At 46.0% G+C, this 71,424-nt stretch overlaps 2 protein-coding genes and 1 long non-coding RNA gene across 3 annotated transcripts; all 3 read right to left on the bottom strand.

Annotated features, from left to right (window-relative positions):
• Positions 1–3,057: 3,057 nt before the first annotated feature.
• Positions 3,058–4,283, bottom strand: LOC142698160 (uncharacterized). Its single transcript, XR_012865711.1, has 3 exons — positions 3,908–4,283; positions 3,620–3,825; positions 3,058–3,133 (listed from the first exon to the last, which is right to left on the bottom strand). It is a non-coding gene; the product is annotated as an uncharacterized LOC142698160 (long non-coding RNA).
• A 43,504-nt stretch (positions 4,284–47,787) lies between these two features.
• Positions 47,788–49,627, bottom strand: LOC142698155 (protein kinase C delta type-like). The gene is made up of 2 exons (XM_075847819.1): positions 49,574–49,627; positions 47,788–49,406 (listed from the first exon to the last, which is right to left on the bottom strand). Exons 1-2 carry the CDS (start codon positions 49,618–49,620, stop codon positions 48,848–48,850), a joined length of 606 nt encoding a protein of 201 aa, XP_075703934.1. The 5' UTR covers positions 49,621–49,627; the 3' UTR covers positions 47,788–48,847.
• A 176-nt stretch (positions 49,628–49,803) lies between these two features.
• LOC142698159 (protein kinase C-like 1) lies at positions 49,804–51,736 on the bottom strand. The gene is made up of 2 exons (XM_075847822.1): positions 51,270–51,736; positions 49,804–50,103 (listed from the first exon to the last, which is right to left on the bottom strand). Exons 1-2 carry the CDS (start codon positions 51,516–51,518, stop codon positions 49,804–49,806), a joined length of 549 nt encoding a protein of 182 aa, XP_075703937.1. The 5' UTR covers positions 51,519–51,736.
• Positions 51,737–71,424: the final 19,688 nt, after the last annotated feature.

Here is a 71,424-nt window from a genome sequence, read left to right on the forward strand (position 1 = left end):
GAAGGGCGGGACCGCTCAATAAATGTTCCTGGATGCCCCCCTGATCTTTCCACCAGCAGTAAGATCGTGTGGGAGATAATGCAGCCTCTGCTTCACCAGGGGTACCACCTGTACTGTGATCATTTTTATTCCAGTGTGCCCGTTTAGGCATTTGCATGCTGCAAGGACTGGGGCATGTGGTACCATGCGCAAAAACAGAATTGGTTTTCCACAGCAATTAGTGGGGAAGCGCATGGTAAAGGGGGTCTCCTGTGCTTATGCATCTGAAGAATTGCTGGCGGTCAATTTCAGGGATCGCAAAGATGTGTATGTGCTAAGCACGATTCATACCGCAGGAACAGTGGCAGTGAGGGAAAGAGGGGCAACATCGGACAAGCACAAACCAGTGATCGGGTCCGAATATAACAAGTACATGGGGGGGTGGATTTAAGCGACCAGGTTTTACAGCCCTATTTAGTAAAACGCCAAACTAAAACCTGGTACAAAAAAGTGGCCATTTATCTGTTACAGGTGGCAAATCCACAACTCATTTGTGCTCTACAAAAAAAACAGAGGCAGAGACACATACCTGGATTTCCAGGAGAAAATTATTGAGGGCCTCATTTTTGATGTTCAGGACACCCGAGAATGCCCCCAGTCTGAGGATGTCACGCGACTGACTGAAAGACACTTCATCAGTCGGATTCCCCCAACACCAACCAGAAGCAACCCCCAGAAAAAGTGCCGCGTCTGCAGAAAAGACCGGCACCGCAAAGATTCCCGATATTTCTGTCCCTCATGTCCCTTACAACCAGGCCTGGGCATTGAGCCATGTTTTAAAAAATACCACACTGTTCTGCATTATTAGATTTTAGTTAATTCGTTGAAAATATATTTGCCCTACATTACGTTTTTATTTTTCCCCTGATTTTACTCCAAGGGTGGGGGAGGGAATGGGTGGGGGGTGGATGTCATGTTTGCATGTTCTCTATAGTTCATCTGCTGGAGAGCTCCATTTGCATAAACCTGCAATTTCTTATTTTAGAAAACCCAAAAAAATAAATTCCCATTCTACCCCTAGATGAATATTTTGGGATTTCGGCTTCAAGAGCAGATATTTTGGACGTGTTATAGAAACTCTGTTGAGTTTTGTAAAACCAGCTTTGAAAAAAAGTGATTTGTGAAATAATCTTCTTCTATCGTCCGCCCTCCTACTTCTCTATGTGATAATAAGACACACATATTTGGTATCCCCATGCACAGGAGAAGTGGCAGAAAGTGAAAGGAGATTATTTTTGTCCGTGGTCTATGCCGTGTGTGAAAAATGCTGGTATAAACTGACGTATTTGCTAAAAAATTGCTAATTTTATTTTGATCCATCTTATTCAAGAAACTTTCAGAAGAAAACTGGACAGTCTAAAAATATGATAAACCCCTTGAAGGAAACCTTGTGGGGTCTACTTGTGTGAATGAAGTCATTTATGGGGTGATTCTAATGTTTCAGCAGCATTAGGCCCCCCAGAAAACAGTATGCGGCTATAAAGTCAAGTGCAGAATTCCTGGACCAAAAAGCCTCCTTTTATGCCAAGCCCTGGCACATGCCCGCACAGTGAATAAGGCACACATATTTGGTATCCCCATGCACAGGAGAAGTGGCAGAATGTGAAAGGAGATTAATTTTGTCTGTGGTTCATTTTGTGTGGGAAAAAGCTATCATAAACTGACGCAATTGCTAAATTCTTGCATTTTTTTCCAATTTTGCCCACTTTAGAGAAAGAAATAAAAATGATATATACTGACAAATGCCACTAAAACAAAGCCCTATCTGTCCTTTAAGAAGAGTGTAAAATTCAACGATGAACTTTATTCACCTGCAGAGTTATAGTCATCTAAAGAAGCGCTCTGGTCATTTAGCTGTAAAACAGCCTAGTCCTTAACCGGTTAAAGGTCTGTGTCCATACATACTGACAGTTTCCAATCATCGCTGACGAAATGCCTTCGTCCGGGGGTGGCGTCTCTCCAGTGGGACCCTCCATTTACATGCACAGCATCCAATCAGGCATGATAGGGGCGTTACTCATCCAGGCAATGTGTTAGCTCGTACTGGCGTCATGCGCCAGGTCTAAAGATGGCCGACGGCACACTCCTGGCCACGCGTCATCCAGGCGGGCGGGGGATCGACGACGGCTGACGTCGCGAAGCCCCGCCCACTGGGATATAGACGCACGAGCAACGAGATAGCCCAGTCACTCCCCCTGGCGTAAGCGCACAGCTGTACATGCCTGGATATATAGGTGGGTATGGATACAGATTAGCCTGACTGGACGATGTCGCAACAAAAGACATAGTATTGATTTATACATTGGATGAAGTACCAAACTGACAGTATGGCGATGGCGTTATGAACTATAATTCTATCATCGATCATGGTTATATGTCAAGCACATCATTGAGAAATAAATGCATAAAAATAAATAGATTAAAAATATATTTATATTATGTATGATGGTGATATGAAATAAAGTGACCCGAAATTGGTAAAACATTATATGTTGTATGTTTTTATGTGTGATAAAAAAGTGAGTAGAACCTATGTATAAAATTGGTTATGTGAATTCATATAGTATAAGTGTACACAAAACTATGTATATACAAAAAAATATAACTATATATCATGAAAAATAAAAAATCTATATATATTAAGTGACATGTATAGATATGCATATTTAGACATATAAATAAATATGCAAGTGCAAAAACGAATAAAAATATAAATAGAAGAGAAATGACATTAGTGAAGAAAAAAGTATACGTACATGGTACAGAAAGATATTCCAAACATGACTGTGTGTGTGAATAAAAGGTGAAAAGCGTGTAACCAATGTGGAAACAAAGAATAATAGAAATATATACAACAGATGCATAAAATATACGCATGTATAAGCTATATATAATAAAAATGCTCATAAAATACATTTAGTGCATTTAATCAAATAAATGTATATTTCTATGCAATCATATAACCAAAATGGATCAATATGCATATTATTGTTATATGAGTCATTATTCGCTATATTAGCCACATGTCTTCATAGAAATATTCGTACTTCCGAGGTCACCCAATAAAGTAGCGACACAACTATCTGTAGAGAAACTGAAAAATGGAGGGCAAATTAATAACAATACAAATTAAAATAAAATATATACAACGTACATTTATGTTATAAAGAGTGACCCACTGGAGGTCAATGGTCAGAGAAATGGAGCAAAATTCACATTTTCATTTAGTCCAAGTGGACGCAGAGTCCCCAGAGTCCAGATCCACTTTGATTCACACTGAGCCAGTTTTTTTTTATATATCGCCTTTACGAATATTTGGTTCGATGCAATCAATGCCCCTAACTTTCAATTTCGTCGGGTCACATGCATGGTGTGTCTTAAAGTGTGTCTACAGCTTTTAAAGTTTCTAATGTTTCAATGGCCCCCGCTCCCATGATGTCTCTTACATGTTCTCTAACCCGGATCTTAAATTCTCTGGATGTGAGACCAATATATATTTTGGGGTATGGGCATGTAGCATAGTAAACTACTGCTTTTGTTGAACACGAAATTGAATGCGTAATGGTAAAGGTTTTCTTACCTGCTGAATAAGAAAAAGAGGTCGCCCTCTCAATGTTGGGGCACGCAACACAACTTCCACATGCTCTACAGCCCCATTTTGGGTACCAAATGGGAACTTCAAGTCATTACGTTGATAGTAGCTCTTGACAAGATAGTCTTTGAGGTTTTGTGATCGTCTCGCAGAGATACTTGGGTACTTGGTGATATCTTTTTCTATTGTGGGGTCTGTGAGTAAAATGGGCCAAAATTGTTTAATTATTCCCTTCATTTGAAACCAGCGTGATTGGTAGTTTGTTGTAAATCTTACCTGTACTTCAGACTGGCTTTTCGGTTTAGGGAATAAAAGATTCTCTCTCGGAGTACTTTTGGCACGATAGTACGCTTTTTTGATCGATCTTTTGCTATATCCGCGGGCCAGAAAACGATTAGTGAGGTCATAGGCTTGTTTTTCAAAGACCTCTATAGAGAAACAAATCCTTCTGATCCTGAAGAATTGGCCTGTTGGTACTGCCCATATAGTCTGTTTGGGGTGAGAAGAAGAAGCATGAAGAAAAGAGTTTACCGCAGTGGTTTTACGGAATACATCAGTTTGGAGGAAACCATTAGAGTCCCGTAATAGTTTAATGTCCAAAAATTCTGCTTGATGTTTATTAGAATGATAGGTTAACTTGATATTGAAGTCATTTTTGTTCAAGTCATGTATAAAAGTGGCAAGTGATGCCGGCGTATCTTTCCAGATGAGCAGGATGTCATCAATGTATCGGGACAAAAAAATATGACCTGGTCCATTGAGACACCCTGCCCACCCTGGAAAAGATCCCTCTCCCACAGCCCGAGGAACAAATTGGCATATGAGGGTGCACAGGCCGCCCCCATTGCCGTTCCCTGGAGCTGTAGGTAGAAAGACCAGTTAAAAATGAAAAAGTTGTGAATAAGGGCGAATTCAAGTAAGGTAAGTATAAACTTAGAGAAATTAGTTTCCATGTTTCCTGTGTTGAGAAAGAATTCAGCTGCTTTGAGTCCGTCAGCATGACGTATACTGGTGTATAGCGACTCAACGTCGCAAGTGACTGACAACATATCATCCTCTATATTGATTCCGTCAACCCTTTGCAGAAGATCTGCTGTGTCTCGTACGTATGATGGTAAGCACTCGACAAATCCCTTTAAATTATAGTCAATAAAGTTACAGTTTTTTTCTGTCATATTACCCCTACCTGATATGATGGGCCTTCCTGGAGGAATCTTAGAGTCTTTATGGACTTTAGGTAGTAAGTAGAGGGTTTGGATTGTCGGTTCAACTGGTGTAAGTGCTTTGTAAAGCTCCTTTGTGATGGTGTTGTCAAATAGGGCTTTATTCAATATTTTTAGAGTAAATACAGATAGACCTACAAAATTATTATAATCCCCAGACCTCCCTAAACAAAAACAGACCCCTAAATAATTACAGACCCCAGATCAGACCCCTAAAGAAATGCAGACCCCAGACCAGACCCCTAAATAAATACAGACCCCAGACCAGACCGCTAAATAAATGCAGACCCCAGACCAGACCCCTAAATAAATGCAGACCCCAGACCAGACCCCTAAATAAATACAGACCAAAGACTAGACCCCTAAATGAATACAGACCCCAGACCAGACCCCTAAATAAATACAGACCCCAGACTACACCCCTATATAAATACTGACCCAAGAATATGCCCCTAAATCAATGCAGACCGCAGAACAGACCCCTAAACAAATACAGACCCCAGACTGGACCCCTAAATAAATGCAGACCCCTGACTAGACCTCTAAATAAATGCAGACCCCAGACTAGACCCCTAAATAAATACAGACCCCAGACCAGACTCCTAAATAAATACAGACCCCAGACTAGACCCCTAAATAAATGCAGACCCCAGACTAGACACCTAAATCAATGGAGACCCCAGACCAGACACCTAAATCAATGTAGACCACAGACCAGACCACTAAATAATTACAGACCCCAGACCATATCCCTAAATGAATTCAGACTACAGACCTAACCCCTAAATAAATACAGACCCCAGACTAGACCTCTAAATAAATGCAGACCCCTAAATAAATACAGACCCCAGACCCCTAACAAAATACAGACCCCAGACCAGACCCCTAAATAAATACAGACCCCAGACTAGACCCCTTAATAAATACAGACCCCTAAATATAAACCCAGATTCTATATTTGTTTGGAGTCTTACTGGTGTTTCCGTTTATAATGTGGGGGTACATGTAAGCGGGGCGGAGTATATAAGGGGCATAGTCAGGGGGTATAATAATGGGGTAAAAAAAATAATAAATAATCCATAGATGTGTGTTACGCTGTGACACAATCCTTTCTGCACAGGCCGGTGTCGCACTGATATATGGCGTCCTTCCTTATCCCCCGTTTGGTCCACACTCCGCACCTTTGCAGTTTGGGGAGTTTTGCTGTGAAGTGTTGTCCTGGTATAATACGGGCACCGTCGCTTCCAGCGGATATGTTTGGGCCCTCCCCTTCCTGGTTCCCTAATTTTAGAACCTTAATAATTCGCCACTTGAAACAGAAGAAATGTTCCCCTCGGGCACAACTGCATATTTTTTTATTTCCTGGCTTATTGGAGTCATAACTAATTTTATTTTTCATAGACGTAGTGGTATGAGGGCTGGTTTGTTGCGGGACGAGCTGTAGCGATTATTGGTACCATTTTGGGGTACATGCGACTTTTTGATCACCTTTTATCCTATTTTTTGGGAGGCCAGGTAAACAAAAAAACGCAATTCTGGCACAGATTTTTTAGTTTTTTTCATACAGTGTTCACCACGCGTTATAAACTACATGTTACCTTTATTCTGCGGGTCAGTACGATTCCGGCAATACCTAATTTATAGAACTTTTTTATGTTTTACAACTTTTTGCACAATAAAATTACTTTTGTAAAAAGAATGTATTTTTTCTGTCGCCAAGTTGTGAGAACCATAACGTTTTAATATTTTTGTCGCCGGAGCTGTACGAGGGCTTGTTTTTTGCGGGACGAGCTATAGTTTTTATAGGTACCATTTTTGGATACGGGCGACTTTTTGATCACTTTTTTATTCCAATATTTGTAGGGCAAAGTGACCAAAAAACAGAAACTCTGGTATAGTTTTTTACGGGTTTTTTTTTACGCTGTTCACCGCGTGCAATAAATAATATAATATTTTGATACCTCAGGTCGTTAGGGTCGCGGCGATGCCAAATACGTATGGTTTATTATTTTTTTTCAATAATAAAGGACTTGATAAGAGAAAAAGGGCAATTGTGTTTTATTTTATTACTTGAAACTTTTATTGTTTTCAAACTTTTATTTTTTTCACTTTCTTTTACACTTTTTCATACTTTCTTTTACACTTTTTTTCAAGTCTCACTAGGGGACTTGAAGTTCCAACTGTCTGATGTTTTTTTTCTAATACATTGAACTACCTACGTAGTGCAATGTATTAGATCTGTCAGTTATTCACTGACAGCAAGCCAATTAGGCTTCCCCTTCTGGCGGGGCCTAATCGGCTTCCGTAATGGCAGAGCAGGAGGCCACTGTGTCTCCTGTTGCCATAGCAGCAGTCGCCAGTCCTGATTGCCTGTCAGAGCTGGTGATCTGCTAGTAACCACTACGATGCAGCAATCGCTTTCGATTGCTGCATCGAAGGGGTTAATGGCAGGGATCGGAGCTAGCTCCGGTTCCTGCCATTACAGGTGGATGTCCGCTGTAACATACAGCTGACTTCCACCACTGATGACGACGGATCAGCTCCTGAGCCGGCGCCATCTTGCCGGTGGCTACGGAAGCCAATCAGGCTCCGACGCCGGGCGGATCTTGACCGGCTTCCGTGCTAGGCAGACCGGAAGGCCAGTATTAGGCCTCCGGATGCCATTGCAGCCACCGGAACCCCGGCAATTTCATTGCTGGGGTTCCGATGAGCTGCAAACACCTTAAGTGCAGCACTCGCGTTTGAGCGCTGCACTTAAGGGGTTAATGGCGGGGATCAAAGCTAATTTCAGTCCCCGCCATTACAGCCGGATGTCAGCTGTAAGATACAGCTGAGATCCGGTGATGATGGCACAGACTCAGATTCAGAGACGGTGCCAAACATTTGGCGTATGGATACGGCAATTTGCGGGAAGTCATAGCTTTCCATGGCGTACCCATACGGCAAATGTCGGGAAGGGGTTAATGTAAGGATGTGTACACTTAATTGTGCAGCAACGCTTGTTGTCTCCATTCTATGTCAGTGTGGGAAGTAGATGTCCGGCCTTATGATTTTGTGATATGTGATAGACCCAGAATCCCAATCACCAAACCAAAGAATGCAAAATAAAGACACAAAACATTATAATTGGGTGTTAAATGATCAAAACTTTTATTATATTATATGACCAAACCCAAAATGGCAAACCTCCGACTCACGAAGAGTCACCCTCCAGCACGCAGGAAAGGAAAAACCCCCTGTGGGGGAAACCTCTAGGGAAACCATGGCTGGAGGATTGCCCTTCCTCTGGGCTTAGAAGGTGCCAAAATATCATTTGTAGCAGAATTTGTACGTTTTCTCAGATTTTCAAGGAAAGACAATACAATGAACGAACGACATAAAACACATAAATCGGCTGATCTGGTTGGCTAGGCGGATGTCTCTCTACCTGGGCACTCATTAAAATAAATGGGCGATCCACGGATGAGACGGGTCCTCCAGATGCCTCCTTGTAGCACCTGTCTCTGCTCTGGCTAATAGAGGGGGATCTCCTGCTGGAATCCCCCCTCTATTACAGACAACCCGTATGAAGAGGATGGCATCACTGTGATGAAGAAGTGGTCTGGGGTGAAGGGTTTCCCTGCTAGAACCTCCAAATTACATCAGGTCGGTATTGGTGGGGAAGTCAAGCTCAAGGTCCTCAGTCCCATCCAATATGGCGCTGAATGTGGCAGTAAAACCTTCTAATATGGAATCTTCTTTATGTCATAAACATTTGTATTTATGACATCAGCACCTTCATCATCATTACTACAGGAATTTATTACCACTGCACAACTCATACATTGTGACGTCACCCACAGTGGTCTGAAGTGTTAACCCTTTAATGACTGGCAGTGTACTTACCACAGAGGCCATAAAGCTGAATAGAACATATCAGCGGCCATAAAGGAAAAGGGATAATGCAGGGAGCATCTCCGCACAAGAACTATCCATGACAAAGGGTTGTCCAGGATAAGATAACTTGTCTGCTTTCTCCAAAAACCAGCACCACACCTGTCCATAGGTTGTGTGTGGTACTACAGCTCATTACCATTCACTTCAATGGAGCAAACCTGCAATACCAGATACAACCTGTGGATAGGTGTGGTGCTGTTTTTGGAAGAAAGCAGACATATTTTTCTAATCGTGCACAGCTCCTGTTAGAAATAGTTCAAAAAAAGTGGGGGGAGAAGGAGAAGAAGGGGAGAGGGAAAGAAGAAATTAAAAAAAGGGAAAAAGGGGAACTCTGAGGTAAAAGAAATCAAACTAGACTGAAAGGAGTCTGCTGGAGGTGCCAGATGGAAAGACAGATTCTGCCATGGGGACCAGATTAGTTGAAATGTATCTTGAAGGGGGGCTTCAGAGAGTGGGTTTTAACCCCTTCCCGCCCTATGAAGTGCTGTTGCATTAAAAAACTATGCAGTTCATCTTCGAATGCAGCGTCACAAAAACAAATTATTTTGTAAAAAATAAAACTATATAAATTTGGTATCGCCATAATCGTAGCGACCCGCAGAATCAAGTTATCATGCAATTCATGCCGCCCGATGAACACTGTAAAATCAAAACAGAAATGGCGGAATTACAGGTTTTTTTTCAATTCACCCCACAAAATGTAGGTTTTTAAAAAAAAAAAATTAATACATTATATGGTACATTAGTCCGCAGGGTAAATTCCACATAAACAGCGCCATTCATCGGTTAACTGTTTAAATGATACCAGTTCAAGTGACCTTTATCGAGAAACACCATAAGAAATGTTTTCACAATTAACCTTCTAATTGGGCCTAGCATGTGTGGTACTGTCTGCTAAGCCGTTGTATCTAAGCATATTATATGTGATACTGTCTGCTGAGCCGCTGTCTCCTATCAAGTAGCAGAGCTATCAGGTGTCATAGTGTAATGAAACGGGGTAGGGAGACAGACAGGTGAGCCCTAATCTACCCGAAACTCAGTCCCTGCCTACTTGCACGGCCCGTCCTAAGTGACGGCGTACAACTGGGCGATGGTCGATACGCTCAATAAGTGCAAGACAGACAACACAAGACAAGGGCACACAGAAGATAAAGGGGGAGGTAGGGGCAGTTGCCCACGGCAACACCGTGCGCAACAGGCAGTGGTGAACGAGCCGAGACAAACCAGGAGAGTACGAAGTAGCAAATCAGAGCAGGAGAATAGTCAGTCAAGCCAGGGTCAATAAGTAACAGCGGTCAATAAGGTAAGTAGCAAGAATCGCAGAGCCAGGAAACCAGACAATCACAGGCAAGGAACATGCTGCAAGTGAGGGTAAAAATAGACCAAGGGCAGGAGCTAGAACCGTCAGGCCAGGCTTTGATAGGTTCTCCCTCTCCTCAGCCTGCCAGCCTGAGTGGTAACAGATCGCGTCACTCGAGCAGACCTTGGAGCTGATGAAGGCTGATTAACCCCGGGCGTCGACACAGAACCTGTGTCTGGCAAACCCTTTACAGTACCCCCCTTTTTATGAGGGGCCACTGGACCCTTCCTAGGTGGGCCTGGCTTGTTGGGGAACCGAAATTGGAACTTGCTGAGCAATATACCGGCGTGAACATCCCGGGCGGGTACCCAAGTCCTCTCCTCAGCCCCGTATCCTCTCCAATGGACCAGGTACTGGAGGGAGCCTTGGACCATCCTGCTGTCCACAATCTTGGCTACCTCGAATTCTACCCCATCCGGAGTGAGAACAGGAACCGGAGGTTTCCTCGATGTAGCCAAGGACGGGGAGCAGCTTTTCAAGAGGGAGGCAAGGAAAACGTTGTGTATCTGAAAAGACGGGGGTAACTCCAGCCGGAAGGTGACAGGGTTGAGGACCTCAATAATTTTGTATGGCCCTATATACCAGGGAGCAAACTTCTTGGACGGAACTTTAAGGCGCAAATTTTTAGAAGACAGCCACACCAGATCCCCGACCACAAGCAGAGGGTTAGATGAACGTCTTTTATCTGCCTGAGTCTTTTTGATGATCTGGGACGCCTCAAGGTTCTTCTGAACCTAGGCCCAGACTGTGCACAGTTCCCGATGAACGACATCTACCTCGGTATTGTTGGAACCACCAGGTGAAACGGAGGAGAACCGTGGATTAAGCCCAAAATTACAGAAGAAGGGGGAAACCCCCGACGAGCTACTGACCCGGTTATTAAGGGAAAATTCGGCGAGGGGAATGAAGGAGACCCAATAATCTTGAAAGTTTGAGATAAAACAACTTTAGTATAGTTCCACAGACTGATTAGTCCTCTCAGTTTGGCCATTAGTTTCAGGATGGAAGGCCGAGGAAAAGGACAGATCAATCTCCAGCTTCTTACAGAAAGCTCTCCAAAACAATGAAACAAATTGTACCCCTCTGTCAGAAACAATATTGACCGGAACCCCATGACGCAGGATGTGTTTGACAAACAAGGTAGCTAACGTCTTGGCATTGGGTAGTTTCTTGAGGGGTGCAAAGTGGCACATCTTACTGAAGCGGTCTCCTACAACCCACACCACCGACGTGCCTTGGGACGGAGGCAGATCGGTGATAAAATCCATGGAGATATGGGTCCAAGTCTCTGGGGAATGGGCAAAGAACTTAGTAAACCCGCAGGTCGGGACCTGGGAGTCTTGGACCTAGTACAAATTTCACAAGCGGCGACGTAGGCCTTAACGTCTTTAAGCAACCCAGGCCACCAATAGGTTCTAGAAATGAGGTGCTTGGTACCCAGGATGCCTGGATGGCCAGATAGTGCGGAGTCGTGGTTCTCCCTGAGCAACCTTAGCCGGAATTGCAGGGGAACAAATAGCTTGTTCTCAGGAAGGTTCTCGGGAGCAGAAGCTTGATCAGCCGCAATTTCGGAGACTAAGTCTGAATCCACAGAGGATATGATTATACCTGGGGGCAAAATACAAGCGGAATCCTCCTCAAGAGAGGGGCTGGCCATGAAACTACGCGACAGAGCATCAGCTTTAACATTTTTTGTCTAACTCCAAGGACTTCCCAGCTACAGCGAACAGGCCTTGACCCCCTCAAGCCTGAGAGTCCCGCCACAACAAAATAGCCCTCCCAATGCCATCCTGCAAGCCCAAGCACCACAAATCCATTCCCACATCCATTCCCACATCATTCAGGTGAACACCATCTGCACTCCAATACGCTCCAACTCCAGCTTCCAAGTCCCAGTGCCGAACACATATGCCGCCATTCCGCGCAACAAATGCAGACACCGCCCTGTTAACTTTTATCCAGGCTTTGTTGATCCGCTCCACCGACCGTGCCAAACGCCAGGATTTTCTAGGCACAATATCCGACCACACCGTCATCAAGTTCGGGTACAACGACCACAGATGCAACAGATCGTGTTTTATGTCCCGAACCAACTCACGGAACGGGCGGGCCCCAAGATCGTTGCGCACAAGAAATCATCTAAATAATGAATGATCGAATCCACCCCCGCCACAGATTTGACCACCCATTCCAAAAATGAGCTAAACACCTCAAAGTACGCACAAGAAATGGAACAACCCAAGGGGAGACACTGATCCACATAAAAACCGCCCCCCCCCAAAAAACACCCCAGTAAACGCTGACTATCCGCATGCACCGGCAACAGCCGAAAAGCCGCCTCGACATCCGTCTTGAACATTAACGCCCCCTACCATGGAAACGCACCCACTGCACCGCCGCGTCGAATGACGTATACACGACCGAGCAAAGATCCCGATCTATCCCGTCATTAACCGACAAGCCCTTAGGATAAGACAAATAGTGAATCAAACGGTATTTGTTCGCCTCCTTCTTCGGGACAACCCCCAGCGGGGAGACGACCAAACCCGGGATGGGGAGAGAACTCAAGGGCCCCGCCATGCGCCCCAAATCCACCTCTTTTGCCAATTTCTCCCTAACCACGTCAGGATGCTGGTAAGCTGACTTCAGATTTTTTATGGAAAAGGGGACCCTGTGAGGAGGGGAGGGGATACAAAAACCCACATTAAAACCATCAAACCACAACTGCGCACTGGCCCTGTCCGGATAACTATTTAGAAACCTGACTATCCTTTCCAGCTTCACTGGCGTTACCCCCATGACTGGCGTTAAAACCCCCACCCCCACCTCATTTTCCCTTGTGCAAGCATTTGGATGCCCCGTGGGACGCCCCATTGCATTGAGCACAAAGGTGCTTGAACTTGCAACCTGCACCGAATTTACACTGCCCCTCATTGTATTGCCAGCACAGCTCGAGCTTTGCGTTGCCCCCTGAGCTGGATTGACCAGATTGGCCTGCTGCCCCCCCCCCCCGCTCCCGGGAAAGGATTGGCCCGTAACCAGAGGGCAATATCCTCGTGGTCCCACCTAATATTGGGCCGAACCGCCTTCCGTTGTCTAAACTGCTTGTCATAACGTAGCCAAGCTACCCCCCCATATACCCTATGTGCTTCCCCGATGGCATCCATATAGCAAAACAGGGGGGAGCAATATTCCGGAGCCTTTTCACCAATAACACTAGCCAAAATGGCGAACTCTTGCAACCAGTTAACAAATGTCTTAGGGATAAGGAGGTAACAACGCTTTTCCTCCTCCTCCTTCTTACTCTCATCTCGCTTCCCCTTCTCCAGATTAAATTTTTCCAGGGGCAACAATGAAAAAATTTCCACGTACTCGTCCTTCCAAATTTTTTCCCAAACTTCCTGCTTCAAGTGTGCCCCCAAAGGTCCTTCAAAACACACATAAACCTCCACCCTGGCTTTATCGTCCAACCGAACACCATCAACCGCCGCCGCCGAGTCGGTCTGAACAGACACCGCCACCGATTCCGTATTTGCTCCTACACTCGCAGCGACCGCCGCCGGGGCATTAAACCCTACCCTACCAGCCCCCACCCATGCCGCCACAGGAGACCGCGAAGGGGGCTCGGTGACCCCCGTCCCGTCGAGCCGGCCTAACAATTCCTTGACGCAACCAACCAACTCTCGCAGACTTTCCCCCCCACCCCCAACATTCCCAAACCCAGACCCCACATCACATAACCGCTCCTCAACCGCGGAACCCTCCCCCGAAACAGGAGACATAAGTATAGCAGGAAAAGGTAAAGATGGTGAAAACGACTCACCGAGCTGCACAGGTGCTGTGGACCCATCAGCTGGACCGTCCTGTCCACGAAGCTCCCCATCCTCAAGGTCTTCGGCAGATCTGGTCCCAGTTCCATGGCAGAACGCACAGGCGTGCTCAACGGCCGGAACCGAGGTGGGTGAGGGGCGGGCTCCCAAGCTCTCTCTCTGGTAGTCGACCGACACCAGAGGGCCGGCAGCTCGCTGCCCGGAAGTCACCCTCGAAACAGACGACTTAGGCCTGCGGCCCAATGCAGGTCCCTTGCTTCCACCGGATCGCCGTGGGGCTCCACACCCAGCCGGCACATCACCAGGGGCAGCCGTCCGAACCATGGAACCCGGCGTAGAACTGGCGAGTGGAGGGGTGATCGGAAGTAGAGGCTGCACCCACCCCACTTCCGCTGGACTCCACTGCGAAGTGGGATTCCTTCCGACCCTGGCACCGGCTGCAGTATCTGTGCTGCCAGACGCCCCAGCCGGAGGTTCCCTCACAGGGCTCCCTCTGTGGCGCCGAGTTCGACAAGCCACATCGAGGCTCAGCCTTTCTGGAGGACGCGAGCGCCGGACCCGGCGCGAGGGAGAGACAGCCGAAGGTACCGGAGCGTTGGCCACCGCTGCAGCTTGTTCCTCCAACCAGGCGGGGCCGAATGCAGCAGCCGCCGCCCGCATCTGCTCAATGAAGTGCTGCGCTGACATGAGGTAAGGTGGCCGCCGGATGGGAGATGCGTGGATGGATGTCTTACTCCGTGCGCTGCTCCCGACCAAAAGACCGGGAAGTCAGCGCACTTCCGGCTAACCCTCACCGGATCCCCTCCCTCTCCTAGACCATCCCCCTCCACTAACTCTCCCCTTTGGCTGTGACACGATCCTCCCTCCTATCCCCGTCATGTCTGGCCTACCCTCCATTGTGGCAGAGACCGTCCGGCCTGTGCTTTCTATGGTTTTGTGCTTGGGATTTTGGGTCTATCACATATCACAAAATCATAAGGCCGGACATCTACTTCCCACACTGACATAGAATGGAGACAACAAGCGTTGCTGCACACATCGATTACATTAAGATATTGTATTACGGTCTGTAGCCTTTGGGGGAATATATTAACCTTTCTACAACAGTTTACTAGCGTAGAAAATCCACAAAATGCGCAAATGTCAAAATTTTTGGGGGCAACAAATGGGCAGGGCTTAGCAGAAATGGCCAACAATTTTACTATAATTTACGCCAGTAACTGATGTAAATTATAGCAGAAATCTATATGTATAGTGCGGCCCAGATTTATCTCTGGGGGGCGTAACAAGGCAAAGGTCCGTGCCAGACCCATACCTCCCCACCAATCAGACTGTATGCCCCCCCAATCAGACAATAAAATACATTTTAAAAATGTACTTACCTCACCACTCCGTTTCTCCCTCCCGGATTCCCTCAGACTCTTACAGCAGGCCGCAGCATGTAGAAAGTACTGATGACAGGCCGCGTTGCAGCTAAAAGATGCGACACATTTATTAAGAGTAGTTCGCCTGTTAATAAATGTGTTGCATCTTACTCCAGCAAACTGTTTAATAGGACTGGTGTATGAAACGCCAGTATTAAAGGGAATGTGTCGCTAGAATTGTTTTTAGGGGACTGAGTGGCACTGAGTGGCGGGTAGATTAGGGCTCACCTGTCTGTCTCCCTACCCCGTCATTACATAATCACAGGCCCATATACCTTTTCTAAACTGGTCCCTGACACAACTATGGACCCTCTTGAGACCCTGGCTCAGCAAATGCAGGGCCTCTCCCTACAGGTCCAAGCCCTGGCTCAGAGGGGCAACCAGCGTGATGCTACCCTGGTAGTGCCCTACCTCACTTTTTTCTCCTTTCGGGAGAGTTGTAGGCTCTATTTCCGTCTAAGGCCCCACTCCTCAGGTTCTGAGAGCCAGCAAGTGGGTATAATTATGTCCCGGCTCCAGGACGGGCCCCAAGAATGGGCCTTCTCCTTGGCTCCTGACGCCCCTGAACTTTCCTCTGTTGATCTTTTTTTTTCTGCTCTCGGGCTCATCTATGACGAGACTGACAAGACTGCTTTTGCCGAGAGTCAGCTGGTGACCTTACGTCAGGGTAAGACACCCATTGAGGAGTACTGTTCTGACTTTAGAAAGTGGTGTGTAGCTTCTCGGTGGAATGACCCTGCCTTGAGGTGCCAGTTTAGATTGGGTCTGTCGAACGCCCTCAAAGACCTGTTAGTTAGCTATCCCTCTTCTGACTCCCTAGATCAGGTTATGGCTTTAGCGGTATGTCTTGACCGACGTCTCAGGGAACGACGACTTGAACGTTTTTGTGCTTTCTCCTCTGCCTCCCCCATGATGGCTCCCGAGGTTCCGTTGCTTCGTTCTTCCACGGAAAACTCGGATGAACCAATGCAACTCGGGGCCTCCGTGTCTCCCCAACAACGTAGAGAGCTCCGCAGGAAGAATGGTCTCTGCTTCTACTGTAGGGATGACAAGCATCAAGTGAACAACTGTCCTAGGCGTAAGAATAAGCAGCCGGAAGAACTTCCGCGCCTAAGTGACCATCGGGGAGGTCACTTGGGCGCACAGGTATTTCCCGTAAATATGAAACCTTAAAAGATCTTGCTTCCCTTTCAGGTCTCTTTTGAGGGTAGGTCTGCTACCGGCAGTGCCATCGTGGATTTAGCGTCTTCTGATATTATGTCTGTGGAATTTGCTATGTTTCTAGCTATGCCATTGATTGATTTGCCTAAACCTGTCCCGGTAGTGGGTATCGACTCCACTATAACCAGCCCGATACAACACAGCAGCAGCAGCCATGCATTACAAGGGTGGGAAGGTCCACTGTTTTTGGCCCTTCCCAGCCTCATAATACCAGCCTACGGCCGCCCCAGTACCCGACCATCACAACAGATGGTCGGGTACTGGATTGTACCAAGCTCTTCCCGGCACCCCTGTAATAACGGGTGTTTTTACGGTCGTGTGCATGAGGCCCCGTAATGACGGGTGGCTACATGTGTGCACCCGTCATTACGGCAGCGTTGCTAGGCGACGTCAGTAAATAGTCACTCTTCAGGGTGCTGAAAGAGTTAACTGATCGGCAGTAACTGTTTCAGCACCCTGGACAGTGACTACCGATCACAGTACCTGTTCATACTTACCGGGAACTCCCTGCTTCCTCCAGTCCGGTCTCCTGGCCGTTGCCTTGGTGACGCGTCCCTCTCGACATCCGGCCCGACATTCCTTGATGACGATGCAGCCCATGTGAGCGCTGCAGCCAATCACAGGCTGCAGAGGCCTCTGCAGCCAATCACAGGCTGAAGAGGCCTCTGCAGCCAATCATAGGCTGCCGCGTCAGAAAAGAAGGTCGGACTGGAGGAAGAAGAGGGACTCGTCACCAAGACAACGACCGGGTACGTATGAAATGCTTTTTATTTTATTTTTAATCAGCAGCCTCTTTTCTCTATCAGTGATTGATAGAGATAAGTGGCTGCCGATTTGTATAATATTTTTGACCGGGTTCGGTCAAAACGCATTCGCTGCGAACCGAACTTTTCCGGAAGTTCGGACCGAAACCGAGTTCGGTTGTCCCGGTTCGCTCATCTCTACAAATTTATATAGTTTTATTTTTTACAAAATAATTTGTTTTTGTGACGCTGCATTCGAAGATGAACTGCATAGTTTTTCAATGCAACAGCACTTCATAGGGCGGGAAGGGGTTAAAACCCACTCTCTGAAGCCCCCCTTCAAGATACATTTCAACTAATCTGGTCCCCATGGCAGAAATCTGTCTTTCCATCTGGCACCTCCGGCAGACTCCTTTCAGTCTAGTTTGGTTTCTTTTACCTCAGAGTTCCTCTTTTTCCCTTTTTTTAATTTCTTCTTTCCCTCTCCCCTTCTTCTCCTTCTCCCCCCACTTTTTTTGAACTATTTCTAACAGGAGCTGTGCAGGATTAGAAAAATATGTCTGCTTTCTTCCAAATACAGCACCACACCTATCCACAGGTTGTATCTGGTATTGCAGGTTAGCTCCATTGAAGTGAATGGTAATGAGCTGTAGTACCACACACAACCTATGGACAGGTGTGGTGCTGGTTTTTGGAGAAAGCAGACAAGTTCTCTCATCCTGGACAACCCTTTGTCATGGATAGTTCTTGTGCGGAGATGCTCCCTGCATTATCCCTTTTCCTTTATGGCCGCTGATATGTTCTATTCAGCTTTATGGCCTCTGTGGTAAGTACACTGCCAGTCAGTAAAGGGTTAACACTTCAGACCACTGTGGGTGACGTCACAATGTATGAGTTGTGCAGTGGTAATAAACTCCTGTAGTAATGATGATGAAGGTGCTGATGTCATAAATACAAATGTTTATGACATAAAGAAGATTCCATATTAGAAGGTTTTACTGCCACATTCAGCGCCATATTGGATGGGACTGAGGACCTTGAGCTTGACTTCCCCACCAATACCGACCTGATGTAATTTGGAGGTTCTAGCAGGGAAACCCTTCACCCCAGACCACTTCTTCATCACAGTGATGCCATCCTCTTCATACGGGTTGTCTGTAATAGAGGGGGGTTTCCAGCAGGAGATCCCCCTCTATTAGCCGGAGCGGAGACAGGTGCTACAAGGAGGCATCTGGAGGACCCGTCTCATCCGTGGATCGCCCATTCATTTTAATGGGTGCCCAGGTAGAGAGACATCCGCCTAGCCAACCAGATCAGCCGATTTATGTGTTTTATGTCGTTCGTTCATTGTATTGTCTTTCCTTGAAAATCTGAGAAAACGTACAAATTCTGTTACAAATGATATTTTGGCGCCTTCTAAGCCCAGAGGAAGGGCAATCCTCCAGCCATGGTTTCCCTAGAGGTTTCCCCCACAGGGGGTTTTTCCTTTCCTGCGTGCTGGAGGGTGACTCTTCGTGAGTCGGAGGTTTGCCATTTTGGGTTTGGTCATATAATATAATAAAAGTTTTGACCATTTAACACCCAATTAGAATGTTTTGTGTCTTTATTTTGCATTCTTTGGTTTGGTGATTGGGATTCTGGGTCTATCACATATCACAAAATCATAAGGCTGGACATCTACTTCCCACACTGACATAGAATGGAGACAACAAGCGTTGCTGCACAATTAAGTGTACACATCCTTACATTAACCCCTTCCCGACATTTGCCGTATGGGTACGCCATGGAAAGCTATGACTTCCCGCAAATTGCCGTATCCAAACGCCAAATGTTTGGCACCGGCTCAAAAGCTGAGTCGGTGCCATCATCGCCGGATCTCAGCTGTATCTTACAGCTGACATCCGGCTGTAATGGCAGGGACTGAAATTAGCTTTGATCCCCGCCAGATCTAATACATTGCACTACGTAGGTAGTGAAATGTATTAGAAAAAAATCATCAGACAGTTGGAACTTCAAGTCCCCTAGTGGAACTTGGAAAAAGTGTAAAAAAAAGTATAAAAAAGGTGTAAAAAAAAAGTAAAAAAAATAACAGTTTGATAACAATAATATTTTCTGCGTCCTATTAATTTCAATTGGAGCTCAGAGGTGGAAACCACTTGTAGAACATCAGCCCCCCACTCACAGTGAAATAACCATCAGTGGTATCCGCCCTGGAAACCACAGGGAATTCCACCTGAAAAACCGCACCAAATTTTAGTGCAGTTTTTCGGGCGGTATATCTCCTGCGGAAAGACCGCAGAAATCATTTTAAAAAAGCTTATACTTACCATAGTCATAGCGACGCGTATTCTGTTCTGAGCGCAGCCTGGCCTCCTGTGATGATGCTGTAGTACATGTGACCGCTGCAGCCTTTGATTGGCTGCAGCAGTCACATGGGATGGTATCATCATCCCCTGAGGCCAGACTGCGCTCAGTACAGAATATGCGTCGCTATGACTATGGCCGGGAGTAAGTATAAGCTTTTGTTTTTTCTCATTATACAATCAGGGCCGGGTCTAGGTTTATGTGAGCTATTTGGTGACACAGACTTAGTAGACCCCTTTGCGGGGGAACTCACGGGGGCAGTAAAATGGTAGAAAATGTCACTTTGTGCCTCCATATAGACGTTAGGACCTACTTATGCCCCCACATAGAAGTTAGGCCCCCAGTTTGTACCCCAAAAAAATTTGTGCCCTCTGTAGATAGTGGTAGTGCCACACAGCCCCCCTCCCTGGTTGTGCCACACAGCCCCCCTCCCTGGTTGTGCCACACAGCCCCCCTCCCTGGTTGTGCCACACAGCCCACCTCCCTGGTTGTGCCACACAGCCCCCTCCCTGGTAGTGCCACACAGCCCCCTCCTCCCTGGTAGTGCCACACAGCCCCCTCCCTGGTAGTGCCACACAGCCCCCCTCCCTGGTTGTGCCACACAACCCCCTCCTCCATGGTAGTGCCACACAACCCCCTCCCTGGTAGTGCCACACAGCGCCCTCCTCCCTGGTAGTGGCACACAACCCCCTCCTCCCTGGTAGTGCCACACAGCCACCCTCCCTGGTGGTACCACACAGCCTCCCGCCCCCCCCCGGTAGGTAGCGATTTTGGTTTCCCTCTAGGAGTGGAATTCCAGCCAGAGTATATGCAGAGCTAAAGAACCCGTTTAGTAACACTGCCTTCTCTTGATCCCCTGTGACCAACTCCCCATTACCACTATTTAGGGGTCCTACATGTTCAGACCTTGGCTTTTTTTCATTTACATACTTGAAGATTTTTTGCAGATTTGATTTACTATCATTGGCCACCTGCCTTTCATTTTGCATTTTTGCTGATTTTATTACCTTTTTACAGATTTTATTAAGCTCTTTATCATTCTAGGCCAAATGGGCAACTATCTTTTAATAGACACTTACCATCTCTCCTTGCTCACTGTTACTGTATAGGGTGTGATTTCTGACCCTGATCTTCCAGGACGACACCATCTCCATTAACCATAACTGGGTGAACGGGTGTAACGTGTCCTTCATGTGGAGCCTCCTGCAGGCCAATCTGAGCGCTGTACAGAGGGAGATCAGTGAGTGGCGGGAGACCATGGACGGCTGGGAGCATCACTGTCAGGTGACATTATTATATATCGTATACATTCTGAGCATGGCCAGTGGGGGCGGGGCCTGTCTCTGGCAGACTAATTGGGGGCGGGGTCTTTTCATTTGATGGAGGACCCAGTTGAGTCGAGGTCTATCCCTGGAGGGCCCAGTGGGGGAGAGACCTGTCCCCGGAGGTCCTAGTGGAGTGTCCCCGGAGGACCTAGCGAAAGACTGCAGCACCGAGCAGGCCGGCCTCCTGGGATTACATCTCATCCCTGGAGACCGCTGTAGCCTGGACTGGCAGAGCGGTGGTCACATGGGATGAAGTGTTCTCCAAGAAGGACGTCGTCATGCAGGCCAGCCTCCTGGGATGACGTTTCATCTATGTGATCGCCGCTACAGCCTGTGATTGGCTGAAGAGGATAATCGCTGGCAGTGGCGGATCCCCAAATGGGCGTTTCAGGCGGTCGGCCGGGGCCCAAGACTTGCAGGGGGCCCATGCACACAAGTGAAACAAAACTCTCCAGGGCTGCTGCTGCCGGCCGCATTCTAGAGATCATCGGTCCCACGTGCTGATGAAGAGGCGGGGGGAATGTGCAGGGGGAGTCAATTGCGGCCAGGGAACAGGGGCACAGCACATCAGCTGTAGAGAGCAGACTGTCAGAGATTGTGATGGGCAGGTGCTGGAGTCTCCCTGACAGTCTGCTCCTCTGTGCTGCTGTACATTGTCCCTCCTGTCTAAACCTCCAGCAGCTGCCTGATAACGGCAAAACTGAAACTAGAGGGTGTAGGACCTGTGGTGACATCACAGTCACATGATTAAGGTCCTGGAGGCTGCCAGAGACAAGCACCGCAGAGGAAGAGACTGTGGTAAGTAAGTGTGTGTGAGTGTGTTAATGTATGTCTATGTAGTGTGTGCTGTGTATATAGTGTCTATAATGTAAGTCTATATAGTGTGTGCTGTGTATATAGTGTCTATAATGTAAGTCTATGTAGTGTGTGCTGTGTATATAGTGTGTGCTGTGTATATAGTGTGTGCTGTGTATATAGTGTCTATAATGTAAGTCTATAGTGTGTGCTGTGTATATAGTGTCTATAATGTAAGTCTATATAGTGTGTGCTGTGTATATAGTGTCTATAATGTAAGTCTATGTAGTGTGTGCTGTGTATATAGTGTGTGCTGTGTATATAGTGTGTGCTGTGTATATAGTGTCTATAATGTAAGTCTATAGTGTGTGCTGTGTATATAGTGTCTATAATGTAAGTCTATATAGTGTGTGCTGTGTATATAGTGTCTATAATGTAAGTCTATGTAGTGTGTGCTGTGTATATAGTGTCTATAATGTAAGTCTATGTAGTGTGTGCTGTGTATATAGTGTGTGCTGTGTATATAGTGTCTATAATGTAAGTCTATATAGTGTGTGCTGTGTATATAGTGTCTATAATGTAAGTCTATATAGTGTGTGCTGTGTATATAGTGTCTATAATGTAAGTCTATGTAGTGTGTGCTGTGTATATAGTGTCTATAATGTAAGTCTATGTAGTGTGTGCTGTGTATATAGTGTCTATAATGTAAGTCTATGTAGTGTGTGCTGTGTATATAGTGTCTATAATGTAAGTCTATATAGTGTGTGCTGTGTATATAGTGTCTATAATGTAAGTCTATGTAGTGTGTGCTGTGTATATAGTGTCTATAATGTAAGTCTATGTAGTGTGTGCTGTGTATATAGTGTCTATAATGTAAGTCTATATAGTGTGTGCTGTGTATATAGTGTCTATAATGTAAGTCTATGTAGTGTGTGCTGTGTATATAGTGTGTGCTGTGTATATAGTGTCTATAATGTAAGTCTATGTAGTGTGTGCTGTGTATATAGTGTCTATAATGTAAGTCTATATAGTGTGTGCTGCGTATATAGTGTGTGCTGTGTATATAGTGTCTATAATGTAAGTCTATGTAGTGTGTGCTGTGTATATAGTGTCTATAATGTAAGTCTATGTAGTGTGTGCTGTGTATATAGTGTCTATAATGTAAGTCTATGTAGTGTGTGCTGGGTATATAGTGTGTGCTGTGTATATAGTGTCTATAATGTAAGTCTATGTAGTGTGTGCTGTGTATATAGTGTCTATAATGTAAGTCTATGTAGTGTGTGCTGTGTATATAGTGTGTGCTGTGTATATAGTGTATATAGTGTGTGCTGTGTATATAGTGTCTATAATGTAAGTCTATGTAGTGTGTGCTGTGTATATAGTGTCTATAATGTAAGTCTATATAGTGTGTGCTGTGTATATCGTGTGTGCTGTGTATATAGTGTCTATAATGTAAGTCTATGTAGTGTGTGCTGTGTATATAGTGTCTATAATGTAAGTATATATAGTGTGTGCTGTGTATATAGTGTCTATAATGTAAGTCTATGTAGTGTGTGCTGTGTATATAGTGTCTATAATGTAAGTCTATGTAGTGTGTGCTGTGTATATAGTGTCTATAATGTAAGTCTATATAGTGTTTGCTGTGTATATAGTGTCTATAATGTAAGTATATATAGTGTGTGCTGTGTATATAGTGTCTATGATGTAAGTCTATGTAGTGTGTGCTGTGTATATAGTGTCTATAATGTAAGTCTATATAGTGTGTGCTGTGTATATAGTGTGTGCTGTGTATATAGTGTCTATAATGTAAGTCTATGTAGTGTGTGCTGTGTATATAGCGTCTATAATGTAAGTCTATGTAGTGTGTCCTGTGTATATAGTGTCTATAATGTAATTCTATATAGTGTGTGCTGTGTATATAGTGTCTATAATGTAAGTCTATGTAGTGTGTGCTGTGTATATAGTGTGTGCTGTGTATATAGTGTCTATAATGTAAGTCTATGTAGTGTGTGCTGTGTATATAGTGTCTATAATGTAAGTCTATATAGTGTGTTCTGTGTATATAGTGTGTGCTGTGTATATAGTGCCTATAATGTAAGTCTATATAGTGTGTGCTGTGTATATAGTGTCTATAATGTAAGTCTATATAGTGTGTGCTGTGTATATAGTGTCTATAATGTAAGTCCATATAGTGTGTGCTGTGTCTATAGTGTCTATAATGTATGTCTATATAGTGTGTGCTGTGTATATAGTATCTATAATGTAAGTCTATATAGTGTGTGCTGTGTATATAGTGTGTGCTGTGTATATAGTGTCTATAATGTAAGTCTATATAGTGTGTGCTGTGTATATAGTGTGTGCTGTGTATATAGTGTCTATATAGTGTGTGCTGTGTATATAGTGTCTATAATGTAAGTCTATGTAGTGTGTGCTGTGTATATAGTGTGTGCTGTGTATATAGTGTCTATAATGTAAGTCTATGTAGTGTGTGCTGTGTATATAGTGTGTGCTGTGTATATAGTGTCTATAATGTAAGTCTATGTAGTGTGTGCTGTGTATATAGTGTCTATAATGTAAGTCTATGTAGTGTGTGCTGTGTATATAGTGTGTGCTGTGTATATAGTGTATATAGTGTGTGCTGTGTATATAGTGTGTGCTGTGTATATAGTGTCTATAATGTAAGTCTATGTAGTGTGTGCTGTGTATATAGTGTCTATAATGTAAGTCTATATAGTGTGTGCTGTGTATATCGTGTGTGCTTTGTATATAGTGTCTATAATGTAAGTCTATGTAGTGTGTGCTGTGTATATAGTGTGTGCTGTGTATATAGTGTCTATAATGTAAGTATATATAGTGTGTGCTGTGTATATAGTGTCTATAATGTAAGTCTATGTAGTGTGTGCTGTGTATATAGTGTCTATAATGTAAGTCTATGTAGTGTGTGCTGTGTATATAGTGTCTATAATGTAAGTCTATGTAGTGTGTGCTGTGTATATAGTGTCTATAATGTAAGTCTATATAGTGTGTGCTGTGTATATAGTGTCTATAATGTAAGTCTATATAGTGTGTGCTGTGTATATAGTGTCTATGATGTAAGTCTATGTAGTGTGTGCTGTGTATATAGTGTCTATAATGTAAGTCTATATAGTGTGTGCTGTGTATATAGTGTGTGCTGTGTATATAGTGTCTATAATGTAAGTCTATGTAGTGTGTGCTGTGTATATAGTGTCTATAATGTAAGTCTATGTAGTGTGTGCTGTGTATATAGTGTGTGCTGTGTATATAGTGTGTGCTGTGTATATAGTGTCTATAATGTAAGTCTATAGTGTGTGCTGTGTATATAGTGTCTATAATGTAAGTCTATGTAGTGTGTGCTGTGTATATAGTGTGTGCTGTGTATATAGTGTCTATAATGTAAGTCTATATAGTGTGTGCTGTGTATATAGTGTCTATAATGTAAGTCTATATAGTGTGTGCTGTGTATATAGTGTCTATAATGTAAGTCTATGTAGTGTGTGCTGTGTATATAGTGTCTATAATGTAAGTCTATGTAGTGTGTGCTGTGTATATAGTGTCTATAATGTAAGTCTATATAGTGTGTGCTGTGTATATAGTGTCTATAATGTAAGTCTATGTAGTGTGTGCTGTGTATATAGTGTCTATAATGTAAGTCTATGTAGTGTGTGCTGTGTATATAGTGTCTATAATGTAAGTCTATATAGTGTGTGCTGTGTATATAGTGTCTATAATGTAAGTCTATGTAGTGTGTGCTGTGTATATAGTGTCTATAATGTAAGTCTATGTAGTGTGTGCTGTGTATATAGTGTCTATAATGTAAGTCTATATAGTGTGTGCTGCGTATATAGTGTGTGCTGTGTATATAGTGTCTATAATGTAAGTCTATGTAGTGTGTGCTGTGTATATAGTGTGTGCTGTGTATATAGTGTATATAGTGTGTGCTGTGTATATAGTGTCTATAATGTAAGTCTATGTAGTGTGTGCTGTGTATATAGTGTCTATAATGTAAGTCTATATAGTGTGTGCTGTGTATATCGTGTGTGCTGTGTATATAGTGTCTATAATGTAAGTCTATGTAGTGTGTGCTGTGTATATAGTGTGTGCTGTGTATATAGTGTCTATAATGTAAGTATATATAGTGTGTGCTGTGTATATAGTGTCTATAATGTAAGTCTATGTAGTGTGTGCTGTGTATATAGTGTCTATAATGTAAGTCTATGTAGTGTGTGCTGTGTATATAGTGTCTATAATGTAAGTCTATGTAGTGTGTGCTGTGTATATAGTGTCTATAATGTAAGTCTATATAGTGTGTGCTGTGTATATAGTGTCTATAATGTAAGTCTATATAGTGTGTGCTGTGTATATAGTGTCTATGATGTAAGTCTATGTAGTGTGTGCTGTGTATATAGTGTCTATAATGTAAGTCTATATAGTGTGTGCTGTGTATATAGTGTGTGCTGTGTATATAGTGTCTATAATGTAAGTCTATGTAGTGTGTGCTGTGTATATAGTGTCTATAATGTAAGTCTATGTAGTGTGTGCTGTGTATATAGTGTGTGCTGTGTATATAGTGTGTGCTGTGTATATAGTGTCTATAATGTAAGTCTATAGTGTGTGCTGTGTATATAGTGTCTATAATGTAAGTCTATGTAGTGTGTGCTGTGTATATAGTGTGTGCTGTGTATATAGTGTCTATAATGTAAGTCTATGTAGTGTGTGCTGTGTATATAGTGTCTATAATGTAAGTCTATGTAGTGTGTTCTGTGTATATAGTGTCTATAATGTAAGTCTATGTAGTGTGTGCTGTGTATATAGTGTGTGCTGTGTATATAGTGTCTATAATGTAAGTCTATATAGTGTGTGCTGTGTATATAGTGTCTATAATGTAAGTCTATGTAGTGTGTTCTGTGTATATAGTGTATATAATGTAAGTCTATGTAGTGTGTGCTGTGTATATAGTGTCTATAATGTAAGTCTATATAGTGTGTGCTGTGTATATAGTGTCTATAATGTAAGTCTATGTAGTGTGTGCTGTGTATATAGTGTCTATAATGTAAGTCTATATAGTGTGTGCTGTGTATATAGTGTCTATAATGTAAGTCTATGTAGTGTGTGCTGTGTATATAGTGTCTATAATGTAAGTCTATATAGTGTGTGCTGTGTATATAGTGTCTATAATGTAAGTCTATGTAGTGTGTGTGTGTGTGTCATAATGTAAGTCTATATAGTGTGTGCTGTGTATATAGTGTCTATAATGTAAGTCTATGTAGTGTGTGCTGTGTATATAGTGTCTATAATGTAAGTCTATGTAGTGTGTGCTGTGTATATAGTGTGTGATGTGTATATAGTGTCTATAATGTAAGTCTATGTAGTGTGTGCTGTGTATATAGTGTCTATAATGTAAGTCTATGTAGTGTGTGCTGTGTATATAGTGTCTATAATGTAAGTCTATGTAGTGTGTGCTGTGTATATAGTGTCTATAATGTAAGTCTATGTAGTGTGTGCTGTGTATATAGTGTCTATAATGTAAGTCTATGTAGTGTGTGCTGGGTATATAGTGTCTATAATGTAAGTCTATATAGTGTGTGCTGTGTTTATAGTGTCTATAATGTAAGTCTATATAGTGTGTGCGTGTAGTGTGTGTGGTTTGAATATATAGTGTGTGGTGTTAGTGTGAATTGTATATAGGGTGTTTAATCTCACATTTTTTGTGTGTGAAATAATTTCCCACCCATAGAGCCCTCTGCAGTAAGTCAGATGCTCAGAACCCCCCCCCCCCCCCTGCAGTATAATCTCCCCCATGGAGCCCTCAGTAGTTTTTATACTGCAGGGGGGGGGGGGCAGAGCGTTTGATTGACTGTTCAGGGTTCTATAGGGGAATAACTCCTTCCCCCCCCAAGAGCCATAAGGGCGGATTTACACGAACGTGTAATACGTCCGTGCAACGCGCGTGCTTTTCACGCGCGTCGCACGGACCTATGCTAGTCTATGGGGCAGTGCAGACTGTCAGTGATTTTTGCGCAGCTTGAGTCCGCTGCGTAAAACTGACATGTCCTATATTTCTGCGTTTTTTGCGCATCACGCACCCATTGAAGTCAATGGGTGTGTGAAAATCACGCATGCCACACGGAGGCACCTCCGTGGGACGTGCGTGATTTGCTCAACAGCAGTAAAACTGTGATTGCAAACAGAAAAGCACCAGGTGCTACAAACATACAAACAGAGTGTCATAATGATGGCGGCTGCGCGAAAGGCACGCAGCCGCGCATCATATGGTGATGACACACGGAGCTGTTAAGTGTCTTTTGCGCGCGCAAAACGGCGTATTTTTTGCGTGCGCAAAACGCACATGCTCGTGTAAATCTGCCCTAAGTGTCAGACGCTTAGACCCTCCCATAGGGCACTCAGCAGTCAGTCAGATGCACTGGGGAGGGGTGTCTGACTGCTTAAAGGGTAACTAATGAAACTTTTTAAAAAAAATTACATGTCATAGTGACATGTCAAATGTTCTAATCGGTGGGGGTCCGGGCACTGAGACCCCACCAATCGCTGAAACAAAGCGCTCAGGTGAGTGATGTGCCACTTTGTTTCTGATCGTCTTTCCTCTGATAGCCGAGCATGCGGTGTACGGGCACAACAGAAAGTCTATGAGTCCGTACACCGCGCCGAGGAAAGACAATCAGAAATGAAGTGGAACAGCGCTCACCCGGGCACTCCTGCTGCTTTGTTTTAGTGATCGGTGGTGGTCTCAATGCTGGGACCCCCATCAATCAAAACTTCTGACATATCACTCTCACTATGACATGCCAAATGTTTTTTAAAAGTTTAGTTACCTCTTGGGGACTGAATTTATTGGTTTGAGTTAATGTATGGGCCTGGGTCTTAATTTGCTTAGGGGTCTGGGTTGCTATAGATGCTGAAAATGGCTACAGAATCGAGGGGAAAAGATTTCTCATCAGGAAACTCTGCAATCATCAGGAGAAGTCGCCATAACGGTCTGTGTCAGATGGAGAAGAAAAGAGAACGACCCATCAGTGAAGACATCTCCTGTGAGTCATTGCATTTATCTGTCCCCTCTCCTGACATGCCTGTTATCGGAAATCCTTGTATTCCACATAAAGTCTTTGTGTACCCAGGACTAATAGACAAATGCGTGTTACCATTCCCCTTGTCAGGAGGAAGTGTCCCACACAGTGTGATAATGTCAGCGATGGTTGGAGACTGTCAGTGTGTAGGGACACAGCCCTTTGACAAGGGGAATCGTAAAACTCATTTGTCAATGCTCACACAGAAAGGTGGTGTTTAATATAGACATGGTGTGGCAGGGCGGTGGTGGAGAAGGGGGCCCAAGCTTGAGGAACAGCCCAGGGCCCATGGTTTACTTAATCCGCCACTGATCGCTGGAGGATAAAACACAGACTCCTAGATACGTTTGGGATCGCTGCGAATGCGCCACAAAAAAACGGAACTGCTATTTGATGCGTGATTTACATCCCCTTTGAATTCAATGGGGAAATCCCGCAACATATAATCAGTGTTTACGTAAAGACAATTGACATGCTGCGAAATGAAATTCCGCATCGCAGGTGAATTTGAGCGTATTTTTCTACTCAGTATTTGCACAGCGTGTGGATGAGATTTGTTTTACCTCATCCACTTTGCTGCTGCTGTATTTGTTGCGGATTTTTTGCAAAGAAATCAGTTGTGGAAAGTCCGCCGTATTTACGCAGCGTGTGAACTGGCCCTAAAAGTGAGCGTGATCTCACGTAGCAGCTAAGGGACAATCCTGATAATCAGGTTAGGAGCAGCTTCTCTGACGTTGTTGGCTGTTCATAAGGCTAAGCCGTCTGCCATGGGAAGAAGTGAAAGCCGACAAGAAGGAGCGCCTATGACTTGCGAGTCAAATGATAACCTTAGGAACAGCCAACAACCTCAGAGAAAGTGCCACTAAGCCGTCTGCCACGAGTCCCAGGGGCGTAGTTAAGGTCTTAAAACAACAGGGGCAATAGCCTCAACATATATGCCCCATAAAAAATGTGTGTGTGTGTGTGTGTATGTGTGTGTGTGTGTGTGTGTGTGTGTACACCGTGTTCCAAATTATTATGCACATTGCATTTAAGTGTCATAAACATTTAATTATTAGTTTTTCAATGAAACTCATGGATGGTCTTGTGTGTTAGGCGGGATTCACACGACCGGGTCGCGTCCGAGTGCCGGCCGGTAAAATCGGCCATTCTGCCCGGCCGGTTTGCATAAAGTTAAGCATCCGTGCCGGGCCGGGCAGATCCGGACAGTGACATCATCGGCAACTCCTGAAGGGGAATCCCCATGTGTTCGGGGATTCCGCTTCAGGAGTTTCCCCTGATGTCACTGCCCAGATATGGACAGAGACATCAAGCGCTCTGTCCAGGAGCGGAATCCCCGAACACACGGGGATTCCGCTCCTTCAAGGAGCTAAAGTGCGGCTAGCACATAGCAGAGCGGGGAGATACCTCCCCGCTCTGCTATAGTGGCGTCGCTACAGTAGTAGCAGCAGCAGCAGCTGCTGCAGCTGCTAGCGGCGCCATCAAAGATGTCGCCGGGCCAGGGCGCTTTTAACAAGCAGGAGAAGGGAGCCAGCGCAGCGCTCCCTCCACCTGCTGTACACCCCGGCCCTGCCACACCGTGTACAGCGATGCCATTCGTCAGAATGGCGTCAACTCCTCCTCCTCACATGCACTCTGCGCTGTGAGGAGGAGGAGATAGAGCGCAAGAGCCGGAAAACCCGGCCGTCACTCGGGACACATCCCGGTGATGGCCGGGTATTACCCGGCCCCATAGACTTCTATGGGAGCCGGGCGGCCGGGTACCCGGGCGAAAATAGAGCATGTTCTATTTTTTGACGGGCGGTTTTCCCGGCCGTCAAAAAATCGGCCGTGTGAATAGCCCCATTAGGGGTCTATTATTCCTAATGCAGCCGGGTGCCGGCCGATTTATGAACGGCCGGCACCCGGCCGGGAAACCCTGCCGTGTGAATGAGGCCTTAGGGCTCTTTGGATCATTGTAATCAATCTCAGACACCTGTGATAATTAGTTTGCCAGGTGTGCCCAATCAAAGGAAAACTACTTAAGAAGGATGTTCCACATTATTAAGCAGGCCACAGGTTTCAAGCAATATGGGAAAGAAAAAGGATCTCTCTGCTGCCGAAAAGCGTGAAATAGTGCAATACCGTGGACAAGGAATGAAAACATTGGATATTTCAAGAAAACTTAAGCTTGATCATCGTACTGTAAAAAGATTTGTGGCTGATTCAGAGCACAGACGGGTTTGTTCAGATAAAGGCATAATGAGGAAGGTTTCTGCCAGACAAATGAATAGGATTAGGAGAGCAGCTGCTAAAATGCCATTGCAAAGCAGCAAACAGGTATTTGAAGCCGCTGGTGCCTCTGGAGTCCCGCGAACCTCAAGGTGTAGGATCCTCCAGAGGTTTGCAAGTGTGCATAAAGCTATTATTCGGCCACCCCTAAACAATGCTCACAAGCAGAAACCGTTGCAGTGGGCTCAGAAATACATGAAGACTAATTTTCAAACCGTGTTGTTTACTGACGAGTGCCCTGCAACCCTGCATGGTCCAGATGGATGGAGTAGTGGATGGTTGGTGAATGGCCACCATGTCCGAACAAGGCTGCAACGTCAGCAAGGAGGTGGCGGAGTCATGTTTTGGGCTGGAATCATGGGGAGAGAGCTGGTAGGCCCGTTTAGGGTCCCTGACGGTGTGAAAATGACCTCTGCAAAGTACGTAGAGTTTATGACTGACCACTTTCTTCTGTGGTACAAAAAGAAGAACCGTGCCTTCCGTAGCAAAATTATCTTCATGCATGAACATGCACCATCTCATGCTGCAAAGAATACCTCTGTGTCATTGGCTGCTATGGGCATAAAAGGAGAGAAACTTATTGTGTCGCCCCCATGTTCCCCTGACCTCAACCCTATTGAGAACCTTTGGAGCATCCTCAAGCAAAATATCTATGAGGGTGGGAGGCAGTTCACATTAAAACAGAAGCTCTGGGAGGCGATTCTGACATCCTGCAAAGATATTCAAGCAGAAACTGTCCAAATACTCACAAATTCAATGGATGCAAGAATTGTGAAGGTGATATCAGAGAAGGGGTCCTATGTTACCATGTAACTTGGCCTGTTAAGTTTTTTTTATTGAAAGAGCTTTTGATTTCTATAAATATGACCTCCTGATGCTGCAAATTCAACAAATGACCATTTTAGTCTCTTTACAACTTTTAAAATGTTTTGATCTCTGTTGTGCATAATAATGTGAAACAAAAAATTCAGTTATCATTAGGATATTTGTTCAATAAAATTAGCATTATACTCCAACGGCTGATGCTTGAAGATTATACTGACTGTCATTTGCATCGACTATTTAGGAAAATCAGTGAAAAATAACATTTGCGTAATAATTTGGAATACAGTGTAGATCGAAATCCGGAGCATTAACCGGTCACTGCCGGCTCCGTGGTTTCCTTCACTGTAATTGACATCAGCACCAAAACCAGTTAATGTGTATAACGTACAAACGTGAGCGCCACACTTTCTGTATCACACCCCCGGTAATGGAGGGGGGGCAGACATCTTGGCTGTATGGGGCCCAGACATTCCTGATGGTGGCCCTGGCAGTTATGATCCGGTAGAGCTGGTTGTCACCCGGGCCGCTTCATTCCACTGTATGGCTTTGGACTTCTCAAGTTTGTCCTGCAAAAAATACAAAAAGTTATTTTGTGTTACTGCATTACAAAGACTTTGTGCAAATTAGAAAAGAAAAAACAGCAGTAAAGTCAGTAAACGGTCCTCGTGCTGTGAGGTTGTTCGGCTGCTCATTCAGTCTGTTTCTGGTTTGGCAGCCGAATGGTGGCCATTTTGGCCTAAAAGGGCAAATTTGCTGCTCTGGAGACTGGGAAAACCGGACAGTGAGAACCCCAATGTTAACTGAAATAGCAGCATATTGGTTGTCGCACAGTTTTTCCAGGTAATGGAAACCTAAAAATATAAATTCAGAACTTTTCGGTTATCTGATGTATATGGCTTGGCTTCAAGGGATTCTTTACTTTTTTCGGGGGTTCTCCAGACAATCACTACATTTTAGAAAGGGTCCCTTGACATTAAGCTGATTACAAAGTGTCCCCCTGAAGGGACCCCCAGCGATCAGCTGTGATCAGTAGGGAAACCTGGCAGTAAGTGTTCAATTTCCCTGCAGCACCACCGCAGGAGAAATTAGGCATTACACAGTGTCCATTCATAGCAATATGGTGTCTGCGTAATACAAGACAGGTCCACCAAAAAGAGAGAGATGTTCTTTGTAACCGCTCTCCACTCTGGCCGAGAGATGAACCTGAAAATGAAAATGAATGTTCTTGAATGAATTATACATGGGCGGCTCAGCCTGCCAGAGCGTGTCTCTCTTTTGGGTCATAGAGTGGCATCAAGGCATATGATATCCATAATGCTAAATAGGTGAGACAAACCCTTTAATCTCTTCTGCTGCCTATTATAATAGTAAATGAATAAGGCTGCATGAGTGATATCACGTCTGTAGGGTCCAGCTGCATGGTTGTCAGCCACGTCTGTAGGGTCCAGGTAAATGGTTGTCAGCCACATCTGTAGGGTCCAGGTGCATGGTTGTCAGCCACCTCTGTAAGGTCCAGGTGCATGGTTGTCAGCCACGTTTGTAGGGTCCAGGTGCATGAGTGATATCACGTCTGTAGGGTCCAGGTGCATGGTTGTCAGCCACGTCTGTAGAGTCCAGGTGCATGGTTGTCAGCCGCGTCTGTAGGGTCCAGGTGCATGGTTGTCAGCCGCGTCTGTAGGGTCCAGGTGCATGGTTGTCAGCCGCGTCTGTAGGGTCCAGGTGCATGGTTGTCAGCTGCGTCTGTAGGGTCCAGGTGCATGGTTGTCAGCCACGTCTGTAAGGTCAAGGTGCATGGTTGTCAGCCACATTTGTAGGGTCCAGGTGCATGGTTGTCAGCCGCGTCTGTAGGGTCCAGGTGCATGGTTGTCAGCCGCGTCTGTAGGGTCCAGGTGCATGGTTGTCAGCTGCGTCTGTAGGGTCCAGGTGCATGGTTGTCAGCCACGTCTGTAAGGTCCAGGTGCATGGTTGTCAGCCACATTTGTAGGGTCCAGGTGTATGGTTGTCAGCCGCGTCTGTAGGGTCCAGGTGCATGGTTGTCAGCCGCGTCTGTAGAGTCCAGGTGCATGAGTGATATCACGTCTGTAGGGTCCAGGTGCATGGTTGTCAGCCGCGTCTGTAGGGTCCAGGTGCATGGTTGTCAGCCACGTCTGTAGGGTTCAGGTGCATGATTGTCAGCCACATCTGTAGGGTCCAGGTGCATGGTTGTCAGCCACGTCTGTAGGGTCCAGGTGCATGATTGTCAGCCGGGTCTGTAGGGTCCAGGTGCATGGTTGTCAGCCACGTCTGTAGGGTACATGTGCATGGTTGTCAGCCATGTCTGTAGGGTCCAGGTGCATGGTTGACAGCCACGTCTGTAGGGTCCAGGTGCATGGTTGTCAGCCACATCTGTAGGGTTCAGGTGCATGAGTGATATCACGTCTGTAGGGTCCAGGTGCATGGTTGTCAGCCACGTCTGTAGGGTTCAGGTGCATGATTGTCAGCCACGTCTGTAGGGTCCAGGTGCAGGGTTGTCAGCCACGTCTGTAGGGTCCAGGTGCATGGTTGTCAGCCATGTCTGTAGGGTCCAGGTGCATGGTTGACAGCCACGTCTGTAGGGTCCAGGTGCATGGTTGTCAGCCACATCTGTAGAGTCCAGGTGCATGGTTTCAGCCACGTCTGTAGGGTCCAGGTGCATGGTTGTCAGCCACTTCTGGAGGGTCCAGGTGCATGGTTGTCAGCCACGTCTGTAGAGTCCAGGTGCATGGTTGTCAGCCACGTCTGTAGGGTCCAGGTGCATGGTTGTCAGCCACGTCTGTAGGGTCCAGGTGCATGGTTGTCAGCCACGTCTGTAGAGTCCAGGTGCATGGTTGTCAGTCACGTCTGTAGAGTTCAGGTGCATGGTTGTCAGCCACGTCTGTAGGGTCCAGGTGCATGGTTGTCAGCCATATCTGTAGGGTCCAGGTGCATGAGTGATATCACGTCTGTAGGGTCCAGGTGCATGGTTGTCAGCCACGTCTGTAGGGTTCAGGTGCATGATTGTCAGCCACGTCTGTAGGGTCCAGGTGCAGGGTTGTCAGCCTGGTCTGTAGGGTCCTGGTGCTTGGTTGTCAGCCACGTCTGGAGGGTCCAGGTGCATGGTTGTCAGCCACGTCTGTAGGGTCCAGGTGCATGGTTGTCAGCCACGTCTGTAGGGTCAGGTGTATGGTTGTCAGCCAAAACAACAAAAAACACTCCTGCCAAACCAGTTACCCCTTTGCCTTTGCCAAATCCCATTTACATGGGTGAAAATGAGAAAAAAAAACGTAAAACCCAGAACAATTATTTTGTATAAAAGAGGAAAGCAGAAGTTCCAGCCGTTATTCCAGCCTGTAGTGAAACTTGTAAACACAGAAAAAGGCCATACTTACAAATGGACACAGCCAGGTCAGAAAAAGCTGATGAAGGAGAGTGAGCAGGTGCTTTAAATAAAAATAGCCACTCCCACTAGTCTTGAGGGGAGTGGTGTGTGGTGCATGGGATGTGTAGTAAGAAATAATAAATGAATAGTGTGTGTGCAAGTGTAATACTATAAGTGAAGTATAGGGGGCAGTAATGAGAAGTGCCTCAATAGAAATAAGTGGATAATGGGGTGCAAGTGAGTGAAACATGGAGGGATAGTGTGTACGTCATGAGGCACAACGTGTATAGCCAGGTAGAAGCCTATTTGTGACGCCTTGATAGTTCATAGAGCGGGCTACCCTGCATGCTATGCCAAACAACAACCCACCATGCTCTCCCAGCATCAAAGACCCGGCTGTGTCCAAGAGAAGCGAATATACGTAATAATGAAAAATACCTGGGGTATTAGTGATCATTCTGGCCAAAAGGACGCAAGCTCGCAATCCACGACAAGGATCCCCAGACTTGCGAGTCCCTAACTGGAACTGAATGTTCCTGATGCACAGACAAAACAGACATATACAAAAACACCGAAAAAGGTCATACTAATGATTACTAATACCCCAGGTATTTTTCATTACTACATATATTCGCTTCTCTTGGACACAGCCGGGTCTTTGATGCTGGGAGAGCATGGTGTGTTGTTGTTTGGCATAGCAAGCAGGGTAGCCCGCTCTATGAACTATCAAGGCGTCACAAATAGGCTTCTACCTGGCTATACACGTTGTGCCTCATGACGTACACACTATCCCTCCATGTTTCACACACTTGCACCCCATTATCCATTTTATTTCTATTGAGGCACTTTACTCATTACTGCCCCCTATATTTCACTCATAGTATTACACTTGCACACACACTATTCATTTATTATTTCTTACTACACATCCCATGCACCACACACACCACTCCCCTCAAGATCTGTAGTGAAACTTGTGTCTGGTCATTCCGGGGGTTCAGTGGGGTGATAACTTATTACTGGGAGTTTATACAGTGGACAAATATCGGAGGCAGAACCTCAGGGCCAGTGGCGTAGCTACCACTATAGCAGCCGTAGCGGCTGCTGCGGGGCCCGCGGCATGAGGGGGCCCGTGTCGCCCGCCGGCACGGGCCGCCACCATGGCCGGAGGCTCCACTATCAGCCGCTATGGCTGCTACAGCGCGGCGCCACTAAACACTACGGCAGAGCAGGGAGGTATCTCCCCGCTCTGCCATTAAACAAAAGACATGTATCTCCTAGCCACAGGATATCCACAGGACAGGGGATACATGTGTGATCGCTGGCATTGATAGGGAGAACGGGGGACTGAAAGTCCCCTGAAGTTCTCCTTTACAAACCTCGGACTTCCGGGGTCTGTGTCGGCAGCTCCGTAGAAATGAATGGAGCGCCGTTCGCGCTTGTGCGCATGCGTGACCAGCGCTCCTTTCATTTTTATTGAGCTGCGCAGTCAGAGGTTAGTCATGGAGAACTTCAGGGGACTTCCAGTCCCCCGTTCTCCCTATCGCTGCCAGCGATCACACATGTATCCCCTATCCTGTGGATAGCGGATACATATCTTTTGTAGGACACACTGTAGGTCACTTTTTTTGGGGGGTTGGGGACGCTGTATGGCGTTCCCAACAGGGGGGGGCTGTATGGCGTTCCCAACAGGGGGGGGCTGTATGGCGTTCCCTACAGGGGGGGCTGTATGGCGTTCCCTACAGGGGGGGCTGTATGGCGTTCCCTACAGGGGGGGCTGTATGGCGTTATCTACAGAGGGGGCTGTATGGCGCTATCTACAGGGGGGGTCTGTATGGCATTCCCTACAGGGAGGGGGCTGTATGGCGTTCCCTACAGGGGGTGGCTGTATGGTGTTCCCTACAGGGGGGGGCTGTGTGGCGTTCCCTACAGGGGGGGGCTGTATGGTGTTCCCTACAGGGGGGGGGCTGTATGGCGTTAGCGCCATATAGTCCCATCTGTAGAGAACGCCATACAGCCCCCTCTGTAGATAACGCCACACAGCCCCCCCTGTAGATAGTGCAATACAGCCCCCTCTGTAGATAGCGCCATACACCCCCCCTGTAGATAGTGCAATACAGCCCCCTCTGTAGATAGCGCCGTACACCCCCCTGTAGATAGCGCGATACAGCCCCCTCTGTAGATAACGCCATACAGCCCCCCCTGTAGATAGCGCCATACAGCCCCCTGCAGATACCGCCATACAGTCCCCCCTGTAGATAGCGCCATACAGCCCCCTCTGTAGATAACGCCATACAGCCCCCTCTGTAGATAGCGCCATACAGCCCCCTCTGTAGATAGCGCCATACAGCCCCCTCTGTAGATAGTGCCATACATCCCCCTCTGTAGATATTGCCATACAGCCCCCTTTGTAGATAACGCCATACACCCCCTTCTGTAGATAGCGCCATACAGCCTCCCCTGCAGATAGCGCCATACAGCCCCCTCTGTAGATAACGCCATACAGCACCCTCTGTACATAACGCCATCCAGCCCCCCCCTGTAGATAACGCCATACAGCCCCCTCTGTAGATATCGCCATCCAGCACCCTCTGTAGATAACGCCATACAGATATGGGGTTGTGCTGTAGCTCCTTGCACCGCCGGGCAGCTGGGGTGCTGCTGTGAATGGGGTCATGTTGCAGCTCCTTGCACCGCCGGGCAGCTGGGGTGATGCTGTGAACGGGGTCGTGCTGCAGCTCCTTGCACTGCCGGGCAGCTGGGGTGCTGCTGTGAATGGGGTCATGCTGCAGCTCCTTGCACCGCCGGGCAGCTGGGGGGATGCTGTGAACGGGGTCGTGCTGCAGCTCCTTGCACCGCCGGGCTGCTGGGATGCTGCTGTGAATGGGGTCATGTTGCAGCTCCTTGCACCGCCGGGCAGCTGGGGTGCTGCTGTGAATGGGGTCGTGCTGCAGCTTCTTGCACCGCTGGGCAGCTGGGGTGATGCTGTGAACGGGGTCGTGCTGCAGCTCCTTGCACCGCCGGGCAGCTGGGGTGATGCTGTGAATGGGGTCGTGCTGCAGCTCCTTGCACCGCCGGGCAGCTGGGGTGCTGGTGCGCAGGGAAACACAGTAAAGGGGACACAGGGTTATATCAGCACTGCGGCCCCTTCATTCTCTGGTCGGGGACCCAGAGGCTGGATCCCCATCAATCATAAAGTAATGGCATAGGCCATCGATCGAGTGGGGGGGGGGGTGCTCTTGTTGTAAAATAACATACAATGTATGATCATACCCTTACCCCCACAAACATGGGCCTATAATCCCCCTCTTACAGTGTACAGGCCTAATACCACCCCCACATACAACTCCCATGTCACACAAAGCCTATATAGTCCCCAGCACACAGTATCCTCTCATCCCTCCCCCCCCAATAAAGTGCAGAGCATCTGAAACAATGTCCCCCTACCTTCCCCCACAACACATGACCCTGCATCAGACATTCACCAGCCCACAGATGTGCAGCAGATTGTCCCAGTGTCTCCAGGATGCAGATAGGGCAGGGTCCTACATCCTCCTGCTGCTGGTGTTTTTCATTCATTGACAGGAAGCAGTGGATGTTATCAGGTTGACTCCCCCTCCACATACGCTGATGCAGCCAGAGAGCCCTCCCCCTCCATGTCCTGCAATGGTCAGTGTGAGGTCAGAGCTTCCCTTTTGCTGATTGGTGGAGCACTTGTCAGCTGACAGGCCCTTCTACCAATCACAGCTTCTGCTCAGTAAAAGAAGCTCTTATCTCCGTCTCTAGCAGCTGATTAGAGCATGAAGCAATGTCAGAGCGGCCCCCGAGCAGCTGCATGAGGCGTCTTACCCCGGAGCACTGTGCGGCTGGGGAGGAAGTGGAGAGCAGCTGCACGAGGCGTCTTACCCCGGAGAACTGTGCGGCTGGGGAGGAAGAGGAGAGCAGCTGCATAAGGCGTCTTACCCCGGAGCACTGTGCGGCTGGGGAGGAAGAGGAGAGCAGCTGCATGAGGAGTCTTACCCCGGAGCACTGTGCGGCCGGGGAGGAAGAGGAGAGCAGCTGCATGAGGCGTCTTACCCTGGAGCACTGTGCTGCTGGGGAGGAAGAGGAGAGCAGCTGCATGAGGAGTCTTACCCCGGAGCACTGTGCGGCTGGGGAGGAAGAGGAGAGCAGCTGCATGAGGAGTCTTACCCCGGAGCACTGTGCGGCCGGGGAGGAAGAGGAGAGCAGCTTCATGAGGTGTCTTACCCCGGAGCACTGTGCGGCTGGGGAGGAAGAGGAGAGCAGCTGCATGAGGCGTCTTACCACGGAGCACTGTGCGGCTGGGGAGGAAGAGGAGAGCAGCTGCATGAGGCGTCTTACCCCGGAGCACTGTGCTGCTGGGGAGGAAGAGGAGAGCAGCTGCATGAGGCGTCTTACCCCGGAGCACTGTGCGGCCGGGGAGGAAGAGGAGAGCAGCTGCATGAGGCGTCTTACCCCGGAGCACTGTGCGGCTGGGGAGGAAGAGGAGAGCAGCTGCATGAGGCGTCTTACCCCGGAGCACTGTGCGGCTGGAGAGGAAGAGGAGAGCAGCTGCATGAGGCGTCTTACCCCGGAGCACTGTGCTGCTGGGGAGGAAGAGGAGAGCATCTGCATGAGGCGTCTTACCCCGGGGGCTATATGGCACTGTCTAAAGGAGGGGGCTGCATAGCACTGTCTACAGGGGGGGCTGTATGGCACTATTTACAGGGGGGCCAAACCTACAAGGCCAGGCTGAAGGAGGGGGCGCCGCAGAGCAGCTGTATCAAAACAGATCGCTACTACAGCCACCCAGCATACAGGGATCAGCTGTTTTGATGGGGCTGCTCTTTGGCGCCCCCCTTCCGCTCAGGCTTTTCCATTCCCATGGAACCCCCATCCCCCCCCTCTCGCGGCACCGCTCCCCCGTCACCCCCCCTCGCGGGACTGACCACCCCTCTCGCGGCACCTCTCCCCCACGCCACTCGCGGCACCGACGCCACCCCTCCCACCCCTAACTTCTCCCTCTCCTGGCAGGCTATCAGGGAGGGAAAACACACAATTTTTTTTTTCTTAAATATATATATATTTCTTTTTATCTATGTATTATCTAGGGGTATAGTGAGCATTTTGAACCCACAGGTTTTTTTGCAGAAATTATTGGAATTAGGCCGTGAAAATTAAAATCTACATGTTTGCAAAGAAAATGTAGGTTTAGCTCATTTGTTTTCATTATCACAAGGACTAAAGGAGAAAAAGCACCCCAACATTTGTAGAGCAGTTTCTCTTGAGTAAGGCCCCATGCACACGAACGTAAAAACGCCCGTAATTACAGGCGGTAATTACGGGCCCATAGACTTCTATTGGCCATGGGTACCTTCCCGTTTGTTTACGGGAAGGTGTCCATGCCGTTTAAAAATATGGAACATGTCCTATTTCAGGCCGTAATTACGACACCGGCAGGCCCATAGAAGACTATGGGGCTCCCGTAATTACGGGTGGCTACGTGTGTGCACCCGTAATTACGGGAGCGTTGCTAGGCGACATCAGGGGATAGTCACTGTCCAGGGTGTTGAAAAAATTAACTGATCGGCTGTAACTCTTTCAGCACCCGGGACAGTGACTACCGCTTGGGTTAATAGTATTAAAAGTTAACTTACCCAGAACTCCCTGCTTCTTCCTCCATTCCGGCCTCCCGGGATGACGTTTCATCCCATGTGACCGCTGCAGCCAATCACAGGCCAATCACAGGCTGCAGTGGACAAAGGACCCGTATTTACGCCAGTAATTACGGGAGGAAAAAAATATGCTCGTGTGCATGGGGCCTAAAACAATACCCCACATGTGGTCATAAACGGCTGTTTGGACACACGGCAGGGCTTAGAAGGGAAAGAGCGCCATTTGGCTTTTGGAGCTCAAATTTAGCAGGAATGGTTTGCGAAGGCCACGTCGGATTTGCAAAGCCCCTGAGGAGAAAAAGCAGTGGAAACCCCCACAAGTGACCCCATTTTGGAAACTACACCCCATAAGGAAATGATCTAGGGGTATAGTGAGCATTTTGACGCCACAGGTTTTTTGCATAAATTATTGGAATTAGGTGGTGAAAATGAAAATCTATATGTTTGCAAAGAAAATGTAGGTTTAGCTAATTTGTTTTCATTCCCACATGACTAAAGGAGAAAAAGCACCCCAACATTTGTAGAGCAGTTCCTCCCGAGTAAAACAATACCCCACGTGTGGTCATAAACGGCTGTTTGAACACACGGCAGGGCTCAGAAAGGAAAGAGCGCCATTTGGAGTTCAAATTTAGCTGGAATGGTTTGCAGAGGCCATGTCACATTTGCAAAGCCCCTGAGTGGCCAAAACAGTTGAAACCCCCCAAAAGTTACTCCATTTGGGAAACTACACCCCTCAAGGAATTTATCTAGGGGTATAGTGAGCATTTAAAAAAAAATGTGTCATTTAAAAATCCATGGATGTGTGATAAACTTTGAAGCACTCCTTTATGCACAGGCCAGATATGTCGGGGCAGGTTTCACAATGATAAGTTGTGTCTCGTCTTCTCCCCCTTTTGTAACACACTTTGCACCTTTTTTGGCTCCTTCCCTTTTTACCAGTGGAGGGGATTCCTCCAGGAAAGTGTTGCCCTGGTACAATACGTGGACCATCGCTTCTAGAAGTACTGGGGCTCTCCCCTTCCTGGTCCCCAAATACAAGGGCCTTGATCAGCACCTCTTGAAAATTAAGGAATGTCCCTGTGTTTTCCGCATGGCACTGTACGGCTTCAGTACTTGATCAGAAAGATCACCCCCTCCCATGTACTTATTGTAGCCGAGGATGCAGTCTGGCTTGGGGGTCATTGTGGTGGTACCTTGGACAGGGACAGGGGTTCTGCCGCTACCGTGCATTGTGGTCAACATAAGGACGTCCCTCTTGTCCTTATACTTGTCCAGCAACATGTTCTCGCTATTTAGCGACCTGCTTTCTCCTTCTCTTAGGGGTTGCCCAATCAGATTTTTAGAGAGGCCTCTCTGGTTTTTGCGCACGGTGCCGCATGCTGCAGGACTTCTGGTGGAGAGGCAGTTAAATAGTGGGACGCTGGTATAGAAGTTATCCACGTAAAGGGGGTAACCCTGGTCCAGCAGTGGGTGCACCAAGTCCCACACTATTTTCCCACTAACCCCCAGGACAGGGGGGCATTCTGGGGGTTCTATCCTGGCGTCCTTCCCTTCATAAACCCTAAACCTGTAGGTGCACACTGAGCTACTCCCGCACAGCTTCTACATTTTAATTCCATACCTCGCCCTCTTGCTTGGCAGGTATTGGCGGAAATTTAGTCTCCCCTTAAAATGTAAAAAGGACTCGTCTATTGCTATGTTCTTTTCGGGGGTGTACACTTCCTGAAATTTGGTGCAGAAATAATCAATCATTGGCCTGATCTTGAATAGGCGGTCGTATGTGGGGTCATCACGGGGCGGGCACTGTGCATTATCCTTATAATACAAAAATGTCAGAATTATTTCAAAACGTGCCCGGGTCATTGCCATGCGGTATAATGGGGTGCTGTATAAACTGTCCGCACTCCAGTATTGCCTAATCGCTGGCTTTTTTACTAGGCCCATATGTAGGACAAGGCCCCAAAATTTAATAATCTCCGCTGCCTCTATGGGGGTCCACCTAGCAAATGATGACGTGGGGTTTTGGGCTAAAAATTGCCGGGCGTATAAATTTGTCTGGGCTGCCATTAAATTAACAAAATCCTCAGAGAAAAAGAGCTTGAAATAGTCCATTTCTGTGAGGCCTACAGTCTCTAACCGAATTCCTGAGCTCCCTGTGAAATCCGGAATGTGAGGCTCATAATTATCAGGGGGTGGGTTCCACAGGGTATCACTCATTTGTGGGTTTGCCTCAGCTGATGTCCTGGGGCGTCTTTGCGGGGGTTCCTCATCACTGGATGAGGATGATGATGATGAGGAGGTCAATAGGAATGGGGCAATTTCCTCTTCTCCCGCGCTGGCTGATTCAGTGTCAGGACCAGGATGGCGGATGCCTCTTCTGCTGAATAGACCCATTGAGATGAATGGGACATTTTTATTAGGGGGGTATGTAGTGCTTCAACACGTGTAATACTCCATTTATATTTATAGAGGTGGTTGTGTATGTTGTGCTTTTACACGTGTATATGACATTTATAGGAAAACAAAAAGAACTATAAGAAAAATTTAGGAGAAAGAAATTGACTGCACGTTCATTATAGAACTGTGAAAAAACTTGAGCTACAACTGTGTCGCTGCGCTATCAAAAATGTAGTGACCGAACTTCAGTTACAAAAAAGCTGAATGTCCGTCAGTAAACAGACGCTGACGAGAAGCTGTAGATTTACTCAAACTGTATAAATAACATATAGCTATAACTTCTGCTATATATTTATTTTACAAAACGGACATCAGTAAACGTCCGCTACTCTAACGCCCTAACGCTACCCTGCGTAAACAAATGACCACTGAGGCTGATTATTAGACTCAGCACTCAGTGGCCCCAGGGCGCACCCAAAAAAAAAGGTGCAGTAAAAAAAAGGCCACAAAATAAAAACCCTGCACCTATAATTGATCCGATCAGTGATGACGGTCACTGATCAGCGCTCAGCGGCACAGGAAGCACACAGTAAATTGGTGCGGGTAGAAAAAGATGAAAAAAACGTAGCGTCAAAAAAAATGACCACAGATGCTGATGAGTGATGGCGGTCACTGATCAGCACTCAGTGGCCGCAGGATGCACACAGGGAGGTGCAAAAAATAAAAAAAAGTCCTGTGCCAAATATTGGCGGTCAGTGATGGTGGTCACTGATCCACACTCAGCGGCCACAGGACGTAACAAGGGAAAGAGGGGGAGGGGGAAGGGTACAGGGATAAGAAGTTTAGGAAAAAAACAAGTGCTGCTAAAAAAAATAAATCAGCAGCAGCACAGATGATGATGACGAAGGTTCACTCTGCAGCAGGAAGCAGTCAGATGAAGACGTCACAGCAGGATGGCAGCACAGAAGGCCTCAGATTCGGTAAGTATGGCTCACAGATGGTCACACCAGCTCTGCTCACCGTTCCTAACCGGAATGAGGTGGGCAGAGCTGGTGGAGGGTGTTTCAAACACTCGCCATGGCTGCGATTGGTCAATCGGTGCAGACCAACCAATCGTAGCGATCGGGGGGATGGCATCCCAGCCACCTCGTCATCGCTACATGGCAGGGACTGGTGCTGTCCTAGGCAGCACCAATCACCACCATATCACTGTGCCCTGTGGCACAGTGATTGGTGAAAGCCGCAAACGGCCGCAATTGGCCGCTCTGAATTGACCGGCCAATTGCAGCGATCGCCGATGAGGGGCGGTTGAGCCACCCCCCTAGCCCTCGCGTAAAGATGGTCTGCTGTTATGAACAGCAGCCATCTTTACTTTGTAACTTTTATTTTTTCCACTGTAACCCCTTCTTCATTTGGCGTATGGATACGGCAATTTGCGGGAAGTCATGGCTTTCCATGACGTATCTATACGGCAAATGTCGGGAAGGGGTTAAACCACTAGCCGTGATCATATAAGCTACAGTGGCATCACCACGGGTATGCTAAAGCACCACGCCTCCCAGGGTCCGTCCCTTAGAGAAGCCCATGGATTTTTAATTGACATATTTTTTTAAATGCTCACTATACCCCTACTATACCCCTAGATAAATTCCTTGAGGGGTGTAGTTTCCCAAATGGAGTCACTTTTGGGGGGTTTCCACTGTTTTGGCCACTCAGGGGCTTTGCAAATGTGACATGGCCTCTGCAAACCATTCCAGCTAAATTTGAACTCCAAATGGCGCTCTTTCCCTTCTGAACCCTGCCGTGTGTCCAAACAGCCGTTTATGACCACGTGTGCCCCTGAACACTAGACTCTGGATATTATATATATACCACTGAACACCAGACTCTGCATACTATATGTACCACTGACCACCAGACTATGGATACTATATGTACCACTGACCACTAGACTCTGGATACTATATATACCACTGACCACTAGACTCTGGATACTATATATACCACTGACCACAAGACTCTGGATACTAAATGTACGACTGACCACCAGACTCTGGATACTATATGTACCACTGACCACCAGACTCTGGATACTATATGTACCACTGACCACTAGACTCTGGATACTATATATACCACTGACCACAAGACTCTGGATACTAAATGTACGACTGACCACCAGACTCTGGATACTATATATACCACTGACCACCAGACTCTGAATACTATATTTACTCACTGGCCACCAGACTGTGGATACTATATGTACCACTGACCACTAGACTCTGGATACTATATGTACCACTGACCACCAGACTCTGGATACTATATGTACCACTGACCACTAGACTCTGGATACTATATATACCACTGACCACAAGACTCTGGATACTGAATGTACGACTGACCACCAGACTCTGGATACTATATATACCACTGACCACCAGACTCTGAATACTATATTTACTCACTGGCCACCAGACTGTGGATACTATATGTACCACTGACCACTAGTCTCTGGATATTATATGTACCACTGACTACTGGAAACCACATGTAAGTGGATAAGGGTTAGTTCACCACCACTGGATTAGGGATCGGAGGCGGCTGTATGACAATATGGACTAGTGATGAGGCCGGTCAGAGTTTGTGTTTAGTCAGTATTCACCTTAGTCGGCAGAGTCACAGGTGGAGTGAAACTCGTGGGATGATGGGGGTGATGGACGGCACATTGAGAGGCGTCATCCTCATGTTCCATTGGTGTCAGTGCTGCAGGTTTCTTCCAGCGACATAACATATATGATCCCCGTATGGTAAGTTCTTTCTTACGTTTTTTCCTATATGACATTTTATGGCCTGTCACATAAAGGTGAGGTACCCACCAGGGCCGTATTTACCATTAGATACCTGCGGGCACCAGATCACTGTAGTACTACCGGTAATGAATCCTCTTCCTGTGTGTTTTCCGATTTTATGTAACTAAAGCTTAATCGCTGTATAAATGAAAAGTTCTACAACTTCCTAATCTACTTTATGTTTCTTAGCTGAGAGCAGGACTAGCGATGTACAGGTTCACTGCATCTGAATGTGAGCAAGAGTGTCCTCATTCACTGACAGCAAACAGATCTTGAAAATGGTGAGTAATTGAAACATAAATGATATTATAAAGTTGTAGAACTTCTCATGTATACAGGAATAAAGTATTTATTATATGGGGGCATGGCTGTAAATATGCCCCCGGATATGACGACTCCTTGTATAGACCAGTCCTATTGGATCTCTCGGTGTGGACGTCTCTGCAGGGGATTTTTCTTCTTCATGAATGTTGATCTCTGGTGTGAAGGATCTGGTAACAGGAGCATCCATGAGGTGAGGGCCCTGACTGTAGGGGGCAGCATTGTAGCCGATCCTCCATCCTCCACTGTGCCCCATTCAGTGTATCCCGTTTAGATAATCCTCCACAATCTAAATAGCCTGTACTTCAGCTCTCTCCTGCACTGATACATTGTAACAAACTCTCACTTATCATTATATAACCAATAAAGCTGTTTTCTGGTTTGGAAACCCCATTTTCAAATGCCCTATTAGGGAATTTTGGGGTAATCGTGTGGGTTCCCCCGTTCAGGACCCTGATTAATTATCCAGAATGGAGAGGGGCTACAAACATCATCTCCTGCTCAGGAGGACCATCACATCCATGTATTACATGCACAGCCCGGTGATTATAGAACTGTGTAATACTTTAATTCCCCTTTAGAGATGCTGTAGGGAAATTAAACTCTTGCAGCAAGTTCCCCCACAGATTACTGGACCCCTCTAGCAAAACGGTATTTTAAAAACCGGACAACCCCTGTAAGGCTCTGTTCACACCACATTTGGGCTTTAAATCTGACATATACCTTTAAAGTGTAGCTAAACGTTTGACAAACTTCTGACATGTCATAGTGACATAGTGACACGTCAGAAGATTGGATTGGTGGGGGTCCGAGCACTGAGACCCCCACCAATCACTAGAATGAAGCAGCTGAAGCCCCCGTGTGAGCGCTCAGTCGCTTTGTGTTTGTTCGGCTTTTTCCAGAAATAAATGTATCGGTGAACGGACTCAATAGAAAGTCTATGAGCCGATACATTTTTCCGGAAAAAGCTGAACAGACAGGAAGCGGCTGAGCGCTCACACGAGACCTTCAGCTGCTTCGTTCTAGTGATTGGTGGGGGTCTCAGAGCTCGGACAACATTTACTACACAGAAGTCCAATGGGAATAAAAACAAGCACAAAGATGTAGGGGGTAAAAGGAAAGTTTTATTTACAGATAAGGGAAGGTTATATTTTATTATTAGGAGATTATTCTAGAAGTATTAAGACTACTATTATTATATACTGTGTATATGTATGTGTCATCTATTTATCTATTATACTAAACCTATCTAAAGGCCGTGTTGATCCAGAGGAAGGCGAAAACCCCCTGTGAGGAATGAGCCAATTGTCCTCATATTAGGGGGGAAAATTCCTTCCTGACCCCAAATATGGCGGTCGGCATAAATCCCAGGATCAAAGGCTGAAGTGTAACGTGTAATATGGGGAAAGACTAGGGGAAAATTATTCATTCTTTATATTATTATTTTTAATGAACTGCTGTATTTATTTATGTGTAAACTATAAATTGTATTAAATTAAGATTTTTTTTAAATTATTTTCTATATTTATATTATGTCACTTATGTGTGTTACTACTTATTACTCTATCATCCTAAACCTATTTAAGGCCGTGTTGATCAAGAGGAAGGCGAAAACCCCCTGTGAGGAATGAGCCAATTGTCCTCATATTAAGGGGGGAAAATTCCTTCCTGACCCCAAATATGGCGATCAGAATAATCCCAGGATCAAAGGCTAAAGTCTAATCTAAATGTACTATGTGTCTATATGCGGGTGTCTATACTTATCATGTAGTGTGGTGTCTATACTTATTATATAGTGGGGTGATGTGAGTGATGTGGGTGATGTGGGTGCATTACTTACCTGGCCTGTGCTGAGGTGAGATCAGGTATAATGGCCGCTCCGGCCCCAGGACTACAACATGCGGCTATTATTCCTGATCTCCCCAGATGGAAACTAAGCACAGGCCGCTCCTGGGGGGTGTAGAGGATCTTCAGGCTGGAGTGATGTCAGATGCCTGCCCGGGATTGGAGGATGGCAAGTCAAGGCTCTGGTGCAGCAGCAAGATGGCAGAGGTGTGGCATGAAGATGGTAAGGAGAGAGATGATGGTCTGGGCAGCCGAGGTAACATACAGCAGCAGAGACTTGAGGCGCGGGTCAGGAGGCATGAAGTTCTGGGCCCTTGTCCTGAGATCTTATTGGTTCCAGCTTGGTGACATGAAGCTGAACCCGGCCAAGGGGTGAAGGGCTTTGTTATTCTCTGGCCACTTCAGATGTTGGTTCTCCAGAACGGGCACAAATGGTGTAAATGGTGGCTGTGCCCTCCTCTCCTGCAGTTCCTCCCAGCCGATGGTGGAGAAGAATGGATGCTCTCTGATGTTCCCGCACACACCGAGGCGCCTCTTAGAATTTTTACGGACCAGTCTCTTGGTCAGATGTTTCACGTCAGGATTAAGCCAAGTTGGAAATTTAGGCTTCGCGGTGGTGATGGCTTTGATAGCCATTTGCCTGACGGGGCCGTTGTAAAATGGGGAGCGTCCTGCTGCCATCCTGGACACCACAATCCCCAGGCTCCACCAGTCAACTGCGGTGCCGTATTTTTTTCTAAGAAGCACCTCGGGGGCCATGTAATGCAACGTTCCCGTCACTCCACGGATCTTATTGGAGGCGGTGACGCCATCTTGGGCCAATCCCAGGTCGATGATACGGACGTGGCCATCTGCATCCAACATTATATTCTCCGGCTTTAGATCTCTGCAAAGAAATAAGACGAGAGAATGACAAATCCGCCCAGTGATCCAGGAGACGGGGGATGGGTCATTTCACCACCAAGCAGAATAGCCATTCAGGAGTGTAGGAAAGCTGGGTGCACTGTTTCCAGCATGTAAAGGAGAATGAAAGAAGGGGGAAGTTCTGCTTACCGGTGGACGATGTTGTGTCCATGGAGGAACTGGAGGCCACATATCATCTCTGCTGTGTAAAATCTGATGGGGAGAACAGAGCGGAGTCTCAATGTCATGAAATCTTCCTCTATCAATTCCCTAATATCATGTTATGATGGAGTGTGTGCGGTCTCTAGCAGAGAGGAGGCGCTGATTATGGCAGCCTGTATTCTGCATTCTCTGTATTATCCTTCATCTGACCTCCCCCCTCATCTTTTCTTCTTTCCACCCCCCTCAGTCTCCTGATTATTTACTCGCCTTACGTTGCCGATGTTCAAGCAGCCGCACATCCTGATCAAAGCCTCCAGGCTGCCACCGGACAGATACTCCGTGATAAAAAATGCCCGCTCCTCAGATTGATGTGCGGCATAGAGGTGGCATAGGAACGGGCAGTGTCTGGCCGCTAGGAGTATCCGCCGCTCTCTCATAATTTCGTCCGTATTGTCCCGTTTGGTGATCATTTTTACGGCCATGTAGGTGTTTCGGCCGGGGACTGATGCCAGGACCACCTGAGGAAAACAAATGGAGATTCCTCATGAGAAGAAGAAGGAACAGGGGTGGACAGAGAGGTGGGTCAGTCGGGTAGTGCCCAGGACTCTACAGCAGAACAAAGCTGAGCTCCCAGCATAATGCAGTGTCTGCTGTTGGGTCCTGTATGGAGAGGTCTTCACGCCTTACCCACATTTGACATAATTATCTTAGTTGGTGGGGGTAGTATGGAGCAGGATTATACGCTATAATAGCGACCGTGGCATCTAAACAGTTAAATAGAGGTAAGCTCCCGCTGTCACCCCATCACCCCTACCCGCAGCGCGATCACAGTGTGTAGATAGTTGTCATGGCAGCCAGGGGGCCTAATGGAGACCCCAAGGTCTGCCAACTTGGTCCTCCTACTAAGCTTAATAGGGGGAGGCTAAAAGAACAATTCAAGCGATACATAAATATTGCAGTCAAAATAAATAAATAAACTTTTTTCTGTTTCGTTTTGTTTAGCTCCTCGAAAAATGGAATAAAAAGTTAAAAAGTGATTAAAAGTTTTATGTAACCCAAAATAGTACCAATAAACAGTACAGCTCGCCCCACAAAAAAGAAGTCCTCACACCGCCCCATCAACAGGAAAATAAAAAAAATTCTGGGTTTCAGAATATGGAGACACACCAAATTAATTTCTTTACAAATTGTTTTTATTGGATAAAAAGTATAAAAAATAAACCAATATAATTTTGGTATCCCCGTTATTGTACTGACCCGCAGAATAAAGGTAACGTGTCATTTTTACCACTTAGTTAACACCATAAAAGCCAAATTATTAAACCAATGGAGGAATTGCTGTTTTTTTTTTTTTTTGCTATTTCACCTAAAAAAAACCAGCCTTTTACAATGTTCCCAGTAAATGATATGGAACATTGAATGGAGCCATTAAAAACGACAACTCGTGCCCCCAAAAATCAAAATCTCTCATATGTCGACAGAAAAATACTAAAATGAAAAACTAAAGTAGTGGTTATGGGGGCAGGAATACTTCTGGATGTCCTATTAGGCATCCCATAGGAGAACACTACACCCATCATCCATCTAGCATAACATGGTGACAACAGAGAACAATTGATGGAGATAAAAGGTAAACTTTAGGTTTACCACCCTATAAAATGAAATATTTAGATATTCTACTCACTTTGCCAAAGCTGCCCCTACCCAGGACCTGGTGGATGGTGAAGCGGCTGATGGTAAGCCTGGCATAGGGGCTGGATGTTCCAGGGTCTTGGCTGCTCCCAGGTCTTGGCTCCTCATCCTCCAATCCTCTGTCCTTGGCTCCTCTCCTCTTCTTCGTCATCTTCTTGAATCCGGTGACGCTGTCCTCCTCCCTCTTCCTCTTCTCCTCTTCTCGCTTCTCTTCGTCTTCTCCATGTCCATTGGACGCCATTTTCACCAATATCGTCCTACCTGTAGACTTCAGTCCGATCGCTGCCGTCGACAGTTGAAAGTAAACGGCAGTTGGTCGTGTGCAGGTCACGTGATGTCAGAGGTCATGGAATCCTCAGGTGGCACCTGCCTGGCAGTAACCTGCTCTGCTATGTCTGATGTGGGCATCATGAGTGCCAGTCTAGTGTCCAGAGCTGTGTTTCCCAACCAGGGTTTCTTATGGCCTGGTCAGGGGTCTGCAGAACACAGTAGCAATACATGCCACTCCTACAGTAGAGATAAACAACGGTTATTTGTTCAGGTTATTGGCAAAACCCTTTTCATCCACAATATAGAATCTGGGTTTATATTTAGGGGTCTGTATTTATTTAGGGGTCTGGTCTGGGGTCTGCATTTATTTAGTGCTCTAGTCTTGGGTCTGTATTTATTTAGGCGTCCGGTACATGGTCTGCATTAATTTGGGGGTCCAGTCTGGGGTCTGCATTTATTTAGGGGTCCGGTCAGGGGTCTGAATTTATTTAGGCGTCTGGTCTGGAGTCTGTAATTATTTGGGGGTCTGGTCTGTGGTCTGTAATTATTTAGGCGTCTGGTCTGGAGTCTGTAATTATTTGGGGGTCTGGTCTGGGGTCTGCATTTATTTAGTGCTCTAGTCTTGGGTCTGTATTTATTTAGGCGTCCGGTACATGGTCTGCATTAATTTGGGGGTCTGGTCTGGGGTCTGTATTTATTTAGGGGTCCAGTCTGGGGTCTGCATTTATTTAGGGGTCCGGTCAGGGGTCTGTATTTATTTAGGGGTCTGGTCTGGGGTCTGTATTTATTTAGGGGTCTGGTGTGGGGTCTGTATTTATTTAGGGGACTGGTCTGTGGTCTCCATTGATATAGGGGTCTGGTCTGGGGTCTGCATTTATTTAGGTGTCTGGTCTGGGGTCTGTATTTATTTAGGGGTCTGGTCTGGGGTCTGTATTTATTTATGGGTTTGTTCTGGGGTCTGTATTTATTTAGGGATCTAGTCTGTGGTCTGTATTTATTTAGTGGTCTAGTCTGGGGTCTGTATTCATTTAGGGTTCCGGTCTGGGGTCTGAATTAATTTGGGGGTCTGTTCTGGGGTCTGTTTTTATTTAGGGGTCTGGTCTAGGGTCTGCATTTATTTATGGGTCTAGTCTGTGGTCTGTATTTATTTAGGGATCTAGTCTGTGGTCTGTATTTATTTAGTGGTCTAGTCTGGGGTCTGTATTCATTTAGGGTTCCGGTCTGGGGTCTGAATTAATTTGGGGGTCTGGTCTGGGGTCTGTTTTTATTTAGGGGTCTGGTCTAGGGTCTGCATTTATTTATGGGTCTAGTCTGTGGTCTGTATTTATTTAGGGATCTAGTCTGTGGTCTGTATTTATTTAGTGGTCTAGTCTGGGGTCTGTATTCATTTAGGGTTCCGGTCTGGGGTCTGAATTAATTTGGGGGTCTGGTCTGGGGTCTGTATTTATTTAGGGGTCTGGTCTGAGTTCTGTATTCTTTTAGTACTCTTTTCCTGGGTCTGTATTTATTTAGGGGTCTGGTCTAGGGTCTGCATTTATTTAGGGGTCCGGTCTGGGGTCTGCATTAATTTGGGGGTCTGGTCTGGGGTCTGTATTTATTTAGGGGTCTGGTCTAGGGTCTGCATTGATTTAGGGGTCTGGTACATGGTCTGCATTAATTTAGGGGTCCAGTCTGGGGTTTGTATTTATTTAGGGGTCCGGTCTGGGGTCTGAATTTATTTAGGCGTCTGGTCTGGGGTCTGTAATTATTTAGGGGTCTGTATTCATTTAGGGGTCTGGTCTGGGGTCTGTATTTATTTAGGAGTCTGGTCTGGGGTCTGCATTCATTTAGGAGTCTGGTCTGGGGTCTGTATTTATTTAGGAGTCTAGTCTGGGGTCTGTATTTATTTAGGCGTCAGGTACGTGGTCTGCATTAATTTGGGGGTCTGGTCTGGGGTCTGTATTTATTAAGGGGTCTAGTCTGGGGTCTGTTTTTATTTAGGGGTCTGGTCTGGGGTCTGAATTTATTTAGGGGTCTGGTCTGAAGTCATTAAATATTTAGGGGTCTGTGGTCTGCATTGATTTAGGGGTCTTGTCTGGGGTCTGTATTCATTTAGGGGTCTGGTCTTGGGTCTGTATTTATTTAGTGGACCGGTCTAGGGTCTGCATTTATTTAGGGATCTAGTCTGGGGTCTGCATTCATTTAGGGGTCTACTCTGGGCTCTGCATTTATTTAGGGGTGTGGTCTGGGGTCTGTATTTATTTAGGGGTCCGGTCTGGGGTCTGCATTAATTTGGGGGTCTGGTCTGGGGTCTGTATTTATTTAGGGGTCTGGTCTAGGGTCTGCATTGATTTAGGGGTCTGGTACATGGTCTGCATTAATTTAGGGGTCCAGTCTGGGGTTTGTATTTATTTAGGGGTCCGGTCTGGGGTCTGAATTTATTTAGGCGTCTGGTCTGGGGTCTGTAATTATTTAGGGGTCTGTATTCATTTAGGGGTCTGGTCTGGGGTCTGTATTTATTTAGGAGTCTGGTCTGGGGTCTGCATTCATTTAGGAGTCTGGTCTGGGGTCTGTATTTATTTAGGAGTCTAGTCTGGGGTCTGTATTTATTTAGGCGTTCGGTCTGGGGTCTGTAATTATTTAGGGGTCTGTATTCATTTAGGTGTCTGGTCTGGGGTCTGTATTTATTTAGGAGTCTGGTCTGGGGTCTGCATTCATTTAGGAGTCTGGTCTGGGGTCTGAATTTATTTAGGGGTCTGGTCTGGGGTCTGTATTTATTTAGGGGTCTGGTTTGGGGTCTTTATTCATTTAGGGGTCTAGTCTTGGGTCTGTATTTATTTAGGGGTCTGGTCTGTAGTCTGCATTAATTTTATGGGTCTGGTTTGGGGTCTGTATTCATTTAGGGGTTCAGTCTGTGGTCTGTATTTATTTAGGAGTCTGGTCTGGGGTCTGTATTCATTTAGTGCTCTAGTCTTGGGGCTGTATTTATTAAGGGGTCTGGTCTAGGGTCTGCATTTATTAAGTGGTCTAGTCTGGGTTCTGTATTTATTTAGGGGTCCGCATTTATTTAGGGGTCTGGTCCATGGTCTATTTATTTAGTGGTCTGGTCTGGGGTCTGCATTTATTTAGGGGTCTAGTCTGGGGTCTAATTTATTTAGGGGTCTGTTCTGGGGTCTGTATTCATTACGGGTCTTGTCTGTGGTCTGCATTCATTTAGGGGTGTGCTCTGGGGTCTGTATTTATTTAGGGGTCTGGTTTGGGTTCTGTATTCATTTAGTGCTCTAGTCTTGGGTCTGTATTTATTTAGGGATCTAGTCTGGGGTCTGTATTTAGGTGTCGGGTCTAAGGACTGCATATATTTAGGGGTGTGGTCTGGGGTCTGTATTTATTTAGAGATCTAGTCTGGGGTCTGCATTTATTTAGGGGTCTAGTCTGAGGTCTGTATTTATTTAGTGGTCCGGTCTGTGGTCTGTATTCATTTAGCGGTCTAGTCTTGGGTCTGTATTTATTTAGGGGTCTGGTCTAGGGTCTGCATTTATTTAGGGGTCTAGTCTTGGGTCTGTATTTAGGGGTCTGGTCTAGGGTCTGCATTTATTTAGGGGTCCGGTCTGGGGTCTGTATTTATTTAGGGGTCTGGTTTGGGGTCTGTATTAATTTAGGGGTCTGGTCTAGGGTCTGCATTTATTTAGGGGTCTTGTCTAGGGTCTGTATTCATTTTGGGGTCCAGTCTGGGGTCTGTATTTATTTAGGTGTAGGTCTGGGGTCTGTATTCATTTAGGGGTCAGGTCTGTGGTCTGTAATTATTTTGGGGTCTGGTCTGGGGTCTGTATTTATTTAGGGGTCTGGTCTAAGGTCTGCATTTATTTAGGAGTGCGGTCTGGGGTCTGTATTTATTTAGAGGTCTAGTCTGGGGTCTGCATTTATTTAAGGGTCTAGTCTGGTCTGTATTTATTTAGGGGTCTGGTTTGGGGTCTGTATTCATTTTGGCGGTCTAGTCTGGGGTCTGTATTAATTTAGGTGTCCGGTCTGGAGTCTGCACTAATTTGGGGGTCTAGTATGGGGTCTGTATTTATTTAGGGGTCTGGTCTGGGGTCTGCATTTATTTAGGGGTCTGGTCTGGGGTTTGAATTTTATTAGGGTTCCGGTCAGGGGTCTGCATTTTTTAGGGGTCTAGTCTGGGGTCTGTATTTATTTAGGGGTCCGGTCTGAGGTCTGCATTAATTTGGGGGTCTAGTCTGGGGTCTATTTATTTAGAGGTCTAGTCTGCGGTCTGCATTTGTTTTGGTGCCTGGTCTGTGGTCTGCATTGATTTAGGGGTCTGATCTGGGGTCTGTATTTATTTAGGGGTCTGGTCTGGGGTCTGTATTTATTTAGGGGTCTAGTATTGGGTCTGCATTTATTTAGGGGTCTAGTATTGGGTCTGCATTTATTTAGGGGTCTGGTCTGGGGTTTGAATTTTATTAGGGGTCTTGTCAGGGGTCTGCATTTATTTAGGGGTCTAGTCTGGGGTCTGTATTTATTTAGGGGTCCGGTCTGAGGTCTGCATTAATTTGGGGGTCTAGTCTGGGGTCTATTTATTTAGAGGTCTAGTCTGCGGTCTGAATTTTATTAGGGGTCCGGTCAGGGGTCTGCATTTATTTAGGGGTCTAGTCTGGGGTCTGTATTTATTTAGGGGTCCAGTCTGGGGTCTGCATTTATTTTGGTGCCTGGTCTGTGGTCTGCATTGATTTAGGGGTCTGGTCTGGGGTCTGCATTCATTTAGGGTTCTAGTCTTGTGTCTGTATTTATTTAGGGGTCTGGTTTGGGGTCTGTATTAATTTAGGGGTCTAGTCTTGGGTCTGTATTTATTTAGGGGTCTGGTCTGGGGTCTGTATTTATTTAGAGATCTAGTCTGGGGTCTGCATTTATTTAGGGATTTAGTCTGGGGTCTGTATTTATTTAGTGGTCCGGTCTGTGGTCTGTATTTATTTAGGGGTCTGGTCTGGGGTCTGCATTAATTTAGGAGTCTGCTCTGGGGTCTATATTTATTTAGGTGTCTGGTTTGGTGTCTGTATTTATTTAGGGGTCTAGTCTTGGGTCGGTATTTATTTAGGGGTCTGGTCTGGGGTCTGTATTTATTTAGGGGTCTGGTCTGGTGTCTGTATTTATTTAGGGGTTCGGTCTGGGGTCTGCATTTATTTAGGCGTCTGGGGTCTGTATTTATTTAGGGGTCTAGTCTTGGGTCTGTATTTATTTAGGGGTCTGGTCTGTGGTCTGCATTAATTTAGGGGTCTGCTCTGGGGTCTGTATTTATTTAGGGGTCTGGTTTGGGGTCTGTATTAAATTACGGGTCTAGTCTGGGGTCTGTATTTATTTAGGGGTTCAGTCTGGGGTCTGTGTTTATTTAGGGGTCCAGTCTGGGGTCTGAATTTATTTAGGGGTCTGGTCTGGGGTCTGTAAATATTTAGGGGTCTGGTCTGTGGTCTGCATTGATTTAGGGGTCTAGTCTGGGGTCTGTATTTATTTAGGGGTCCGGTCTGGGGTCTGCATTAATTTGGGGGTCTAGACTGGGGTCTATTTATTTAGGGGTCTAGTCTGGGGTCTGAATTTTATTAGGGGTCCGGTCAGGGGTCTGCATTTATTTAGGGGTCTAGTCTGGGGTCTGTATTTATTTTGGTGCCTGGTCTGTGGTCTGCATTGATTTAGGGGTCTGGTCTGGGGTCTGTATTTATTTAGGGGTCTGGTCTGGTGTCTGCATTTATTTAGGGATCTAGTCTGGGGTCTGTATTTAGGGGTCTGGTCTAAGGACTGCATATATATGGGGTGTGGTCTGGGGTCTGTATTTATTTAGAGATCTAGTCTGGGGTCTGCATTTATTTAGGGATTTAGTCTGGGGTCTGTATTTATTTAGTGGTCCGGTCTGTGGTCTGTATTTATTTAGGGGTCTGGTTTGGGGTTTGTATTCATTTAGGGGTCTAGTCTGGGGTCTGTATTTATTTAGTGGTCCGGTGTGTGGTCTGTATTCATTTTGGGGTCCAGTCTGGTGTCTGTATTTATTATAGGTGTAGGTCTGGGGTCTGTATTCATTTAGGGGTCAGGTCTGTGGTCTGTATTTATTTAGGGGTCTTGTCTAAGGTCTGCATTTATTTAGGTCTGTGGTCTGTATTTATTTAGAGGTCTAGTCTGGGGTCTGTATTTATTTAGGGGTCCGGTCTGTGGTCTGTATTTATTTAGGGGTCTGGTCTGTAGTCTGCATTAATTTAGGGGACTGGTTTGGGGTCTGTATTCATTTAGGGGTCTAGTCTGGGGTCTGTATTCATTTAGGTGTCCGGTCTGGGGTCTGCACTAATTTGGGGGTCTAGTATGGGGTCTGTATTTATTTAGGGGTCTAGTCTGGGGTCTGAATTTATTTAGGGGTCTGGTCTGGGGTCATTAAATATTTAGGGGTCTGGTCTGGGGTCTGTATTTATTTAGGTGTCTAGTCTTGGGTCTGTATTTATTTAGGGGTCTGGTCTGGGATCTGCATTTATTTAGGGGTCTGGTCTGGGGTCTGTATTTATTTAGGTATCTAATCTGGGGTCTGCATTCATTTAGGGGTCTACTCTGGGGTCTGTATTTAGGGGTCTGGTCTAAGGACTGCATTTATTTAGGGGTGTGGTCTGGGGTCTGTATTTATTTAGGTGTCTAGTCTGGGGTCTGTATTTATTTAGGGGTCCGGTCCGGGGTCTATTTATTTAGGGGTCTTGTCTGGGGTCTGTATTCATTTAGGGGTCTAGTCTGGGGTCTGCATTCATTTAGGGGTCTTTTCTGTGGTCTGTATTTATTTAGGGGTCTGGTCTGGGGTCTGTATTTATTTAGGGGTCTAGTCTGGGGTCTGTATTCATTTAGGGGTCTAGTCTGGGGTCTGTATTTATTTAGGGGTCTAGTCTGGGGTCTGTATTCATTTAGGGGTCTAGTCTTGGGTCTGCATTTATTTAGGGGTCTTGTCTGGGGTCTGTATTTATTTAGGGGACTGGTCTGGGGTCTGCATTGATTTAGGTGCCTGGTCTGGGGTCTGTTCATTTAGGGGTCTAGTCTTGGGTCTGTATTTATTTAGGGGTCTGGTCTGGGGTCTGTATTTATTTAGGGGTCTGGTCTGGGGTCTGTAAATATTTAGGGGTCCGGTCTGAGGTCTGCATTTATTTAGGAGTCTGGTCTGGGGTCTGCATTGATTTAGGGGTCTGCTCTGTGGCCTGTATTAATTTAGGGGGTCTAGTCTTGGGTCTGTATTTAGGGGTCTGGTCTGGGGTCTGTATTTATTTAGGGGTCTGGTCTGGGGTCTGCATTAATTTAGGAGTCTGCTCTGGGGTCTGAAATTATTTAGGGGTCTGGTTTGGTGTCTGTATTTATTTAGGGGTCTAGTCTTGGGTCTGTATTTATTTAGGGGTCTGGTCTGGGGTCTGTATTTATTTAGGGGTCTGGTCTGGTGTCTGTATTTATTTAGGGGTTCGGTCTGGGGTCTGCATTTATTTAGGCGTCTGGTCTGGGGTCTGTATTTATTTAGGGGTCTAGTCTTGGGTCTGTATTTATTTAGGGGTCTGGTCTGTGGTCTGCATTAATTTAGGGGTCTGCTCTGGGGACTGTATTTATTTAGGGTTCTGGTTTGGGGTCTGTATTTATTTAGGGGTTCAGTCTGGGGTCTCTATTTATTTAGGGGTCTGGTCTGGGGTCTGTAAATATTTAGGGGTCTGGTCTGTGGTCTGCATTGATTTAGGGGTCTAGTCTGGGGTCTGTATTTATTTAGGGGTCCGGTCTGGGGTCTGCATTAATTTGGGGGTCTAGTCTGGGGTCTATTTATTTAGGGGTCTAGTCTGGGGTCTGAATTTTATTAGGGGTCCGGTCAGGGGTCTGCATTTATTTAGGGGTCTAGTCTGGGGTCTGTATTTATTTAGGGGTCCAGTCTGGGGTCTGTATTTATTTAGGGGTCTGGTTTGGGGTCTGTAATTATTTTGGTGCCTGGTCTGTGGTCTGCATTGATTTAGGGGTCTGGTCTGGGGTCTGTATTTATTTAGGGGTCTGGTCTGGGGTCTGTATTCATTTAGGGATCTAGTCTTGGTTCTGTATTTATTTAGGTGTCTGGTCTGGGGGCTGTATTTATTTAGGGGTCCGGTCTGGGGTCTGTATTTATTTAGGGGTCTGGTCTGGGGTCTGTATTCATTTAGGGGTCTAGTCTAGGGTCTGTATTTGTTTAGGGGTCTAGTCTTGGATCTGTATTTATTTAGGGGTCCAGTCTGGGGTCTGTATTTATTTAGGGGTCCGGTCTGGGGTCTGAATTTATTTAGGCATCTGGTCTGGGGTCTGTAATTATTTTGGGGTCTGGTCTGTGGTCTGCATTGATTTAGAGGTCTGGTCTGGGGTCTGTATTTATTTAGGGGTCTGGTCTGGTGTCTGCATTTATTTAGGGATCTAGTCTGGGGTCTGTATTTATTTAGAGATTTAGTCTGGGGTCTGTATTTATTTAGTGGTCCGGTCTGTGGTCTGTATTTATTTAGGGGTCTGGTTTGGGGTCTGTATTCATTTAGGGGTCTAGTCTGGGGTCTGTATTTATTTAGTATTCCGGTCTGTGGTCTGTATTCATTTTGGGGTCCAGTCTGGGGTCTGTATTTATTTAGGTGTAGGTCTGGGGTCTGTATTCATTTAGGGGTCAGGTCTGTGGTCTGTAATTATTTTGGGGTCTGGTCTGGGGTCTTTATTTATTTAGGGGTCTGGTCTAAGGTCTGCATTTATTTTTAGGGGTGTGGTCTGGGGTCTGTATTTATTTAGAGGTCTAGTCTGGGGTCTGCATTTATTTAAGGGTCTAGTCTGGGGTCTGTATTTATTTAGGGGTCCGGTCTGTGGTCTGTATTTATTTAGGGGTCTGGTCTGTAGTCTGCATTAATTTAGGGGACTGGTTTGGGGTCTGTATTCATTTAGGGGTCTAGTCTGGGGTCTGTATTCATTTTGGTGTCCGGTCTGGGGTCTGCACTAATTTGGGGGTCTAGTATGGGGTCTGTATTTATTTAGGGGTCTGGTCTGGGGTCTGAATTTATTTAGGGGTCTGGTCTGGGGTCATTAAATATTTAGGGGTCTGGTCTGGGGTCTGTATTTATTTAGGGGTCTAGTCTTGGGTCTGTATTTATTTAGGGGTCTGGTCTGGGATCTGCATTTATTTTGGGGTCTGGTCTGGGGTCTGTATTTATTTAGGTATCTAATCTGGGGTCTGCATTCATTTAGGGGTCTACTCTGGGGTCTGTATTTAGGGGTCTGGTCTAAGGACTGCATTTATTTAGGGGTGTGGTCTGGGGTCTGTATTTATTTAGAGATCTAGTCTGGGGTCTGCATTTATTTAGGGGTCTAGTCTGGGGTCTGTATTTATTTAGGGGTCCGGTCCGGGTCTATTTATTTAGGGGTCTTGTCTGGGGTCTGCATTCATTTAGGGGTCTAGTCTGGGGTCTGCATTCATTTAGGGGTCTTTTCTGTGGTCTGTATTTATTTAGGGGTCTGGTCTGGGGTCTGTATTTATTTATGGGTCTAGTCTGGGGTCTGTATTCATTTAGGGGTCTAGTCTGGGGTCTGTATTTATTTAGGGGTCTAGTCTGGGGTCTGTATTCATTTAGGGGTCTAGTCTTGTGTCTGCATTTATTTAGGGGTCTTGTCTGGGGTCTGTATTTATTTAGGGGTCTGCATTGATTTAGGTGTCTGGTCTGGGGTCTGTTCATTTAGGGGTCTAGTCTTGGATCTGTATTTATTTTGGGGTCTGGTCTAGGGTCTGTATTTATTTAGGGGTCCGGTCTGGGGTCTGCATTTATTTAGGCGTCTGGTCTGAGGTCTGCATTTATTTAGGCATCTGGTCTGGGGTCTGTATTTATTTAGGGGTGTGCTCTTGGGTCTGTATTCATTTAGGGGTCTAGTCTGGGGTCTGTATTCATTTTGGTGTCCGGTCTGGGGTCTGCACTAATTTGGGGGTCTAGTATGGGGTCTGTATTTATTTAGGGGTCTGGTCTGGGGTCTGAATTTATTTAGGGGTCTGGTCTGGGGTCATTAAATATTTAGGGGTCTGGTCTGGGGTCTGTATTTATTTAGGGGTCTAGTCTTGGGTCTGTATTTATTTAGGGGTCTGGTCTGGGATCTGCATTTATTTTGGGGTCTGGTCTGGGGTCTGTATTTATTTAGGTATCTAATCTGGGGTCTGCATTCATTTAGGGGTCTACTCTGGGGTCTGTATTTAGGGGTCTGGTCTAAGGACTGCATTTATTTAGGGGTGTGGTCTGGGGTCTGTATTTATTTAGAGATCTAGTCTGGGGTTTGCATTTATTTAGGGGTCTAGTCTGGGGTCTGTATTTATTTAGGGGTCCGGTCCGGGGTCTATTTATTTAGGGGTCTTGTCTGGGGTCTGTATTCATTTAGGGGTCTAGTCTGGGGTCTGCATTCATTTAGGGGTCTTTTCTGTGGTCTGTATTTATTTAGGGGTCTGGTCTGGGGTCTGTATTTATTTATGGGTCTAGTCTGGGGTCTGTATTCATTTAGGGGTCTAGTCTGGGGTCTGTATTTATTTAGGGGTCTAGTCTGGGGTCTGTATTCATTTAGGGGTCTAGTCTTGGGTCTGCATTTATTTAGGGGTCTTGTCTGGGGTCTGTATTTATTTAGGGGACTGGTCTGGGGTCTGCATTGATTTAGGTGTCTGGTCTGGGGTCTGTTCATTTAGGGGTCTAGTCTTGGGTCTGTATTTATTTTGGGGTCTGGTCTAGGGTCTGTATTTATTTAGGGGTCCGGTCTGGGGTCTGCATTTATTTAGGCGTCTGGTCTGGGGTCTGCATTTATTTAGGCATCTGGTCTGGGGTCTGTATTTATTTAGGGGTCTGCTCTTGGGTCTGTATTTATTTAGGGGTCTGGTTTGGTGTCTGTATTCAATTAGGGGTCTAGTCTGGGGTCTGTATTTATTTAGGGGTTCAGTCTGGGGTCTGTATTTATTTAGGGGTCTGGTCTGGTGTCTGCATTTATTTAGGGATCTAGTCTGGGGTCTGTATTTAGGGGTCTGGTCTAAGGACTGCATATATTTAGGGGTGTGGTCTGGGGTCTGTATTTATTTAGCTGTCTGGTTTGGGGTCTGCATTTATTTAGGGGTCTAGTCTGGGGTCTATATTTATTTAGGGGTCTGGTCTGGGGTCTGTATTCATTTAGGGGTCTAGTCTTGGGTCTGTATTTATTTAGGAGTCTGGTGTCAGTATTTATTTAGGGGTCTGGTCTGTGGTCTGCATTGATCTAGGGGTCTGCTCTGTGGTTTGTATTTATTTAGGGGTCTGGTTTAGGGTCTGTATTCATTTAGGGGTCTAGTCTTGGGTCTGTATTCATTTAGGGGTCTAGTCTGTGGTCTGCATTAATTTAGGAGTCTGCTCTGGGGTCTGTATTTATTTAGGGTTCTGGTTTAGGGTCTGTATTCATTTAGGGGTCTAGTCTGGGGTCTGTATTTATTTAGGTGTCCAGTCTGGGGTCTGTATTTATTTAGGGGTCCAGTCTGGGGTCTGGATTTATTTAGGGTTCTGGTCTGGGGTCTGTAAATATTTAGGGGTCTGGTCTGGAGTCTGTATTTATTTAGGGGTCTGGTCTGTGGTCTGCATTGATTTAGGGGTCTGCTCTGGGGTCTGTATTTATTTAGGGGTCTAGTTTGGGGTCTGTAATTATTTTGGGGTCTGGTCTGTGGTCTGCATTGAATTAGGGATCTGGTCTGGGGTCTGTATTTATTTAGGCGTCTGGTCTGGGGTCTGTATTCATTTAGGGGTCTAGTCTTGGGTCTGTATTTATTTAGGAGTCTGGTCTGGGGTCTGTATTTATTTAGGGGTCTGGTCTGTGGTCTGCATTGATTTAGGGGTCTGCTCTGGGGTCTGTATTTATTTATGGGTCTGGTTTGGGGTCTGTAATTATTTTGGGGTCTGGTCTGTGGTCTGTATTGAATTAGGGGTCTGGTCTGGGGTCTGTATTCATTTAGGGGTCTAGTCTTGGGTCTGTATTTATTTAGGAGTATGGTCTGGGGTCTGTATTTATTTAGGGGTCTAGTCTGGGGTCTGTATTTATTTAGTATTCCGGTCTGTGGTCTGTATTCATTTTGGGGTCCAGTCTGGGGTCTGTATTTATTTAGGTGTAGGTCTGGGGTCTGTATTCATTTAGGGGTCAGGTCTGTGGTCTGTAATTATTTTGGGGTCTGGTCTGGGGTCTTTATTTATTTAGGGGTCTGGTCTAAGGTCTGCATTTATTTTTAGGGGTGTGGTCTGGGGTCTGTATTTATTTAGAGGTCTAGTCTGGGGTCTGCATTTATTTAAGGGTCTAGTCTGGGGTCTGTATTTATTTAGGGGTCCGGTCTGTGGTCTGTATTTATTTAGGGGTCTGGTCTGTAGTCTGCATTAATTTAGGGGACTGGTTTGGGGTCTGTATTCATTTAGGGGTCTAGTCTGGGGTCTGTATTCATTTTGGTGTCCGGTCTGGGGTCTGCACTAATTTGGGGGTCTAGTATGGGGTCTGTATTTATTTAGGGGTCTGGTCTGGGGTCTGAATTTATTTAGGGGTCTGGTCTGGGGTCATTAAATATTTAGGGGTCTGGTCTGGGGTCTGTATTTATTTAGGGGTCTAGTCTTGGGTCTGTATTTATTTAGGGGTCTGGTCTGGGATCTGCATTTATTTTGGGGTCTGGTCTGGGGTCTGTATTTATTTAGGTATCTAATCTGGGGTCTGCATTCATTTAGGGGTCTACTCTGGGGTCTGTATTTAGGGGTCTGGTCTAAGGACTGCATTTATTTAGGGGTGTGGTCTGGGGTCTGTATTTATTTAGAGATCTAGTCTGGGGTCTCCGTATTTATTTAGGGGTCTAGTCTGGGGTCTGTATTTATTTAGGGGTCCGGTCCGGGGTCTATTTATTTAGGGGTCTTGTCTGGGGTCTGCATTCATTTAGGGGTCTAGTCTGGGGTCTGCATTCATTTAGGGGTCTTTTCTGTGGTCTGTATTTATTTAGGGGTCTGGTCTGGGGTCTGTATTTATTTATGGGTCTAGTCTGGGGTCTGTATTCATTTAGGGGTCTAGTCTGGGGTCTGTATTTATTTAGGGGTCTAGTCTGGGGTCTGTATTCATTTAGGGGTCTAGTCTTGTGTCTGCATTTATTTAGGGGTCTTGTCTGGGGTCTGTATTTATTTAGGGGTCTGCATTGATTTAGGTGTCTGGTCTGGGGTCTGTTCATTTAGGGGTCTAGTCTTGGATCTGTATTTATTTTGGGGTCTGGTCTAGGGTCTGTATTTATTTAGGGGTCCGGTCTGGGGTCTGCATTTATTTAGGCGTCTGGTCTGAGGTCTGCATTTATTTAGGCATCTGGTCTGGGGTCTGTATTTATTTAGGGGTGTGCTCTTGGGTCTGTATTCATTTAGGGGTCTAGTCTGGGGTCTGTATTCATTTTGGTGTCCGGTCTGGGGTCTGCACTAATTTGGGGGTCTAGTATGGGGTCTGTATTTATTTAGGGGTCTGGTCTGGGGTCTGAATTTATTTAGGGGTCTGGTCTGGGGTCATTAAATATTTAGGGGTCTGGTCTGGGGTCTGTATTTATTTAGGGGTCTAGTCTTGGGTCTGTATTTATTTAGGGGTCTGGTCTGGGATCTGCATTTATTTTGGGGTCTGGTCTGGGGTCTGTATTTATTTAGGTATCTAATCTGGGGTCTGCATTCATTTAGGGGTCTACTCTGGGGTCTGTATTTAGGGGTCTGGTCTAAGGACTGCATTTATTTAGGGGTGTGGTCTGGGGTCTGTATTTATTTAGAGATCTAGTCTGGGGTTTGCATTTATTTAGGGGTCTAGTCTGGGGTCTGTATTTATTTAGGGGTCCGGGGTCTATTTATTTAGGGGTCTTGTCTGGGGTCTGTATTCATTTAGGGGTCTAGTCTGGGGTCTGCATTCATTTAGGGGTCTTTTCTGTGGTCTGTATTTATTTAGGGGTCTGGTCTGGGGTCTGTATTTATTTATGGGTCTAGTCTGGGGTCTGTATTCATTTAGGGGTCTAGTCTGGGGTCTGTATTTATTTAGGGGTCTAGTCTGGGGTCTGTATTCATTTAGGGGTCTAGTCTTGGGTCTGCATTTATTTAGGGGTCTTGTCTGGGGTCTGTATTTATTTAGGGGACTGGTCTGGGGTCTGCATTGATTTAGGTGTCTGGTCTGGGGTCTGTTCATTTAGGGGTCTAGTCTTGGGTCTGTATTTATTTTGGGGTCTGGTCTAGGGTCTGTATTTATTTAGGGGTCCGGTCTGGGGTCTGCATTTATTTAGGCGTCTGGTCTGGGGTCTGCATTTATTTAGGCATCTGGTCTGGGGTCTGTATTTATTTAGGGGTCTGCTCTTGGGTCTGTATTTATTTAGGGGTCTGGTTTGGTGTCTGTATTCAATTAGGGGTCTAGTCTGGGGTCTGTATTTATTTAGGGGTTCAGTCTGGGGTCTGTATTTATTTAGGGGTCTGGTCTGGTGTCTGCATTTATTTAGGGATCTAGTCTGGGGTCTGTATTTAGGGGTCTGGTCTAAGGACTGCATATATTTAGGGGTGTGGTCTGGGGTCTGTATTTATTTAGCTGTCTGGTTTGGGGTCTGCATTTATTTAGGGGTCTAGTCTGGGGTCTATATTTATTTAGGGGTCTGGTCTGGGGTCTGTATTCATTTAGGGGTCTAGTCTTGGGTCTGTATTTATTTAGGAGTCTGGTGTCAGTATTTATTTAGGGGTCTGGTCTGTGGTCTGCATTGATCTAGGGGTCTGCTCTGTGGTTTGTATTTATTTAGGGGTCTGGTTTAGGGTCTGTATTCATTTAGGGGTCTAGTCTTGGGTCTGTATTCATTTAGGGGTCTAGTCTGTGGTCTGTATTTATTTAGGGGTCTGGTCTGGGGTCTGTATTTATTTAGGGGTCTGGTCTTGGGTCTGCATTGATCTAGGGGTTTGCTCTGGGGTCTATTTATTTAGGGGTCTGGTTTGGGGTCTGTAATTATTTTGGTGTCTGGTCTGTTGTCTGCATTGATTTAGGGGTCTGGTCTGGGGTTTGTATTCATTTAGGGGTCTAGTCTTGGGTCTGTATTTATTTAGGAGTCTGGTCTGGGGTCTGTATTTATTTAGGGGTCCGATCTGGGGTCTGCATTTATTTAGGAGTCTGGTCTAGGGTCAGAATTTATTTAGGGGTCTGGTCTGTTTTCTGCTTTGATTTAGGGGTCTGCTCTGTGGTCTGTATTTATTTAGGGGTCTGGTTTGGGGTCTGTATTCATTTAGGGGTCTGGTCTTGGGTCTGCATTAATTTATGAGTCTGCTCTGGGGTCTGTATTTATTTAGGGGTCTGGTTTGGGGTCTGTATTCATTTAGGGGTCTAGTCTGGGGTCTGTATTTATTTAGGGGTCTGGTCTGGGGTCTTTATTTATTTAGGTGTCCGGTCTGGGGTCTGGATTTATTTAGGGGTCCGGTCTGGGGTCTGGATTTATTTAGGGGTCTGGTCTGTGGTCTATATTTATTTAGGGGTCTGTGGTCTGCATTGATTTAGGGGTCTGGTCTGGGGTCTGTAATTATTTAGTGGTCTGGTCTGTGGTCTGCATTGATTTAGGGGTCTGGTCTGGGGGTCTGTATTTATTTAGGGGTCTGGTCTGGGGTCTGTATTTATTTAGGGGTCCAGTCTGGGGTCTGCATTTATTTAGGGGTCTAGTCTGGGGTCTGTATTTTTTTAGGGGTCCACTCTGTGGTCTGTATTTTATTAGGGGTCCGGTTTGGAGTCTTTATTCATTTAGGGGTCTGGTCTGGGGTCTGTAATTATTTAGTGGTTTGGTCTGTGGTCTGCATTGTTTTAGGGGTCTGTAATTATTTAGGGGTCTGGTCTGTGGTCTGTATTTATTTAGGGGTCTGGTCTGGGGTCTGTATTTATTTAGGGGTCTGGTCTGGGGTCTGTATTCATTTAGGGGTCTAGTCTAGGGTCTGTATTTATTTAGGGGTCTAGTCTGGGGTCTGTATTTATTTAGGGGTCTGGTCTGGGTCTGTATTTATTTAGGGGACTGGTCTGTGGTCTCCATTGATTTAGGAGTCTAGTCTGGGGTCTGTATTTATTTAGGGGTCCGGTCTGAGGTCTGCATTTATTTAGGGGTCCAGTCTGGGGTCTGTTTTTATTTAGGGGTCTGATCTGGAGGTCTGTATTTATTTAGTGGTCTGGTCTGTGGTCTGTATTTATTTAGGGAACTGGTCTGGGGTCTGTATTTATTTAGGGGTCTGGTCTGGGGTCTGTATTTATTTAGGGGTGTAGTCTTGGGTCTATATTTATTTAGGGGTCCGTTCTGGAGGACTAATCAGTCTCTAGAACAATATTTAAGGTGTTTTATCTCTGACTGTCAATATGATTGGGTCTCCTTCATTTCCCTCGCCAAATTTTCCCTTAATAACCGGGTCAGTAACTCATCAGGGGTCTCCACATTTTTCTGTAATTTTGGGTTTAATCCACGGTTCTCCTCTGTTTCACCTGGTGGTTCCAACAATCCCGAGGTAGATCTCGTTCATCGGGAACTGTCCACAGTCTGGGTCCAGGTTCAGAAGAAACTAGAGGCGTCCCAGAGCATACAAAAGCAAAGCACCACACACTTTTCAAAAAAGTGCCAAAGGCAGCGTAAACCGACCAAAAGCTTTCCCGCAAATTGCGACTTTTGGGACTTTTCTATGCCAGATAAGCAGCTTAGCAAGGTTAATAAATTCTCCTCTAAGGCTACAGACAGTAATACAATATCTTAATGCAAGGATGTGTACACTCTGTGTCTGACTGAGGTACCTTGGACCCACCAAAGGAAATAATTCTTGGGGGTCTACACTTCCACTATATAGAAATAATGTGAACACTCTTAATTGTGTACTAAAAACGTGTGTAGTAAAACAAAGACAAATATTCCCACCATATAGTGACAGATATCAGTCCTACACAGGCATTCTGCAGACCATATACACTACCGTTCAAAAGTTTAGGGTCACTTAGAAATTTCCTTATTTTTGAAAGAAAAGCACAGTTTTTTTTCAATGAAGATAACATTAAATTAATCAGAAATACACTCTATCCATTGTTAATGTGGTAAATGACTATTCTAGCTGCAAACGTCTGGTTTTTAATGCAATATCTACATAGGTGTATAGAGGCCAATTTCCAGCAACCATCACTCCAGTGTTCTAATGGTACATTGTGTTTGCTAACTGTGTTAGAAGGCTAATGGATGATTACAAAACACTTGAAAACCCTTGTGCAATTATGTTAGCACCTGTAAAGGATGTGCCAGGCACAGCGGGGTTAACGCCCATAGGTAATCAGTCGGCACCTGAGTCTATGTCTCTGAGACTGACTCCAGCTTCCACCACTCAGGCTGGCAGGCTTAGGAGTGGGAGAGCCTATCGCAGCCTGGCCAGACTCCGCTAGCTCCCGCCCTCTGTCTATTTATACCTGCCTTTCCTGTTCCTCCTTTGCTTGTGATTCTTCTCGTGTGGTTTCCTGGCCCAGCTACAGCTCCTGACTATTTGATCCTGCTCCATACTGACCCTGGCTTACTAACTACTCTCCTGCTCTGCGTTTGGTACCTCGTACACTCCTGGTTTGACTCGGCTCGTTCACCTCTCTTGTTGCTCACGGTGTTGCCGTGGGCAACTGCCCCATTTCCCTTAGCTTTGTGTACCCTTGTCTGTTTGTCTCGTGCACTTACTGAGCGTAGGGACCGCCGCCCAGTTGTACCCCGTCGCCTAGGGCGGGTCGTTGCAAGTAGGCAGGGACAGAGTGGCAGGTAGATTAGGGCTCACTTGTCCGTTTCCCTACCCCTATCATTACAGCACCGCTGTAAACATTTTTGCTGTTTAGAGGAGCCATACAACTGACCTTCCTTTGAGCTAGTTGAGAATCTGGAGCATTACATTTGTGGGTTCGATTAAACTCTCCAAATGGCTAGAAAAATAGAGCTTTCATGTGAAACTCGACAGTCTATTCTTGTTCTTAGAAATGAAGGCTATTCCATGCGAGAAATTGCCAAGAAACTGCAGATTTGCTACAACGGTGTGTACTACTCCCTTCAGAGGACAGCACAAACAGGCTCTAACCAGAGTAGAAAGGGAAGTGGGAGGCCCCGCTGCACAACTGAGCAACAAGACAAGTACATTAGAGTCTCTAGTTTGAGAAATAGACGCCTAACAGGTCCTCAACTGGCAGCTTCATTAAATAGTACCCACAAAACGCCAGTGTCAACGTCTACAGTGAAGAGGCGACTCCAGGATGCTGGCCTTCAGGGCAGAGTGGCAAAGAAAAAGCCATATCTGAGACTGGCTAATAAAAGGAAAAGATTAATATGGGCAAAAGCTCAGACATTGGACAGAGGAAGATTGGAAAAAAGTGTTATGGACAGACGAATCGAAGTTTGAGGTGTTTGGATCACACAGAAGAACATTTGTGAGACGCAGAAAACTGAAAAGATGCTGGAAGAGTGCCTGACGCCATCTGTCAAGCATGGTGGAGGTAATGTGATGGTCTGGGGTTGCTTTGGTGCTGGTAAAGTGGGACATTTGTACAAGGTAAAAGGGATTTTGAATAAGGAAGGCTATCACTCCATTTTGCAACACCATGCCATACCCTGTGGACAGCGCTTGATTGGAGCCAATTTCATCCTACAACAGGACAATGACCAAAAGCACACCTCCAAATGATGCAAGAACTATTTAGGGAAGAAGCCGGCAGCTGGTATTCTATCTGTAATGGAGTGGCCAGCGCAGTCACCAGATCTCAGCATTATACTAGGATGCACAATTCTATATTAAAATATTATCATATTAGTCATGTGTCCTAGTATACCCACATCCAGCGATGGGTGGGATGGGTGAAACATAAAATAGTTTTCCATGAGTTTTGGACTGCGATGTGCTGCTGATCTCTCCTTTTGGGGGTAATATACAGGGAATATGGGGGTTACAGTGGAGGAAATAAGTATTTGATCCCTTGCTGATTTTGTAAGTTTGCCCACTGTCAAAGTCATGAACAGTCTAGAATTTTTAGGCTAGGTTAATTTTACCAGTGAGAGATAGATTATATTAAAAAAAAAAAAAGAAAATCACATTGTCAAAATTATATATATTTATTTGCATTGTGCACAGAGAAATAAGTATTTGATCCCCTACCAAACATTAAGAGTTCAGCCTCCTCCAGACCAGTTACACGCTCCAAATCAACTTGGTGCCTGCATTAAAGACAGCTGTCTTAAATGGTCACCTGTATAAAAGTTTCCTGTCCACAGACTCAATTAATCAGTCTGACTCTAACCTCTACAACATGGGCAAGACCAAAGAGCTTTCTAAGGATGTCAGGGACAAGATCATAGACCTGCACAAGGCTGGAATGGGCTACAAAACCATAAGTAAGACGCTGGGTGAGAAGGAGACAACTGTTGGTGCAATAGTAAGAAAATGGAAGACATACAAAATGACTGTCAATCGACATCGATCTGGGGCTCCATGCAAAATCTCACCTCGTGGGGTATCCTTTATCCTGAGGAAGGTGAGAGCTCAGCCGAAAACTACATGGGGGGAACTTGTTAATCATCTCAAGGCAGCTGGGACCACAGTCACCAAGAAAACCATTGGTAACACATTACGCCGTAATGGATCAAAATCCTGCAGTGCCCGCAAGGTCCCCTTGCTCAAGAAGGCACATGTACAGGCCCATCTGAAGTTTGCAAATGAACATCTGGATGATTCTGAGAGTGATTGGGAGAAGGTGCAGTGGTCAGATGAGACAAAATTTGAGCTCTATGGCATTAACTCAACTCGCCGTTTTTGGAGGAAGAGAAATGCTGCCTATGACCCAAAGAACACCGTCCCTACTGTCAAGCATGGAGGTGGAAACATTAT

The sequence above is a fragment of the Rhinoderma darwinii genome (assembly GCF_050947455.1).
Source record: "Rhinoderma darwinii isolate aRhiDar2 chromosome 12 unlocalized genomic scaffold, aRhiDar2.hap1 SUPER_12_unloc_3, whole genome shotgun sequence".
Classification (NCBI taxonomy): Eukaryota; Metazoa; Chordata; class Amphibia; order Anura; family Rhinodermatidae; genus Rhinoderma; species Rhinoderma darwinii.

Bases quoted from the DNA above. Each gene is read 5' to 3' on its own strand.
- LOC142698159 (XM_075847822.1), bottom strand. From the start codon at position 51,518: ATGGCGTCCAATGGACATGGAGAAGACGAAGAGAAGCGAGAAGAGGAG. The intron at 50,104-51,269 runs GTGAGTAGAATA...TGTTTTCCTCAG, and splicing joins GTAGGGGCAGCTTTGGCAAA to GTGGTCCTGGCATCAGTCCC.
- LOC142698155 (XM_075847819.1), bottom strand. From the start codon at position 49,620: ATGATATGTGGCCTCCAGTTCCTCCATGGACACAACATCGTCCACCG. The intron at 49,407-49,573 runs GTAAGCAGAACT...ATTTCTTTGCAG, and splicing joins GGACACAACATCGTCCACCG to AGATCTAAAGCCGGAGAATA.